The 62,474-nt window shown below is 46.2% G+C and overlaps 4 protein-coding genes across 5 annotated transcripts in view; 2 read left to right on the top strand and 2 right to left on the bottom strand.

Moving 5' to 3' along the window:
• Window positions 1–8,563: 8,563 nt before the first annotated feature.
• On the bottom strand, window positions 8,564–10,225 carry LOC144114348 (F-box/LRR-repeat protein 8-like). Its single transcript, XM_077648005.1, has 2 exons — window positions 10,091–10,225; window positions 8,564–9,937 (listed from the first exon to the last, which is right to left on the bottom strand). The coding sequence occupies exon 2, from the start codon at window positions 9,881–9,883 to the stop codon at window positions 8,675–8,677; it is 1,209 nt and encodes a 402-aa protein (XP_077504131.1). The 5' UTR covers window positions 9,884–9,937; window positions 10,091–10,225; the 3' UTR covers window positions 8,564–8,674.
• Window positions 10,226–10,320: 95 nt separating this feature from the next.
• On the bottom strand, window positions 10,321–11,036 carry LOC144114349 (cancer-related nucleoside-triphosphatase homolog). Its single transcript, XM_077648006.1, has one exon. The coding sequence runs from the start codon at window positions 10,905–10,907 to the stop codon at window positions 10,347–10,349; it is 561 nt and encodes a 186-aa protein (XP_077504132.1). The 5' UTR covers window positions 10,908–11,036; the 3' UTR covers window positions 10,321–10,346.
• Window positions 11,037–11,262: 226 nt separating this feature from the next.
• On the top strand, window positions 11,263–36,465 carry LOC144114350 (ubiquitin-conjugating enzyme E2 C-like). Its single transcript, XM_077648007.1, has 5 exons — window positions 11,263–11,469; window positions 11,849–11,876; window positions 14,320–14,406; window positions 18,984–19,188; window positions 35,974–36,465. Exons 1-5 carry the CDS (start codon window positions 11,369–11,371, stop codon window positions 36,099–36,101), a joined length of 549 nt encoding a protein of 182 aa, XP_077504133.1. The 5' UTR covers window positions 11,263–11,368; the 3' UTR covers window positions 36,102–36,465.
• A 19,825-nt stretch (window positions 36,466–56,290) lies between these two features.
• Window positions 56,291–62,474, top strand: part of LOC144094073 (uncharacterized) — a 20,035-nt gene continuing 13,851 nt past the window's right edge. Inside the window, exons 1-3 of one of the 2 annotated variants that reach the window (XM_077627965.1) lie at window positions 56,291–56,443; window positions 56,506–56,724; window positions 60,119–60,253. In XM_077627965.1, the coding sequence (XP_077484091.1) occupies window positions 56,601–56,724; window positions 60,119–60,253 (259 nt within the window). In that variant the 5' untranslated portion in view covers window positions 56,291–56,443; window positions 56,506–56,600. Of the gene's footprint in view, window positions 56,725–60,118; window positions 60,254–62,474 lie in introns of both variants that reach the window. The other variant, XM_077627957.1, reaches the window with a different exon arrangement.

Genomic DNA, 62,474 nt, shown 5'->3' with positions numbered 1-62,474 from the left:
GAACCCTGAAACGTTGAGGTGTGCAATAAAGGTTTCGGTTCTTTTTGTACATGTGCAGTAGTTTCTAAAGTTATTTTCGTAAAACACATTTTGATGTAAATATGCATGTTGGAGTTTCAACTTTTATTTCTATGAGTACTGGCCATTTAAAAAATTAATAATGGCTTTATTGCACAGAACAGGGCTTTGTGAACATGGTGACAAACTTTTGCACTTTCTCTAATTATTCATTGCTCCAGGGATGACTTTACGATAGTGTTAATTGTAATCTCTCGACTATACCAGCTAGCTTAAAATAAACTGCAGTTTTGAAATCTGCATTAAAAATTATATATCCATGCCAAATTTGGTTACATTTTGTGCGTAAAATACGAAAACAGTTATAATTGCTACATCCCCTCTTGAAAGCACAAATGATGTTTTCTTGTTCTTGAGGCATAAAATCTATTCTTTGATCCTTATAGCATTTCAGGTTCTGTCTTAATAGAATCTGGGGCATACTGTAAATCTCGTGGGCTGCTAGAACTTTGTATTTATTATTATCTGAAGTACATGAGAATGGGCCACATAATGGATGCCTGATTGCAGCGCACATAAGCAGCCTCATCAACGGAGGGTTTTTTTTTTAACAAATTATGCATGGAGGTGTGTTTGTACATGGGCGGTGCCTCATTATTACATAAAATCAGTTGCTGGGCGAGTTGGTACTTCATGCTAACATTCACAGCGCAAGACGAACACGGACACGAGGGGAGACACCACAAAGCGCCGTGTGGTCCAATAATATGGATGACTCCCAATAATATGGATGACTCAAATTAGTTTTTCTGGGGACCAAACTTTGGCAGTATATTTACACCTATGTTCATACAATGAACAGCACGAAAATGCATGCAGTCCATTGAGGACCTATGTTTTCTGCTGCATTATTATGAATGACAATATGAACAAGATCTTGACGTCCCTAACAAGATATTTCTTTTGTTTTGAGTGCAAGCTTAAATTTGTCACTGATGGCCTTTTCTCTTGTGGTTTCATGCCTTGCAATCCAACGTGCCTGGTTGAAGCACCTTTTCATTTGCCACGGCATATTGTATGAATGCCTGTGAAGAAAGGTTTCTCAGCAGCTTCCACTGCTTTGACACGTTCAGCACCTGATGGCCATCTGGATGCAGATATGTACAAGGGATACATGAGAAATACACAGCTGTCATAGGAGAGACGTGTGATCTCATGCCGTGACACACCTCAAGGGCTGAGAGGAGTTTCAAATTGCACTGCATTTTTTAAAAATCTGTCTACCGAGATAATGCTCACATCTTCAAGCTTCTAATTATTTGTCTAGTTTTGATTTTGCCGTATACAGCTGTGTGTAGAAGTAGTCCTTTTTTTTTGTTCCGAGTAAATGTTTTTTTTTTAATTTGTTATTGTGGCCCACTGGGGCCACACAACCACAGATGGAAAAGCCGCGGTGGCTCAGTGGTTATGGTGCTTGGTTGCTGACTCAAAAGACACGGGTTTGATTCCGACTGCAGCGGTCACTATTCGATGGAGGCGAAATGCTAGAAGCCTGTGTACTGCGCAATGTCCGTGCATGTTAAAGAGTCCCTGGTGGTCAAAATTATCTGGAGCCCTCCACTGTGGCATCCCTAATAGCCTGTGTCGTGTTGGGACAATAAACACCATAAACCACAGATGGCACATTCTCAAGAGTGCCAACGTTCTGGCCCACACCGCTGTTATGGCTAAGGCCTACGGAGATAACGCATGCTGCAGCAATGCAATGACTACGGCGTTCATCTGCTGAGCAGGAGGTTGTGGGATGGTATGCCAACTGTGGCAGCCACATTTCGATGGAAGCAGTATGGTAACGATGCTTGTGTGCAGTGCAATGTGTTTTCTTTGAATTTCGGACAAAAGCTCACCAATCAACAGCTTGCCGATTGTGAACTGACCAAGATAAAAACTCACTGCACTGAAACCTGCCAATATCTTTACAGTAAGCTGTTAGGGACTCGCACAGTAGATGTAAGCCCCGGTGGAGTGAGGTTTTGTTGGTGGCTCAGTGAGCTTTTGTCCGGATCAGCTCAAAAACAGGCGAGCATTTGTCTAATGCCATTTCTATACACATTAAAGAGTACAGGTGGTCACAACTTGTCTGGAGCCCTCCAGTTTCAACATAATACAATGGTGATGCCGTTATCCCAAAGGAAGTCTCGTGTTCTGTAAAATGGCAGTGACTTGTTTGAAATTATGAATTATAGTCTAGAAAATATGGTACATAGTTTTCAGCATGAAATGCTTTTAGCTCCCGCCTTAGAAAACTGTGTTGGACAGAATCCAGGAATCGCGACAAACCTGAGGGCAAATATGAAGCGAATTTCCTGAAACCTTCTGTCCGAACAGTATGCAAGTTTGGTGCACTCAAAAGGAAGTGATGCACCACAGGCAGATGTGCACCATGCAGAGCTTCGAAGGCACTGTAGTCGTGGCGAAGATCAATTTTCCAGCAGCAGCATGTAGTGTTACAGCGATCCCATCTCATCGCTCGCAAGCCGGGCATGAAAATCACTCAAATGATAAGGTTGCTTTTGTTCCTTTCCAGCTTGCACATCCATTCCAGTTTGGACATTCCAGATTGCGGCAAAATGATGAACAGTGCGAGGCACCAATAAATAAAAGTGAGGGTAAGGGTGGCGGAAAGGAGGTGGTCCAGTGTGTGCGCCCTAATGGTGCCTTGGATGCTGTCAAGTTTAGCACCCGCCGCGGTGGCTCAGTGGTTATATATAGGGCACTCGGCCACTGATCCAGACCCCAAGTTCAATCCTGGTTGTGGTGGAGGCAAAACGTAAAATTTGTCCATATGCTGTGCAATGTCGACACACGTTACAGAACCCCAGGTGGTTTAAATTATTCTGGAGCCCTCCACTACGGCTTCCTTCATGCCCGTGTGTCACTTTGGGTCGATTTACATTTGTAAAATTCAGCAGTGATGATACCTTGAGGTTCAGTTTGACTCTGTTCTGTTACTGGCCTATGTTGACTCGTGAGCGTGTTTTGCGCTTCAGCGAGGTCGATAGCAGCAGCACTTTGTCGTGGTGAGGTGTGGTGTGTGGCATGGCATGTGGCGTGCTTGGCGTGGCATGACCTGGACAAACGAGATCTATTTCAAGAATGTAGCTAACGGGGGCCCACCCTAGACTGTGCCAATATGCCAGTACTGCTTATATCTACCCTCAGTGACGAGAGAGTGCAATTTTTTGGCGCCAGATATTTTTTAAACTGAAAAATCTGATGGCTTCATAATGCTGTTAACAATTAAATGTGCTGTCTTGATTTGGTGTTCACAAACAAGACTGTACCAAAACGTTATGCCACTGTGGCACCATTTTTTACGAAATATATGCTTATCAGCCAACTTAAATAATGCAATAGTTGTGGTGAGTTACAAATGGAAAAGCACTACCATGCTATTGTAGCTTTCACAGAAATGTGGTATACGACTTTCCCAGCTGAACATGTTTTGCTGGAGTGTTTTTATTTAAACTATGGTATCGAGGTATAGCTTGAGAACATGGCAGAGGCCTCCAGATTTCATCCGATAGGTATTTTTGGGTTGGTTTTGGCTCTTTGCGAGCTTACATATTGCCTTCAAATGTCAGCATGGATCCTGGCTTGCAAGGTTGCTGACCATAGCTAAATTTTCTTATCTCTGTTGAGGAAATTTGTAACTAGCGGAAGTGATTTTTATTGATCATGATTTTCACATGCCTCCTACTGCTTGTACCGATTTTGCATGGAGCTTTGGGTGTTTGCTGTCTTTATATATATTGTGAAAATAATGTTTATGATTATGTGCACTGAATAATTCAAGGTTGTGTGTAGTTTTATAGTTTGAAAAGCAGAATTGACCAACCAATCCTTCCTTGAGCACTCTTTACCAAGGTGTGAACACTGCAAAGAATATATATGCCTGGAACAGCGAGAGCTCAAGGTTTAATTGGTTACTATAAGTACAAAAAAGGTATTAGAACTGTACATATTAAACTAATTTCAAGCTGTGCTCAGATGCCCTGGTAATGGTCACACAATGTGTAGGGCAGGTAGCGACAGCAGATCATGAGAGGGAAATAACTAGAAGGATAATGGGATGGAGCGCATATGGCAGGTTCTCTCAGATCATGAATGGCAGTTTACCAATATCGCTCAAGAGAAAAGTGTACAACAGCTGTATCTTACCGGTACGCACCTACGGCGCAGTAACAGGGTTCAGCTTACGTTAAGGACAACGCAGCGAGCCATGGAAAGAAAAATGATAGGTGTAACGTTAAGAGACTGGAAACGGCAGTGTGGGTGAAGGAACAAACGCGGGTTAATGACATCCTAGTCGAAATCAAGAGGAAGAAATAGGCTTGGGCAGGGCATGTGATGCGAAGGCAAGATAACCGCTGGTCCTTAGGGTAACGGAGTGGATTCCAAGAGAAGGTAAGTGTAGCAGGTGGCGGCAAAAGGTTAGGTGGGCGGTTGAGATTAAGAAGATTGCAGGCATAGGGTGGACGCAGCTGGCAAAGGACAGGGTTAATTGGAGAGACATGGGAGAGGCCTTTGCCCTGCTGTGGGTGTAGTCAGGCTGATGATGGTGATTAATATGTACAAGGTTAGCTACCAAGAAGTCCACGCTTTTGATGCAGTGTCTTCAATAAATGGATGCATTGAACAATTTGTGTTGTGTGCACTGGAACCAATCTTTGAATATTAACGTGTGTAGCAAAAACAGCATTGGCAGTTCCAATACAATTGAGTGGTCATGGATATAGGATATAATCGTGGATAAGCAGAAAAGTGATTATGCCTCCTCAATAAGCGTTCAGCTTTCCCTAGCTTCAAACAAGATATATAGCAATAAACATCAGCACTTAATTTCACTCTGAAAATAGTTGAAACAAGCAAATGAAAAAGCAAATTTGTACGACCCTGTGCTCATGGAAAATAATTTTTGTCCTAGCATCACATGTCTTTCACATAGGTTTAACAAAAATAAAAATGAGAAACAAGGCACTTTTTTCAAACAAAGCAATAAGAAGAGCAACTCTGCACCACTTTTACAAAGTGTTAAGAATGTTGTGGAAGCCACCCATAGAAGAAAAAAATACGACTGAAAAATGCCCCCAGCATGAATTATCGCTGCATAAAGTGAAACTTTAAAAAGTTGCTTGTAATGGTTTCTGAACTAATTCCTCAAGACTGAAAGGTCACCTTCATTTCGTTGTAAATCCTATAAATGATTTTTGAATGAAGTCTCTTGCAGATAATTTGCCAAACAACCAACATGATGGGAGCAGTTTCTTATCGTTTTGAATTTAAATCAACACCTGAAGCTACGTTTTGAGGAGCCTACCTGTTTTGCATCATTTACATAATAGTGAAGCAGTTAGGCAAGGTCAGTTTTGAACCATTGGATCTGGGAGACAAACTGGAAAATTGCTAACGATTTTTGCTGATAATCACTGATTTTCACTGATAATTACTTTCCATGTCCATTTGTGAACATAAAGTGGGCACCTGCAAAACATCGGTTGGTTTTTCTGGGCAGTGTTCCAGAAAATCTTAACCACTGGGTATCTGGCGGTATGCGGGGTTTAATATATCCCAATGCAGCATGTGTGCTATTAGGTACTCCACCAGGCATCTGGTGGTATGCGGCCTTTAATATATCCCAATGCAGCATGTGTGCTATGAGGTTCTACTCCGTAGGAGCGAGCAGATTAGTTTTGACCACCTGGGATTATATAGCATGCACCGACACTGCACTGCACACAGGCATCTTTTGCATTTTGCCTAAATCAGTATTTGGCTGCCATGGTCAGAGTTCTATCCCACAACATCATGCTCAGCGACAGAGTGCCTTAGTCGTCACATCACTGCAGTGGGCAGTATGAATTAAATTCATGGCGAAGTGACTAAAGGCAATTTTTTTTATTGTTGAAAATTAGCTGTTTTGTTAATATCTGCATACATCTTGTACACATTTTGTGCACACTGAGATGAAAGATCACATTTAACCCATATATGCTGAAACTTCAGAAATATGAAAAAAATTAAAGTATTTTTTTTATATAACATGTTTATTTCACTTCACAATTCAGAATAATCTTTTTATTGGTGAAAATATTTTTCTCAACACCGACTTTTGAGCAGTCCTACAATGTAGGATACTAGGCATATTTGCTACCTGTTATGTGTGGTAAAGAATCGGACATTTGACATCGACTTTAAAATCACACTTCTCACCACGCGCAGTGGTTTCCTTGTGACTATGCGCAAAAATGATATGTTCTTCTTGCAGAATTACGATGTAGTTGATGGGATAAAATAAAAAAAATAGCATCCACAGAAGACTGGCAGATCTTTCTGAATGTACACAATAGAACTCTTGCACAGGAAAAGTTTAGACCCTCTTGAACTTACGCTAGTGGGTGCAAGCTTTTACACAATTAAGTTTTAGAGTTGCTGTGCAAAAAAGCGGTGTCCTATATGTAGGGTGCCAGGCATATGTGGCATCCACTTACTGAAGTGGAAGGAATATGTCAGATTTGTCAAAAAGATTTTTGCTGAGCACATACTCCATTGTATGGGCACCTTCCTGAAATAGCTCAAAAATATGACTGGCTCATTTTAGCCTTCAACTGGCCTTCTCCATCCTTTGCTCAGGTACAGTTGCACAAAATGTCTTTGGAGTGCAACCTACTCACTGGCATCATAACCTTCCTAAAAGTACTGTGGAATGCAAAGCAGAGGGGTCATTACACTTTTACAAAGGCAAAACCTGATCTTACCCAATTCGTGCACCCCGAACAGATTTCTTAAAAATCGGGTTAAATGCGATTTTCAGTTGAAAATTTTCCTTCCAGAGAACGCACAGAAGCAGAAAAACGAGGGGCTTGTTATGTGCATTCTTTATTCTGTTAACACCTAGAGTACGTACGTTTTCCAGTGCACAAAGCTGAAGACACCACATGAAAATTAGCGGACATCCTGCGCTTATTGCAGAGGGATATTTTTATCTTAAACCTCGCTTGATGCTTTTATTCACGACATGATTGTATCAAGTGCTATCCAGGCTAACGATGCCCTGCTCCTGGATTCTTGCGCTTTTAAAATGTCCACTGTGATGTTGCATTACTTTTCTCATAGTATGCAAGACAGGCAGGTCTTGCAACCACACAGAAATACTGTGTAGGTTGTTATTGTACATGAAGAAATAAATAGAATACTTGAGGTAAAAAAATCTGGTTTGGTAAGTAGTTTTTCAAGGTAACTTGCCATTTCGATGCTGTTTGGGAAATACTGAGCAAAAAAGAGGACATATTGAGTCCCATACAAAAGTAAATTGTCTTCTGCTTCAAAAGAGAACCTGAATAAACCCGAATTGTGGAAATTTTTACTGAACAACCTGATTTGTACCCAAATTTGAACAAAAAAGTATTGCCCAATTTTTACCCCCCCCCCCCCCCCCTCCTAAATTTTGGAAAGAATAAAACCAGAAAATGATGGGCCCTATGTATACAGCAGGCCATATTATTATATTGTTCGCTCTTTTTAATTTTCTAGAAAGCACAGCTCTGTTAAAGGACAGCACTAAGCTGCAGCTGGAGAACCAAGGTATCAACACTGTTCAACAATCTGTGCTTTTTTAAGGCAGCAAACTGAAGTAATTGCCCAATTAAGAATTGAACAGTGATACCTGCAACATTATACCACTACTTGCTCAATTATTCAAGCTTGCTTTAGTTTATGGTTTGACAGGACAAATTGAGCAGAGTGACTGTGCCGGTGGTTGATTCAGTTATGAGACTGAATGAATTAGCTTTAACTTATCTGTAGTAATTTGGATAATGGTTGAAATGACACTATGGGTGCTGGAAGCTAACAGTATGCAATGAAAAGGCTTCCTACCTCCAGTAATAATCACTTCTAGCAAAGATGAACGTGCCCTCAACAGGGGCATGAATCCAGCAAAAGTTGCAAGAACTTTGTACAGTAGAACTAGTAAAACATGCCCAAAAAGTGTGGTTGTTACAGTTGCATTTTTGTTGGCATGTTCACTTGAAATCAAATGTCATTCTTTAATGTCTAATAACTAGCTGGCAATTCAAAACCACCATTTCTGTGCAGATTTTGTAGAGCAAAGCCTTCATCATTTCACTAAGACCTTAAGTTATATTACTTAAATTACAGGCTAGAAAAGTGCATTGAAATATCAAGAAATATGGAAGAATATAGTTTTTTTTTTTATATAGCCACAGCTAGGAGCATGCATAGCACAGCCTCTGTCAGTGGCTTTTGTGCATTACCGCAGTGTTCAGCAATGACCTTAGTGCTGCAAGTGTACATCTGGCTGCAGAAAAAGGGAACCTGCAACAAAATATGGTCACAAAGGTTAAAATTCATAGGCTGTTGCTGGAAATGGCCTGTAACATAGTATATAAACAGTCAAGCTGCATGATTACGATGCAGTTAAGCACGTTGCAATGCTTGTGACTACGAAAATGTGAACCTACTCTGAACTAGAAGCAAGCTTTATTGTCCTGCTGAGCTTTTCCAATGTTTATGACTAGAAGTAGTGGGAAAGCTTTTATGTGCCATTACAACAGTAGATCAGGCAGTGCTGGTATCATGCATCTACCTTCTCATCCGTTGCCCACGGACCATCACTGCCTGCCTCTGACCTAAGTGTATAAAGCCCGCTAGCCTTCATACACGGGTGCTCCCATAGGATAGTGTCTATTGTTTGCTCACTTAGCGGGCAGAAAACATGCAATGCTCTCAGCTTAGAGCATCGACGTGACACTTCCAATAGGGCACATTCCAGTTCAGCACTTGGTGGTGCTTGCAAGATGAGCTTTTCAAGTGTTTCTGCATAGCTATACGCTGCCAGCAGCACCATGTCATGTATGATGGTGAAGGTCTCCAGCCTAAGCACAGCACATGGCACCTCTGGCCTCATGACCAAGGGGATGACCACAAGCGGGCAAGTCTGGTCAAAGTGAAGAGTTACACGCAGCCGGGGAAGGCCAGAAACCACACGCGACCACAGCTCTGAGCTCAGCTGTGTCTTTTCATCCTGTGGGTGGGTAGCGATGATCTCCTCACTGCGGCACTGCAGGGAGAGGTGCTCAAGGCCGACACGACGTTGTTCCAGGAAACATAAAAGCACATCCTGTGACAGGCTACACTTGTGCACACGGAGGTCACGCAGCCGCCGACAGCGCTGAGCAAGTCTGACAATACACTCTGGTTGTACTAAGCAGACAAGGTTGTTGTTCTGGATGTTCAGGCATTCCAGCTGGGGGCTGTGTTGAGACAGAACGTCAATGGTGTGTGAATCAATCATCATTGGGAACTTGCCGAGATCCACTTCAACCAAATGGCTGTTACACCGCTTGAAGACGGCTTCCAAGGCTGACACAAATTCTTTTCCAGCGTAGAACAGAGGATTCTCACCAGTGCAGATGATGCGAAGGTGCGACAGTCTTGTAGAGGAGCATTTTGCAAGCAGAAGTAGTGCTTGTACTGCATTCACACGGTTGACGTTTTGGAACTGGTTAAGTTCGATGACAACTTGACGCAGATAACAACCATATGATATAATACATTGAAGAAGTCTTGTGTCCTTGCGCCCATAGAAACGAAAGTGGAAATTAGTCCATGCAGCTGGAGAAGTGAATATGTTGCACCACCGACGACAGGACAGTGCTGCCTGGAGGCGGTCAGGAAGTGATAGCTTCATAAAGATTTCCAAAAGAATTGCTTCGGGAAGGCTTTCATATGAAACAATCTTGTGATCATCTTCCATGGTGACAATGTAATGGAAGTAACACATCTCAAATGTCTTCTGTCAGCAAGACATGCCATCTGACCAATTCCCGGCGCGCATCTGGACAACAGAAAAACCAGTTAGTTAAACATGTCCTGAATCACGTTCCCCGTTCACTAAGTCGGCGAAAACGAGCGCCAGTACTCATTCTATGGCCGCAACATATGCGGCCTACGCACCGAAAAAACTTTAACAAACATCTCGTGTACTTACAGAACTTTCAACGCAGTATTCCTCAAACCAGATTTGAACTACGCCCATATCGCAACTTCATAACGCACAACGCCGACGAGGCTGCTCCCTTCGCCTGTTGCCAAGTCGAACAGCTCAGCGTCTAAATTTACTCCGCTGCACTCTCGATCACGCACCCAAAAGGGGAAGCTCGCCTTCGCGAAACTTGAGAGATTGGAACTGCGCAGTTTACCATAAGAATGCGCCAATAATTTGCATGACAGAATGGTTCGCAGTTTTATTTTCCAACAGCCTTGCGAAGAGCGTCCAACACTTCTTTCACAAGATAGTCTCTATTCGAGCGGTTTACGCTGAAAACCCGAGCGCACTTATGGCCTTTGATGTGATCCACAAGCGGCAGGCACTGCGTTCCAGTGCTCACGGGCACGGTTACGAGGATGCAGTTGTTTTCATCGGCAAAGAGTTCACTGACACGGTTCCGAAATGGTTCTGAAAAAAGTTCCATCTTGCCAACTTCATCGATAACTAGGACATCACTCTTGGTTTTCAGAGAGTCCAGGGCAACTTCTTCGAACGTCTTCACAGTGACACAATATCTTCCCACAAATGGCCCTTTCCCAGCAGGAAAATGGTCACGAATTCGGGCAAGTGGAGCCTTTTTGTTGCCGGTGGTAACAACGTCAAAACCAACCCTGTTTCCATTTTCTCGCAGTTCGGTCGTGTAGAAGCCCGATACGGAGATACCTTGCTCACCAAGTGTCTTTACTGCATTTTTCACTATTGTGGTCTTACCTACACCAGGTGAACCAGTCAGAACTATGAACTTTGGAGAGGCCATTAAAAACAGTACGTGGAGGCCAACAAGCTGAACAAGCCCAAAAATATAAAAAAGAAATAATGACCGCAGCAAGCAGCGAGTGGAGAAATTCGCACACGTGATTCACTGTTTATACCAGGGTTCGCTGATCCCTGAACGAATTGATGGAACAGTGATTTACAAAGAAACGACTCCACTACTTTACCATTTTAGTGAAAAAAAATTCTGTTTACAGAACTAATACCATTTGTGGAGGTTTAAATACCTAAATAAACTAAACTTAATGCGTAGCTCGCGTTGCTCAAACCGTCCAAGCGCTACAAGACACGGCTGCAAGGCGTCGCCGCGTCACCGCGTCGTGTCTGTGCGGCTACTGATTGGCTCGCTGCTGCATTCGTTAGTTTTTGAACGTAGGCTTGCATGTAGGCATCGGGTCAGAAGTAAGGTACGACAGTTGCAGATTTCGAGGCACAATTCTCGAAATGGCTTCTCAAAATGTTGACCCATTGGCCCAAGATGAATATGTCAAAAGCAGTGACGAACAGCGCAGCGTCGACTCTGGCAGGCACTCTGTTACCAAAAGGTAGGTGGTCGTTCAGGAGTTAGCGTGCCAGCCGTAGGCCTAGTACTTCCCGTGTAATCCGAGACTTTTCTTTGTTTGAGAACGGGAAAACAGTTTGTGAGAGCAATGGACTAGCGGTTTATGTTTAACTAAGTTATCTAGTCTGTAACGTTCCTCAGTGTGGGTTCGCGTCTTGATAGAAGCGAGTTTATATTTGTGTGCAACTAATTTAGGTTACGGCTAGCGCACATTCTGCTTAAAGCATGTAATAATGCTCAACTGTTTTTACCTTTGTATTTGCACAATCGAAAGGACCAACTGTGTGTTTACTTGTAAAAACGAAGATGATAAGTGACAAATTGCGGATTGCTCTAAACTATTCTGGTATGCCCTTTTGCAGACTTCAACAAGAGCTGATGACGTTAATGGTACGTTGAAATTCATTGCAAAAATCTCTGCATGTTTAGGATGTGCGTAAAGCCTGTTTCACATGCAAGCGAAAATGCTAGCGAATCCTGCTGCCGCGGCGGAAAAACCTGTTTCGAGTCGTCGCTGCGATGAGCGGCAAGGTTCCACGAAGTTGGAAATTTTCGCTGCGACGCTCCGCTCAGTCGCTTGCATGTGAACCAGCCTTAAGGAGACTCAAACTTGTTTACAGTTGCTATCAGGTTCTCTGCATCAAGTGAAGTGGTTTTGTTTCTCTATTTCGCCCGACTTTTTTTTTTTTCAATCCTAGCAATTGTGGCGGGAATCTCGTGACCGAGAGGAAATTTCATGGCTGGCTGTGCTTCTCGCGTGTAATAGTTGTACCGGCCTTATGCTGTTGCTAGAAAATTCTGATATTGCATTGATACAAACCTTTGACTGCTGCAGGTATGTACTACTATCGTTTAATAGGCCTGAAAACTGCGACTTTTGACGAAAAAGCGTAGTACTATGTAGAGAACAATTTCTGCCAATCATCTTGAATAGCGCTGTCGTTTCTATTTGCATAAATTAGTGTTATATGCACAGCATGTAGCAAGCAGTGCAAGTTGCTAATACCTTTGTCTGTAAAGTTTCGAGACTGATTTATTTTATTTTCTTGAAATGATTCCCCAAAACAAATGTTGGTGCATATTTGTAGCGACATCTTTTCAGGCTAACCTGAGCTATTTATGTTAATTGCTGTGGCAGCCGCTAGATGCCACTACATGTAGAAAAATAAGTTGTCACTGTTCTGTGCATTCTACTGTGAGTGAATGTGGAGAGATGGACGTCCACCTCGAACAGCGTGTAAACATAAATTTCTGCGTGGAGCTTGGCAAGACAGCCACACAGACGTATGAGTTCCTTCGTGGCGCTTACGGCAACGAGACATTATCACGGGCACGAGTTTTCGAGTGGCACAAGAGATTCGTTTCGGGGAGAACGCCGATGGAATACGACACAAGGCAGGGGAGCCTTTCAACCTCACGCAATGAAAACAACATGGCACAGATCAGGGAAATTGTACAGCAAGACCGCACCATTACAGTCCGCATGCTATCAGACGCGCTCGGCATTAGTAAGACAACATGCCACCAAATTTTGCGTGAAAACTTGGGGAAACGAAAGCTGAATGCCAGACTTGTGCTGCACTCCCTCACACAGGACCAAAAGGACACGCGGGCATCAGTGAGCGCCGATTTGCTCTCCGAGGCAGAAAAGGATGCTGCATTAGTCGACAGCATCATTGCTGAAGACGAAACATGGTGTTTTCAATACGATCCTCAAAGAGGCAGAGCGGCGAATGGCGGTCCTCAAGCTCTCCGGCGTTGAGAAAGGTGCGGCGACAGAAGACCAAAACAAAGACTATGCCGATAGTTTTTTTCGATGCCAGAGGTGTCATACAACACAACGAGTTCGTCCCACAAGGGCAGACGGTGAATCAGGAGTTTTATATCCGCGTGCTCCAACACATGCGTGATGCACTGCGAGGCTGTCGCCCTGACTTATGGGCATCTGGACAATGCAGTTTTCTCCACGATAACGCAAGGCCGCACATTGCTCTCAGCGTGAGAAAATTTCTCGCCAAGCACGGCATTACTGTACTTCCCCATCTGCTGTACTAGCCTGGCCTCTCCCCATGCGATTTTTTCCTGTTTCCTCGTGTGAAGAGAGTTCTAAAAGGTCGCTTGATGGGGAGCGTGGAGGCCATTCAAGACGACACGAGAAAGGAGCTGACAGCCCTGCCAAAAGAAGCGTTTTCCAACTGTTTCCAAGACCCCAAGAAGCGCTGGATGCTGTGTATAGACTGCAAGAGAGACTATTTCGAAGGGGTGCTGCACAAATGATTTCAATGTTAAACAGATTTTTTTTTAATGGACTGAGTCTCGAAACTTTACGGACAAAGGTTGTATTACTGTGCTGATAGCATACCTGCCACCCTAAGCATTCTTGAAATGTTAAGTCTTGTGAGGTTTTGATACAAAAACGCTCACTGGGGAGCATGCATTCGCTTTGTGCTCATGTTTGTGTATGTGATACAATTTAGTGTTAAGAGCAAGCAGGATAAATTGTGTCAAGCTTTGTTTGAGGTGCATGTGAAGCAGACTAGGGAATTACTTGCTGTTTATTTGCAAGTTTAGGTGACATTTCAATATGGGGTGTATGCACAAGATATATGACAATCTAGCAGCACGGCTTGTCCTGACCTGTGCGAATGATTGCTGAAGGAAACGTGGGTAATAGTGGGAGTAGCTTGTGGCTTGACTAGCGTGGGTTCTGACAGCATGAGCAGATGGTATGTCCACAGGTGGTGTTATCTTCAGCCATTGACGACTGTTCTCAACATGGATCCACTACTTCAGCATTTCAATACTGCTCATATGACTGTTGCTTTCTTGCTAGATGTGTGGTGAGAAGGGGATTTCTGCATTTCCTGATGGTGACAACCTCTTTCGATGGATTGGAACAATACACGGGCCTTCAGGCACAGTAAGTAGCTTTTTAGTCCAAAGGCTTTGATGAGACAAATTACAGCAAGGTGTCTGCCACAGTGCATGGCCCTTGTTGGGTCCCCAATGTTTGGCCCCAATATTTTGAGTTTATGATGAATTGCAAGTTTTTACTTTTGCACCCAGGGATAGCTTACCAATCACTTTTCCTCTGTGTATCAGCAGTAGCTGTATTATTCTCTTGGCTTTCAGATTCAGTCTCCCCATTAGTTGCCAGTGCATTCACTGGCAGAATTGTTGCTTCCTGGAAGCTGCGTGATAGCCTCTGAAACGTTTCATGCATTTACAGTTGCATCTTATTTTTTGTGGGGAACAAGTTATGAACGATATATGTACTGCCTGAGTGTCTTGTTACTCTTGTTCATTTTGCTACATCCTTTCGTAAGAACCTAATATATCTCGTTACTGTGCCATGTACAGTGATGCCACCCTTGTGCCTAATGATCCAAACCATATGAGCTGTTCCATCTTGATAAAAATGGAGAGAACTGTGCCAAACTGGCCCAGATTGACTGCTTCGGAATCGGGCAGTGCGGTGCGCCGGTTATTCAGCCATGCATAACCTTAGCTGTCAATGCAGCCGCCGCGGTGGCCCAGTGGTTATGGCGCTTGGCTGCTGACCCGAAAGACGCGGGCTCTATTTTGGCCGCGACGGCCCATGTACTGTGCGATGTCAGTGCACGTTAAAGAACCCCAGGTGGTTGAAATTTCCATAGCCCTTCATTGCGGCGTCGCCAACAAAGGGACCAGTCCCGTCCGTGCCTCCCCTTCTTGCAGCGGATGTCCTTGTTTTCTTCGCCCCGTCATGGGTTACTCGTCTTGAAGAAGCTTAGGCAGGTACAGCTGTCGCAATGTGTGCGGCGTCAAGTGGTTGCAGAGACTTCGGGAATGCAGTAGATACGTCTGGGTAGGATCGAGTGACCATGAACCGCATTCTTCCCTTGACGACTGTCTTCTTTTTTTTCTGTAAAGAACTTGAGTGATCGTCTCTTCGGCATATGTTTGTCTCACATGCACGTGTGCTAAAGAGAAAACAGATGACAGTGTTAGGAATGTAGTAACTGTTGTGCCGTGGGAAATGGTAGTCGTGTTTTTGCGGTTTGTGTGTTTGATTGCAACCTCTCTTTTCCCAATTATTCGACTGATCGAGGGAATTGCGACTTTTGGCTTTCCTTTCCCCGACCATTGTTTAATCAGTATTCTTTCCCCAATCTGGGATTAGTTGATGGAAACCTTATTTTCATTTTCCTAACCACTGATTGGCGAGGAGAGTCACTTGTTACCTTATTGGTTACTGTCCCCGCTAGGGGCGTAGACGGAGGGGTTAAAATTAATGTTCAATTCCAATGGCAGATCCGGATCAAGTTTTTCTGCTCTGTTGGGAGCAATCGTATTCCAATGGCAGAATAGGAGTGCGAGTTGCCTGTTCCAATGGCAGATCGGGATCAGACGTCGATCCCGGATCGCTCCGTGGAGCAGCTAAATTTGCTCCGCCGAAATCGGCAGATTTGACCGGAACCCCGCGCGACGTTTTACTTTCCCGCGTCTGCTTCCGGTCATGACCGGCTGCATCCGTTCTGTCGCATACGCGAACTTCCTGTCGTCGCTACGCGGTGATCCGGGCAACGTACAAGCAGTATTTTTGTCTTTTTTTAAAAATTGAATTCTCCCAAATGTAATTATTTTTCGTTTTGTTCGCGTCCGCACAAGTTAAAATAAAAAATTTCTTAGCAGGATGTCAATTCCATCGCGGTCAATTCTTTGTGACCGCTTTTTAGACCAAAATCGTTGACTTGTTTGAACCTCCCGCGCTATCTGACGTCAGACGACGCGTACTCTCTAAGCCTAGCAGCTCTGTAAATAAGGAAGCAATCTGAAAATTTGGCGCGTTTCATCACTAGAATTTTGTGGTGCGGGCATCATCACACAAAGCGAAAGCTTCGTGCGCCTTTTGTTTGCCGTGAACGCGAGAGACAGAGTGGCGGCAAGGACGAATCGCTGGTGAAGCGAGAGGCCGCGCTTCGAAGGGCGCCGCCATGTTGCCTGAACTTTGAGCTATTCTTGCGCTGAAGTGCCCCCGCGGGAGCGCATGCATTCCATTGGCAAAATGGGAGGGAGTGATCTCCGCCTGAACTACGTGCTCCGTTTGTGATCCGGCGGAGCGCTCTCGATCTGCCATTGGAATTCAACATTAAAGTAAGCGCTCTGGGTTGAACAGATGCTGAATTCGTCTGATCAATGGTTTAGTCATGTTGTAAATAGTTTTCTCTTTGCTCGCTTCTTCTTGCTTTTTTTTTTGTAAATAAATAGCTACTCTTCTTCTTTTCTCGAGTAACGAGAATGTTTGTGAGTTAGAACCACCGGGTCATCAAGAAACCCCGATTTCATCATCAACAAGGTGTTTCCTCTCATCGCCACCTGGAGGGGAAGGGGATTGCAACTGGCGCAGTGTGAAGGGGAAACTCAACTGAGGGCATTGGCATTGACCGGTTCTTGTGATGTCGCGGTTAATGCCATAGCGTGAAATCACAGGTGACTGGCAGACGCGTCCGTGAAATGGGATTAACTGCGATGTCATGACAGTTGACCGATGCCATTGTCTGAAGGGCCTCCTTTGAAGGATATTTGCCACTGTGTTCTCGAGTTGTATCAATCTGTAGTGTTTGTGTACTTTAATGCAACTACTAGGCTTTCAGCTGTACTTGTAGTTAATCCCTTCACTGGGAAGTTTTTAGGCAAATTAAACGCAAGGTTGTGTTAAACAAAACAAATAGAAACCCCTTTCTATTTTCTTGGAAGTCGTATTTAGATGCAGTCTGGAAGTAAAATTCCTTTGCTCCTCATGTCTTCCTCTTTCTATGATGTCTTGAATCAGGGTGTGGCACAAAGGGAGGCTCGTGTGCCACTTTCAAGCATCAGTGTCACACACTTCGAGATTCCCGCCAAAAACAGTCAATATTCCTGCCACTTACTGCAAATAATTGGAACTAGGCTTGTTTAAATATAGTTGACAGTTGAAATTAGTTTATGAAGTAGTTGGTCTGCAGCGTGCACTTTTCATGTTCAAGATAAAAAATAGCTGTCTTTAGATGTGCTTTGATACTGTTGTGTTGAGCACGCATCTGAAGATGCACTCCCCAGTGAAGGAATTAAGATGAATGCCTTTCTTCAGAAGCACATTTTGCTGCTACATGAGCTGCTGCAGGCAGTTTAATCTCTGTTCCGGCATTCTTATTGTGGGTAGAATGCTGGGCTGTGAACTAGATGTTATTTCGGTTCTATTTAGTGGTCCCATGGGGTTCTGCATGTGACTCGATATAAAACTGTCTGTTGTCTATTAACTGTAACAAGCAAACTTGTTTCCTCACAGGAGGAATGCATGCTAATCTTGTGTCCTCCAGGATTGAATGCATTCCTTCAGCGATTTCTTGCACAATGTGCACATTATCTTGCTGCTGCTGTTGTGCATACTGGTTTCATTTTTTACAAAGCTAATGCATTGGGTACTGGTACGTGTGGTTACGACATCACTCTGCAATTCTTTTTCTGAAGCTGCTTATTTCTTTACTTTGGTTGCTCTTGTGAATGAAAGATGTGCAGTAAAACCTGGGTATAATGAAATTGAGAAAGTTGTTTTTGTCAGTACTCTAAAGGGCAATGCAGAATGGAAATCAAAAATAAATGTAGGTGGAATCACCTTGAAGATGTTCACAGTAAACCTCTGTTATTCGAAAACGCTGAGAAACGTTTCGTGATTGCACTGACATGACTGTAGCTGCAACTGCAATCACTTCTGCTGCTGTGGCTTGCACAGTGCTGCAACGAGCGGGTGGGGAAAGGCAAGGCAATCGGAGGCACCAAGATTGGACTAGAGGAAAGTGTGTGCGGTCGCTGTGTCGCTGCTAGACTGGCCATAGAGGCACCTGTCTCTCCGCTCTTGGTCTGCCCTGGTTACTGTTGCCCTAGCACTATGTTAGTGTTGCTTCATGTCACTGCCGTGCTCTGCTGCCACTCGCGCGAGTTGAGGTGACGGGCGCACACTGCTCGTCCCCTATTTTTGTTTTATTTTTTATCTATGTGCTATTGTTTTTCACTACCTTTGTTGAGCATGAGCTCTTGTAGTTCCATGTGATGTGACGTTGCAAAAGAGAAAGCTGCGGGCACTGCTGCGTTGGCACATAGATGCACAGAAGGTACAGGAGCATGGCGTGTTGTCAACTGCAGTCGCTCATTGCAGTCGTACATGTTCCCTTGATGTCAGTTGATGTTTTATCGTGCTGAAACTTTCATAAAACGCAGCACTAGTTAATACATAGGTAGCATAGTGAGTCCGTTATATCAAGGCATGTCGCCGCAACACCTTCGTTACTTAGTTTGCAAATGCACATGCTTCAGTTGGGGCAGCGTTGAGGAATTGAGAAATTCGCTTCATGGAGGTTCTTTACATCCAGGTTTAACTATAGATAAAATGTGTTGTGCTAGTTCGTGGCTTTGGCTAGTACTGTTTTCTCATGGGGTGACTGTCTTGAAGAATGATGCAAATCATTGTATTTCCAGGTATATGAAAAGTTGGTGTATCGGCTGAGGCTGGAGTTTCCCAGTACCTACCCTTTTGAGAGCCCACAGGTGCACTTCGAAACTCCCTGCTTTCACCCGAACGTTGATGCTCAGGGGAACATATGCCTTGACATCCTCAAGGAAAAGTGGACTGCCCTGTTGGATGTGCGCACTGTGTTACTCTCCATTCAGTCATTGCTAGCAGGTGAGCACATAACAGTTTATCCATGCAGTTGCATTGGTTGCAGAGATGGTGGACCTGGATGCAGGACAAGACAGAGGACACACATGCAACACCGCTGGACTTGCAACTGATTTCTAAACTGGAATAAATCAGTATTAAATCAAACTGGAATCAACAAGTTCAGCGTTGTGTGTGCACGCCTCCTCTGTTTTTTAACAAAGTACCGTATTTACTTGCGTGATGAACCCACTCGCATAATGAACCCGCCCTCCACTTTTGTCGGCCAGAATTAACTTTTTTTTTCCCCACATCCCAACTTGTTTATCTTTCGAGGAGAGCTCCTGCCAGAGGGGTAGGGGGAAGCAAGGGGGGGGGGGGGCGCCAAGCTGCTGCCCCCCCTCCTCCTCCCACTGATAACATTTGTTTATATTTTGAGGAGAGCTCTGCAGAGGGGTGGGGGAGGGGGCCGCGGCGCCCTCGGCGAACTTGGCAGGGCGCCAAGATGTTGTGTGCTCCAAGCTAAATCTTAAACATTCGCATTAGACACTCGTCACGGTCCTGTTTTTAATCTCGCGGTAAAAAACGCGGGCCTGACCTTCAGGGCCTGTATTATGATGTCCTGTTCCCGTTATCTCGCCACTATTAGCAGGTGCCCCCGGCTAGCACAAAATTGCGGGATCGCGTCAAAGTGGAACGCGTCTGACCGCGTGCGTTTTGTTGGTGACGGAAGGACAGACAGAGGTATATGAAATCTCGACCCTTCCAAAAAAATCTGTTGAAAACTTTTTTCCTGTGTAATGAACCCTCCCCCAAACTGATGTCAACTCTTCTGTAAAAAAAAGTGGGTTCATTATGCGAGTAAATACAGTAATTCAGCGCTGCATTTTAAGATGAGGAAACAAAGAGCTTGACTGGTTTGGCACTATATTAAAATGTAGTACTGGATTATTTTCTTTAAAAAAAAAGCATAACCATCTAGCCCCACAACATGTTTTGTTAAGCCTCCACTGTCTTGTCCTGCGTCCTTTTTTGCTGGTTCCACCTTCTGTGCATTATGAACCAACTAGCCCAGCATTTTACTATTGCATTGGCTGTGCTTTGTCTTACCTTAGAAAAATTATGAAGGTATTGGCTAGCATGCTGTTTACCATTTCGTTCCAGGTTTCTAAGCCCTTTAGGTAGGGCTGTGCAAATATTCGAATCTTTGAATACCGTTTTACTCGCATAATTTGCACACTCCCAACTTTTTATTCGGATTTTTCAAAAAAAAAGCTTTTACTCGCATATTTTGCGCTCCAGACCACCAGCATGTACGCGGGTGCATGCAAGGCAGGCTTGGGAAGATCGGTGCGGCCGCGTTGCTGTGTGTGGTTGTGAAAGGTGCGAGTGGCGAGGGCACAAATTGTGCGCCATTTAAGGGGGAATGTGGGGATCAGTTCGCAAAAATCGCGAAAAAAGTCGATTTTTGAAAAGCACTCTTTGCTATCTACAACACTCTTTCTATGTTGTACTGAAATATTTCACCCAAAAATAAACCGCAAGCGGTCGAAATAAATATATTTGCCAGCATCTACACATAGACAGTGTGTGCTAGTTTAGAACTTCCAGGCTTGTTTTCTTGAAAGTTTTTGAACTTATCACCTTGCTCGTGGAAAGCATTACACTGCAATGGGAGCACGGATTTTAATCCCGTTTGTTTTGTTGCAATTGCTGAAATGTGCCTTACGCCAAGACAGTCTCAAATTTGCTGTTTAGGCACACCATTTTTTATTACACAATAATTGGAGCATGATACATTTTAAATATAAAGAGAACATGCATACTATGTTGTTTAGAAAAAGAGCAGAAAAATTTTAAAAGAAATTAAGAGAATCTTGACTTAGACCATACTTCTTAGTAACTATTAAAAACATTTACAGACCCATAACCCATTTTGCTGTCATGCTAGGCTTTCCATAAGCAAGCAACATATGACCAACATATAAACAATTATAAAATAACTACTGAAGATATCACTGTGAAACTTTGTAGCTGTCTGTTTAATGCTATTTCAAGCCAGTCCGCCAAAGTTTCATTACTCTTAAGTCAAAGTATAAAAAAGTTTGCTCCAATCCCCACATCCCTCCTTAAAGGTGCACTAAAGAGGAATCTGAACTCGTCTTTTTACCACGGGAACTCGTATCTACACATTCCGGGCATTCATATAAACTTGGAAGTTGGCTGAATGTCATCTCGAGCTGCGGGAGAACGGGGGTTCGACTCCTTTCCGCCGGACACCCACTGGTCACCCAAGGGTACAAGTGTCCCCCCGTTGGAGCCTCAATACCACGGGGTGGGAGCCACGCTTGGGGGAAGCTCGCTAACCTCGACACCATCCCAGTGCATAAGCATATCCGGTGAACAAGGCTCTTCGTATGGTTCTAGTCTTTGGGGTTGTGATGGCCTCACAAACACATCTCCCTGTGGTGCATGCGCACAGCATCCGGTGATCACTCGGTGACACCTAGTCAGGATTATTCGGAGTTGAAAACTTCTTATTGCAATTATATATAGTAGAACACTCATTGATAGTATTAGAGATAATAAGAAAGAACTGATTGAATGCAATATCGGCGTCATCAAGAGCCTTAACCACTGACCAGTCAATAATAGCAACCCGTTCAAGGAATAATGCAGAGCCCAATGTTTTTTTAATGAACTGAGTATGCCTAACATAGTTAACACAGTTATCCAACTGTATGAAAATAGGGTAGTGATCTGTTATATCAGCTTCTATGACGCCTGCATCAGGGGCGGACATTAGGTTTGATAAAGCGTGATCTATGAGGGAGCTTGAACCAGTAGCGGAAATGTGTGTGGGAATGTTGATAAGATTTTCGAAGCCATGAATATTTAAAACTTCCATATAATCTGCATATGAGAAGCAGTCGGGATCTAATGTGTTAATATTGATATCACCCATTATTATAGCATTTTTGACAATACCCTTTCCATTGGCAATACCCTTAAGACCGAGTGTAGAGCTGAGCAGAAATCTTTGACATGGGATGAGGACGATGACTATATTTTTTCTATCTAGTGAAAAGAAAGATTCCTCTGGTTCGATCCATACAGATTCACAACTTCCCACTTTTACGATAGTGATAGCGACCATAGTGATAGCAAGAAGAAATAAAGATCGCTGTGCCACCCTGCCCATCCCACAGCTCATGTAGATTACGGAGAACTGGTGTTGAGTGGCTGATAATAGGTTAGTAAAGTGGTAAGTAAATTGAAATGAATAAAAGATCTTCAAGAAGGGGAAAGATAAGATTTTAGATTAGAAGGCGTGAAGTATGAGGTCATACTGATGGAAGAGATTAGAAGAAAAATGCAGAATCTCAAGTGAAAATGGAAAGGTCGGATTAGGTTTAATGCGGAAAACATGACTGGTCTCTATCTTACGTGCCAAAGTTTGGAAGTTTTTCGTCCAGAGAAACAGCCACCCTTTTTCTTTCTTGAGTGTTCGTGCCTTACTGAGAAGTTTCTTGTTTTCCACAGTAAGGTGGTCATTTACATAAACTGGCTCCTTTGCTGCACCTGGGAAACCCAACGTACTGGTGTCAAGCCGTGACTTACGAGCTTTATCTAAGAAGTCGTTTCTTTTAGCGCGGGAAATGAAGCGAGCAATGATGTTCTGCCCTGTCTGAGCGGGCACCCGATGAACAATGTCAAGGTCGGCAGTGTCAACAGGGCAGCTTATTTTCTCTCCAATCGATGCCACAATTTCAATACAGTACTCACCCTGTGTGCAAGGGACACCTTTGATTTCAACATTATTGATTCTGGAATATTGATCCTGAGTGGCGATTTGATTTTTTAGCATTTCATTCTCGAGTTTAAGCGCTTTGTTTGCGGCCAAGAGATCCGCTTGACTACTCTGAACTTTTTCGACTATGTCATTCAAGAGCGTGAGACTGGCATCCATGTCAGACACTTCCTTAGCCAGTCCACCTACGTCTAGACCAGATTCTTGAAGCTTGATAGTTATTTTTGTGACAAGTTGATTAACTAAATCATTCATCTTGGCCTTAAACATAGCCTCCAAACTCTCATTTTTTTTAGCCAGCTCGACATTAGTCGGCATCATGAGAAAAGCGAAGACAATTTGCACAGCGAAGCAAGCAAAATTGGCAGCAGCAGTGGTTGCAGTCAAGGGAGTCAAAATTGCAAAAGATTAAAGGCACCAACCTGGGTGAACAAGGAACGATGCTTAGCGGTAGGTTCGATAACTGCAACCACTGCTGCAATGAAGCTGGGGGTCTCGAGGTGACTGCTTTTAAGGCCTGAAGAAGGATGCTTGCGCAGGCGCTACAGTGAAGGCACGGTTCTGTGGTATACGTATCAATGAAGATAGCGTAGTACCGCTCCGTTGACGCGAGGCAGGAATCAGACCAGCTTCGAATCACCAGGAAGACGCTTGGCAGGCACTTTGGGATCTGCAGGGGCTTGGAAACCTGGGTGAACAAGGAACGATGCTTAGCAGTAGGTTCGATGACTGCAACCACTGCTGTAATGAAGCTGGGGGTCTCGAGGTGACTGCTTTTAAGGCCAGAAGAAGGATGCTTGCGCAGGCGCTACAGTGAAGGCACAGTTCCGTGGTATACATATCAATGAAGATGTAGTACCACCCCGCTGACGCGAGGTAGGAATCAGACCAGCTTGGAATCACCAGGAAGACGCTTGGCAGGCACTTTGGGATCTGCAGGGGCTTGGAAACCTGGTTGAACAAGGAACGATGCTTAGCGGTAGGTTCGATGACTGCAACCACTGCTGCAATCACTGTTACGACTACGAGGTTGCAACTTCAAGCTCTATATGAAGCCAGTCTAAACGTGCTACTTAAGAAAATAAGCAAGGAACGACTCGTACCTGCCCTGTCCTCGGAATTCCTTGATCCCCCGCAGATACCTGCGACGCCAGGCAATGATGTCACTTCGCTCTATCAGCACAAGGTTCCGTTTTCTTTTTTCAAATGTGGATCCAGTGCCCTTCATCAACCTCCACAACATCGTTTTCTTGAAGTTCGGCAGGTCGCCGTCCTCTGACATTCTTTGGCACACTGTCCAGTGTTGGAACTTCCCTCTTCGCGTACATTCTGTGCACTTTCAGACGGATGGCATGGACTGTGGAGCTGTCATTCTTGACTGTTCGCGAGCTTGAAATCTTCACGTCGTGAGGTCTTTTCTTTCGAGACCCCAAAGGCCCACAGAGACGCTCCGCTCCGCCTTGATTTTGGCAACAGTACGGGGAAATACTTCGGTGCCCTCGCTTGCAGTACTCAGTACTTTTCAAACAGACTTCACCGGAAAAAAGGTCCTGGTATGGGAGTACACATTTGCAATTACTTGCTTGTTGTGCCTTGACAGCTTGGATGTACGAACCTTCGAGAAAATGTATACTGGAGAGGTGGCTGGGGCCGCTGAGCTGGACGCCATTTTCTCAAAAGTGAAAGGGAGCCGGAAACGGTTAACACGGCAGCCAGGGTTACGGGGACAGCGAAAACGTGAAATGGAAAAAGACGACAAACTCAAAATACAAAATCACAGGTTCGATTGATTCGCTCGCAATAAGAGCGTTTTTTGTCACGCTGATGACAAATGTATTATCCACGAGGCCTGCTGGCAAAGCATTTATTTTTTGCTCACCACAAGCAACGCACTATTTTGTGTCATGGATGCAGGTTGCGCAATAAAGAGAGCTAGCTTTGGCAGCGGTGCACCTGATGTATGAAACGGAGTTTAATCATAGGCACACTCCTTACCATACTCTTGGTGGATCTGTGGCTGTGGTGTTTAGCCATTGAGTCCAAGGTAACGAGATTAAATCTCCGCTGTGGCAGCCACATTTCAGTGTAGGAGAAATGCGGAAATGCCCATGTGTTGCATGATGTTGATGCACATTCAAGAACACCAGTTGGTCATTTGGAGCCTTCCACGGTGGCACCTCTAATAGCCATGTGTAGCTTTTAGAGGTGAAACTCTGCACACGAACTGTCCTTTTTGGTGTCATCACTGTTGATAGTTCTGCTAGTTATAGTGTGAACTACAGTAGAATCTCGATAAACGGAAATCGGTTAAACGGAACTACCGCTTAAACGGAACAAACGCCTCGCGATTGGTTGGTTTTGTATTAAGCCAATGTAAAAAAAATCTCGTTAATCAGAACTCAAATTTTGCGACCACCGCGTTAACGGAACCGAAAAACTCGAAACCGCAACTAGTTGGACAAGCGCAGCGCCATCGCGGTACGCATCAATGCTCCCCTCCTTCTCCTCCCCGCGTCACCACTCCGGTTTCCGTCTCCGGCGGTTTCCGGTTTGCTCGTACACTGCCCTCCGCATCGCTCGCTCGCGTTCACGGCGGTTGTGTTCAGTTAGGCCTAAGCCCTAGAGCCCTAGAGCTTTTCTTCGGTCCGATGGCAGCGCAAAAACGACCGCACAATGCACTTGCGTTGGAAAGGAAGATGGAGATCATCAACGACTTCGAGAGTGGTGGCTTCACGAAAACGGAGCTAGCGACGAAGTACGCCGTCCCCAAAAGCAGCCTAACAAGAATTCTTCAGGACAAGGACAAGCTGCGGGAGGCGTTCGAGACGTCACGCTTTGGTCCTCAAAGAAAACGACTGCGAGAGCTCAAACAAGCAAATATAAAATCCTTTTTCACAAGCCAATAAGTGGTAATTCCCACTCTTTTGACATTTTTTTTTTAAATTTCAGTACTAGTACTACTGGAACAAAAATTCATCACTGCTTATTTTTCTCTAATACAGTAGACTCTCGTTAATTCAAACTCGAAGGGACCCCAGGATTTTGTTTGAATTATCAGGAAGTTTGAATTATCGGAAGTTCTCGCATATATGACTCTCAGCAAGATTACAGCGCACATTACAATTAATTATCCACTTAAATCATATTTTAAGATTCACTCTTTAATTACACAGTAAAAACAGAGCAGAGGTGAAGGATCCAGAACAAGTTTAATGGAAATCTATGGCTGACTAGACCGTTTGAAGAAATCATGAATTGTTGATTGTTTTTTCTTTACATGTGCATTAAGAACAAAGTTCTCTATTCCATTAAGAGCAGCCAGTTGTTCTTGAGAATTTTCTTCTACAGTCAGAAATTTGCGGACCTCGGCAAGGTAGTGGAAGGCCTGTGCTGCTGTCACAGAGGATTGCTCTTCTGATTCCTCTTCACTTTCACTGCTGTACTGTGCTGGCAGCACCTCAGCCACCAAGTCGTCCAGGGTGTCTTCCCTGCACACGCAGAGGTTATCATCGGCAGCCGCAAATTCACCGAGGTCAGCAGCTACGTTGTGTGCTTGGAGTGCAGAAAGCACTAACCTTGCTTCATCGCTCTCCATTTGGAGGCAGTCTTCACCTTCATTTCGAGCGCAGTCAGGCAAGGTATCACTGGTGTGGCCTGGTATGCGGAAGGCATGCTGGAAGCAGTTCCGTATCGTTGCCGATGTTACTGCACTCCATGCGTCGGCTAGCATTCCCACAGACGACAGCAGTGTTACGCTGTACGACATGGAATTATCCATGCATATTAGCATCCTCTTAAGGAGTAGCTTTCTGTAGTTCATCTTCAGACATTTGATTACCCCCTGATCCAGAGGCTGGAGGACAGCTGTTGTGTTTGGAGGGAGGAATTCAAGACGAATTGCCTCCAGCCCCTCCACGTCACCGTGAGCGGGACAATTATCCACTATCATCAGCACTTTTCTTTTATCGCGCTTAAACCGCAAGTCAAGTTTCCGCAGCCAATCCTCAAACAAAGATTGCGTCATCCATGCACGTGTATTTGCTGCATAAGAAACGGGAAGAGTTCGGACGCCTTTAAAGCATCTCGGACGCTTCGATTTGCCAACAACGAAAAGTTCGGGCTTGTGACTACCATCCATATTGGCACAAACCATGACTGTGAGCCGCTCCTTGCTCAGCTTTCCGCCGGTGCAACGTTCCCCCTTGCGACACAATGTTTGCTGAGGAAGGCACTTGAAGAACAGTCCCATTTCGTCAGCATTATAAATGTCAGCCGGGGAGTATTCAAGCAGTAGGCTCTGAAGACGCGTCTGCTGCCAGTCGGTAGTAACCGCCTCATCGACCGCTGCCGCTTCTCCACTTACTGTTTTGAAAGTGAGACCATGTCGCTCCTTGAATCGCGACACCCATCCATCACTGCACTTGAAGTCTTCAATTCCAAAGCGCAAAGACAGTTGTTCGGCCTTCTCTCGCAGGATTGGTCCACTTACTGGTAGACTGCAGCTCCGAGCGCGCTTCAGCCAAAGAAAAACTGCCTTCTCAAGCTCCGGATGCGCCGCCTCCCGAAGCCTTTTTCTGTCGGGAGCGAAATGGCCTGCGTTGTTTCGCAGCTTGTCTTTCGCTTTCACGATCGTTGTCAGCGTACTTTTTGTGATTCCATACTTCAATGCCACAGAAGTCTTCTTCGCTCCAGCCTCAACTTCTTCTATGACTGCCAATTTTTCTTTCACAGAAAGGGTTCGGTACTTCCCCCGCGGAGACAGCGGGGGAGACATGATGCTACCAACGCGGGCGACCGACCAGGGAAAGAAAAGCGCGAGCGGTCACGTGATTCGGAATCGGCCGATGCTACTCTCGTCACTTTCGCACCTTTTTTTTTTCCTTTTCTCGTGCTCTTTGTTTTTACGTCAGGTTTTATGTCAGTTTTGAGCGTTTTGACAAACGCAGGTGGACAGTCGTCATTTCCACAAGTTTTGAGGGTTATGTTTTAATTTCGAACTTCCTGCTTTGAACTGGCTAGCAAGCATGCCAGCAAGCCACGGAAAGTTGAGCAACAATGTGCCCTTCGGGAGGCTTTTGTTTCGAACGTTTGTTTGTTGGGCTCTTGTTCGCTTTCTTTTATTTTTTTAGGCCATAGTGCGCTTATTTTAACATTGTGGTGATATAAGAAGTCAGATTTTTCACCAGTGGTGGCAACGATAGCCGATAATTTTCCGGTATGGACAAGCAAAAAGTACGAATTAACCGAATTGCGGTGTTTGAATTAAGCGGCCTTAAAATACATTGAAAACATGGCGAACCAACCAAAAATTTGATTTTTGTTTGAACTGTAAAGTTTGTTCTCATAGTGTACCGTTCTCCTTATTACCTAGATTTCGCAAATTGAGATACGCTGAGACTGCCAACTGCGCGCGCGCGCGCCAGCCGCATAGGGTTCACGCGGAAGCGGATTGCGCAATGCTGAACCTATTCTCTCTTTAAACGAAACTCCTGATAAACGGAACATATTTTCCCGGTCCCTTGAGGCTCCGTTTAACGAGAGCCCACTGTATGTTGTTTGTCAGGAAACCACAGAACTCCATTGCATTGCCATTGCCAGCTGATTTCTCAAAGCAGATACAGTAAAAGCTCGTTAATTCGACACTGACGGGACCGCGAAAAATTGTCGAATTAACCGAATGTCGAAATATCGAATGAACCACAAAAAACATGAAATTTGCCCCAGCATGACATACCTTTATTTGGCAAAGAAGTTTGTTATCGTCGTCTGCTTTTTTGGGCGAATTTGAGGGGCTACAATAGCTCTAACAGCTGCCAGATGCTCCGAGGCACGCGAACCATCCGGAATTTGTTCACAGAAGTCTTCCAGCACGGACAAGGCTTCTGCGGCTTCTTTCACCGTGCGCTTCGGCGTTTGGGGCAGGTGCTCACAATCGTCATCTTCCGACGAATCGTCGTTGTCGGCGCCTGTCACTTCTTGGATGATTTCGTCCTCGGTCAGCTGACCGGCAATGGCGACACCATCATCGATGGACACGTAATCCGCGAGCCGCACGGCAGGAGGCAAAACGCTGTCGAAACAGCTGTCGTCTTCTGTGGTTGCGTCAGCTGCTTCTGTAGGCAGTTCCCCCACACCGCAGTTCGGTTGCACAAAACCGCTGTGCCGAAAGCAGTTCGCCTGGTTGTACTTCGGCCGCTTTGCCAGTGTCACCATCGGAGCAGGACGCGATGGCGAGGCGCGCTACGCACTCGAATACAGCACAGTAAACACGCTGGCAAAGCACACAATATCCAGAAAAGGCGTGTTAGGGTTCAATAACCGCGATCGTAGCAGCAAGAAACACAGGGCAACGACGACACACGCCAAAACGAGACTTGCTGAAGATAGGGTTAACACGATGACTGAGCACGACTGCAAGAGGCAACGAAGCACAAAGACACCGGGCGCTTCGGCCACTGCTAACCTTGCTTCCCTCGCCCTCTCTCGCACTGCTGATGACGATGACCGTACGGATGGCCTACGCTACATTCTTTTTTTCCAACTTTACAGTAGCGCCGCTCTTGGCGGGCCGTGGAACTAGGTCGAATTAACCGATGGGCGGTAAAATTTGTTCGAATTAACGAGTTTTGCCCCATAGACTTTTATATATAATTGTAGGGACCATGTGTGCAGGTCGAATTATCCGATTGTCCGAATTAACGGGGGTCGAATTAACGAGCTTTCACTGTATTGCCAAAAGCAGATTCAACAATTGAAAACAATAAATATGCTGTCACAAAATGCAGAAAGTCGCAGTGTACAGTCTGCTGATTTGGACGAAACAGTGGGAATATTTCACCAAACTGCGCCATTGCATTAAAACCTCGTGCGGTGTGACCGCAGAAGAACTATGCAAAGCAGCAGTACAGTCGAACCCGACTACAGCGAACGTCGCTTTAGCGAAATTTTCGCTTCCACGAAATATTTCCAATTCCCCGTCAGCTCGCCATAGAAAGTAATGGAACAAATTTCTCATCACAACGAACCATTTTTAGGGCGTGTTTCCGCTTCAACGAAATTTTTGCTATGCGCAGCTTGGTTTAAAAATCTGTCTTGCAATAAAACAAGCATATCACCGCCCATCTTTGTACTTCCGTAGGTCCACGCTGCTTTGTTTCACTAAACTTTAGCTGGAACTGCAGTGTTCTAGAAGGTCTTGTAGTGACAAAAGCGGCGCTCTGCCCATGAGGCTTTAGGAGCGGTTGCCGCGGCACAGCGCTAGCGTGGACTCCTGGAGCAGAAACAGTGCGTCGTCGGTACGCGCGCTGCACGGCTACGAGGGGCCGACAGGACAGTCGCGCTGTTTTTTATGGCGTTATCACATAAGTATCCCATTTGTTTAATGCATCACCGCTTGGAAAATGAAAATGGAAATAACGAATGGATATTTATTTTTAACCTTTCAAAGGGAAATCGGTGGCTGTGTTTCAGTGACGGCGCCAACGGTAGGCAAGGGATGACGGCCGCTACCTCGAAAATTTGCCCAGCGCTCCTTTCTGTCAATTGATTTTGTTCGCTCACAAGCACCTAAGCAGCTTAATCTTTGCGTTGCGTTATGTGAAACCAATATATCGCTGTCGCAATGCCGCAATTTGTTCTTTTTATTTTGTCTTGAAGAGGAACAATGCCCAAAAATTGACTCCCCCTTCGACGTACACCACCCCCATAGGATATCCTGGGCAGCCCTTGGAATGGTAAAATCATAACATACAACCTTTGGCTGCAAGTGTGTTCTATTTGAAAAAAAAAAGGCAACTGTCAATCTTGGTTTTTCTGGGGTTTGGTTTCATTTTTTTTTTCTTTTTTTCAAGAAGGTCAGGTGGAATATCTTTCAGACGAAATAGGATAGCGCTTGAACGATGAGTCCTGTGGGTTTGAACTTGGGGAGATAAGTACATTCTCCCCAGTCAATCGCGGCTGACACGGTTCAAAGCCGCCTGGACCCCATCCCGTGATTGCGTATGCTACAGAGCGCACGCCAACTACGGCGGGCCTTGCTCTGAGGAAAAAAGGAACGACACATTGGCTGACACAAGCAGGCATTTATTGCTACAGCAACAATAACGCCAGCTAGCAACAAGGTACGCTAATGAATCAAGGTTGTCCGACGTACCAGCAAGGTTCCGAGCGAATGTTCGCCCGCGCTAGGGCAAGGGATGCATACTCAGAAGGCCGGATGGGACGATATATACAGGAGCGGGTCTCCCCGTTGCTTCCTCGCCCCGCCGGCGAAGAGCGGAGCCGCGAGCGACGCCGACGATCCTAGCCGAAGCGCCTCATGCCCCCTCTCCCGCGCGCGGGCTTCAGCAGTCTCTCGCGCAGCGACGCTGGCGCCCTCTCTTGCCAGTTAATGTAACTGACAAGGGAATGCGTTCCTCCTCGAGGTGAGACTGCTGTTGCACGGTGCCTCGCGGGAAAGCAAACACAGGGGGCTGCAGGGCAGGTCCCCACAGTCCGCAAGTGCCTTTTACTGTTTCGCTCACTTGTTGAGGTTCAGAACATAGCACACCGGATCCCTGATTTTTTTCCTATACAATAATTCACCACCATTCTGACTTGTTTTATTCGTGAAAATTTTATAATGCTATTAAAATATCATGTGTTCAAGGCGTTCTTATAATGCTTCTAGGAGATTTTACAGCTACCCTTCCATAGTATGACATTTCATGGCTGATGGAACGGGCAGATGTAGCATCAGCTGCATTGGATTACGACGCCTACTATTTAGTAAAACAGCGCGAACAACGTCGGACAAGAACAAGGACACGGGACAGTGCTCGTCCCGTGTCTTTCTTGTTCTTGTCCGACGTTCGCGCTGTTTTACAAAAGATGCATATATACCAACTCGCCCAACTGAACATTCTGCTACTATTTAGGAAGGCTATTCGTGCACTCATGCAAATCGCCTTATAGTGCGCGATTTCCTACCCATGGTGACAGTGCTTATTCTTTGTTCAAGTTCACTTAAATTGGTTGCACCATTAGTTATAATGACCAACCCACACTGTTACTGGTTCTTCTAATACTCGCTTCCCAAAGCTTAATGCAGACATTATAATTGAGTTCCATGTCACTCCTGCCTAATCTTAGAAATGACTGTTTTTCAAATTTAAGTTTAACGGTAACGTAACCACAAGCCAAATAAATGCAATTTTAGAATTATAAAATGCTAATTTTGATGCAGTTAACAACGCAACGAACTTCCGATTTTAATAGAGCATTCATTACGGGCTTGGACGTACATTCTCAGATAGGACATATTCACTAATAAGATAACAGCCGTTATGTTCACGTGATACATATATGCAGAAAACTGCCCCGTTTCCACTTCGTGCTCGTGCTCAAGCCATGGAAAGAGTGATTCAGGTACCATGCCGGACGCCTTAATGGTGTCATTGCATGGACTACGGCTGCCTGCCAGTCTTTGAGAGCTGCTGAGTGATCATGAATAGTGGCCACCTTACCAAAGAAATAACTGAAACCGTACAAATTACTTCTGCCGCATCAGCGAGCCCCCTCTCATTCTCACGGAAAGGGAAATGTAGCTTGTCCGCGTCGGCGGACGTAGGTCTCTAATCTGTTTGTCTCTTCCCATAGTTTTATTTATTGCCTTCTTATTCCTGCTTAATGAGCACTTGCTTTATAGTGTTTTTTTTTTTCACACTTACCTTTTCTTACGCCGCGGTGATGACTGATCAATGGTTGTAGTGCGCACTTGGCTGCTGGCCTGAAAGATTCAGGTTGGATCCTGGCCACAGCGGTCGCATTTAGATGGGGGCGAAGCACTATAAAGGCACGCGTGTACTGTGCGATGTCAGTGCACATTAAAGGACGTACCCCAGGGGTTCGAAATTATCCAGAGTGGCTACGGCGCCCTTCGTAACCTGAGTCACTTGTCCCAATAGTGACTCACGTTACGAGGTTAAACCCCAGGTTGAACCCCATAAAATCGATCCAAAGTTTCACTTTATCTTCTCCAACACCTCCGTTCATTCCTTTTACTCTTCGTCCACACCGTTTCATTCTTGCTTTACCGTCGTTTCGTGCTATTTCCGAGTGGTTTCACCTCCATTTCATTTAGCCAACCTTTTTTCACCTCCTCCTCGAGCTTCACTGCTCATCGCTTGTAATTGTTCGTCAACTTTGCCCGCGCTCGCTGGCCGCCTACTTGCTCTGCAGTGCACTTTCCCTGCCCCAGATGGTTTTTTGCTCTATGTGCCTTTGGTTGGCACTTCGTCCTCACGGTGCCCCAGTCAGGCGAAATGTTCGCGGTCGGCTTGGGTGTGGAGTAGTACCCGCGTTTTGTAGACTTTTTGCATATGTTTATGTCTGCGAGGGACGCGCTTACCCGCTTTTATTAAATCGCCACCCTTACCCAACGACAACGCTCAAACTCGCTGAATGCAATGACACAGCAGCGCAGACGGCCAGATTCTCCCCTCCACTATTCGATGGCAGCACTGCGCGCGGCCGACAGTTTTTTGCTTCAGCGCCTCCCATCGAAAGCCGCTTCACTCTTGCCACTACAACTCCTTCTAGAACACTGTAGCTGGAACCAGTTGACCCACTCATTCAAACGCACATGAAGACCGCCATTGCTTGATGGTGATGACAATCGGGCTGGCTGCCTTGCGACAAGGCACAGGTGCAAGCTCCCGTTTTCTTCCAAGCCAGAGCCACAACCAATCCGTCGCCAAAGGACGCAGCAGCCTGGCAACAGCAGCAGAGAGTTTGCCCTAGTTTTTTTTCACTCGTGCTTGTGGGCTGCAATCGACACGAGCATGGCGACTTTGTCTAGGAAGCGGAAGTTCCTTAAAGTTGAATTTTTTTTCTCGTGCTGTTTCGGTTCCACCAACCAAACAGTGTCTGTGACTTGTAAGTGTTTAGGTCACGTGAGGCATGAAAACCGCTGAATATAACTGCTGATACGTCATTTGTTGTCATTCCAGCTCTTAAAGCAGGATGGCTTAAAGGGGCCCTGAAACGCCTCCCGAGGAGAGCACATTAACTCGCTCATTCACTGCATTGTGTTTTCATGACAACCTGAGTCAAATAAAGTAGCAGACTGATTTTTCGGACTCCAATAATTCTGACTTGCGCGATATTTCAGACTTCGCTGCTACGCTTTCCTTCTCTTTAAATCCATTCCGGTACCCTTATGGACCAGCGTTTATCTTGCCTTCACAGTACATGCCCTGCTCAAACCCATTTCTTCCTCTTGATTTCTACTTGGATGTCATTAACCCGTGTTTGTTCCCTAACCCATTCTGCTCGCTTCCAGTCGCTTAACGTTACACTTATTTTTCTTTCCATAGCTCGCTGCGTTGTCCTTAACTTAAGCTGAACCCTTTACGTTAGCCTCCACGTTTCTGCCTCATAGCTGAGTACCAGTAAGATGCAGCTGTTGTATACTTTTCTCTTGAAAGATGCTTTAAATTGCCATTTATGATCTGAGAGAACCTGCCATATGCGCTCCACCCCATTCTTATTCTTCTAGTGATTTCACTCTCATGATCTGGATTAGCGGTCACTACCTGCCTTAAGTAGACTTATTCCCTTACCACTTGCAGCACCTCTCCCTGCAGGGGGTCGTCTGCAGCTTGCAGACATTGGTGAGTGGCGACACCGCGGGTTCCTGAGCATCCGCAGGGATATCCCTGCAGGGGGATGATAGTGAACAGTGTGTCACCACGGACCCAAGTACCCGCGTCTAGTCGTGTTTGGCGTCGCCATGTCCGGGGAAAGGGGGATCCTGGTGGTTGAGCCGATGCCGGGCGTTTGAACCTTCAAGGCCCCTCGGCGGAGGCAACACACCACTTTGGCCCCAGCTTCCTGTAGACAGCACCTGCGGCCTGATCCGACCCGGGGAAATTGGCAGTCGTCTTTTCCTATCTTCCCCTTTACCTTTCACTTTCCTATCACCTTACAACTCTCCTGTCTTCTCCTCTCTTCTCAGTTTTTTCTCTTTTCATAGACGGCAAGGGTTAACCTTGTGTGGCCAATCACCCTGAGTTGCGTCATATTGGGTTATAGTTGGGAGCGTACAGCTGGCGTGGGCAGGACTTGCTTGAAAGTTCCTGCCCCGTCCCCTCGTGGCACACATTGACATGAGGGATGATGAGCGTTGAATCACAGTGTGTGCTCAGGTGCTTTAAGGACCTTTTAAGCATACTGGAACAATGCAGAAAGGGCCATGGCACTATATTGGACAAAAATGACTCCGTGTTGACTAACGGTTGTAGCTAGTTGGCACTGTGTCGTTATCTCTACTACTGTTTTGGGGTCTCTTTCATGCTGTTCCAATATGGCTAACCTTACCAGCACGCTTAGTCTTCCAGCTTGCTTGATCCTCGTCCTTCTTGAATCCCTTTTAAGGCTGTTGAAAACCAACTTTTACCTATTTTCACCTCTGATTATTGCATGTTTGGGTTGCATGGCGGTTGATGCTTGTGGGAATACTCCCTTTGCTGGTGAATGTGGTGGTGTTATTTCATATTTTGTTGTGCTCTTCATATAGTATAGTTTGAAGCATTTCACTGCACTTGTTTTTTCTGCAGCTGTTTGAAGCTAAAATCTGTGTTTAGTTTATAGTGTATGGGGGTTTAACGTTCCAAAGCGACTCAGGCAATGACGGACGCCGTAGTGAAGGGCTCCGGAGATTTTGACCACCTGGGGTTCTTTAATGGGCACTGACATTGCACAGTACAAGGGCCTCTAGCATTTTGCCTTCATCAAAATGCGGCCGCTGCAGCTGGGATCGAATCCATGTCTGTTCGGTCAGCAGCCAAGCGCCATAACCAATGAGCCACCGTAGCGGCTATATGTGTGCTTAAGACTACTGGGTTATTTCTTTGCCTGTATTTTGAGTGCTGTATCAAATGCTTTGAATGGGCACCTTTGCCACTGTAATATACCTGTACCCATTAACATTGCGAGTCATTCCTGTTTTCTTTGTCCAGAGCCCAACGTTTCAAGTCCACTGAATGGCTATGCTGCCGAGATATGGAGCAACCAAGTCCTGTACAAGAAGGTGCTCCTGGAAAAGTATGAGAAGCAATCCAAAGAAGAGCCCCGCAATGTGCCATAGACTTCCCCTGGTGGAGCCTCTCTGGCAGATGGGCTTCTTTTTTATGGGTTTTGGGGAAGGGGGACCAAGGCAGACTAGGTGCAGTGTGCACTATTTGAAAATTGCAAGGGAGCATGAGCTAGTTATTTGAGTGTATTATGGGTGCACAGTCTGCTGGCTAGCTTTCTTGCTTGCTCATACACCAGATGAATATACCTTTTCGTAAGTTATTTGAACGCAGTTGTGGATGCACAACAGTCTTGTGCTGACTTGTTTGCTTGCTCATACACAAGAGTATAATTTTTCATAAGAAAGAAGTCATGAATGGCCAGTGAGTCCTTCCTATTTTTGTGTGTGTGTGCAAATAAAATTCTGTACAGTATGACTCTTTGTCAAGTCTCTGTAATGTAGCATTTGCTTCATGAGAAATAAGGATATGTAAGCATGTTGATAGTTGCAAGGTACCACTGGTATTCATAGACTTGTCTGCAAGAGGTATGGTAGGTACTGATTTGGTTCAAAATATTTCAGTTCGAATATTTTGAAGCTGTGTCTTACCAGTACTATCCTATGGAGGCCGAAACATGAAGGCTACCGAGGGGGCAGCATAAATTTAGTACAATGCAGTGAGCGATGGTAAGTAAAATAATTGGTGCAATGTTGAGGGGCAAGAAGAGGGCAGAATGGGTCAGGGAACAAACAAGAGTTGAACATCCTGGACCAAATAAAGGAGAAGTTGGCATGGGAAGGTAATGTAATCGGAAGGAAAAATGGTGGTTTAGGGTAACATACTGGATGAGAGAAGGTAAGCTTAGCAGGGGGCAGCAGAAAGTTGCGCGGGCAGATTAGATTGGGAAGCTCGCGGGGATAACGTTTCCACTGCAGGCACAGGATGGTGAAGTGGAGTAGAATGGGAGAGGCCTTTGTATTGCATTGGGAATCTGGCTGATCTCGGAGAGATGATTTGAAATTGATGTTACTTTATTGGAGAGGCACGGTGGTGCGTGCACTAAATGCAGAAACAAAAAAAAATGAAATCGACACTGTTTTTGAAGAAAGGAAATGACCCAGTAAAGTCTTATCTCGGTGGACACCCGAACCAAAACGGGAAACCGGGCAATAATTTTACGCAGCGCTCTGAACTACAGGAAAGGCCGCGAGCAAAGAGAGTCGTGGATGTCACGCTCAAGCTTTCTCAACGTTGCAGTTTACACAAAATATTTGTGGAAGCAATCTGTCATAAGATTACATGAACTGCACCTTTGTGTGCTTTGGTTTCATGTTTTATAGTTGTGCAGACTTTATTGCCATTGATGAGTAATGGCCGTGTGTTTCGGAGTCACGTAATTTCGATAATGCTTTCACTTTGGTATGTTTACTTTACGCAGTGTATAAGAAAGCCAGCGAAGGCAGTCATGCAAAGAAAGCAATCTAAAAATACCACTTTTACAAGTCCTTGAGTGAGGAGCAGTGTTGCGTGTGTGACTGTTCAGAAATAGGCCCGACTGTTCAGAAATAGGCCCGTACTGCCAAAATATGGTTCTCATAGCTACTTATGCCTCAATTATACTTTAACGCGACGGCGTAAAGGCTCCCGTTCTGCAGAAAGCCAGGCGTCGTCGTCGTGAGGGAAAAATTCGCGGAGAAGTTGGGCCATCAGGTGATGAGACCTTGTTTCGTTGTTACAACCTGCCCACCGGATTGTCGGCAAACAGAACACCATAGCAGGTTGGCTGTTAAACGATTGGTCACGAGAGGTTGCTCCAGATGAGCAATGGATGGAAGGTAGGAGCGTCCCCTTTGAAACGGGGCAGTGGTTGTTGCCACTATGCGCAGTTTTTTTCTCCTTCATTTTTGCTTAACTCTGCTGTAAGTTTTTAATAAAATTCGCCATTTTTTTTAAAAAACGCCTTCCTACACTTTAAAACTTATGTCACCTCTCTGCTTTTGTGCCAGCAAACCTCCAATCTCTTTTTGCTAATTTCCACCGCAAATTTATTTACATGACTATTGTTATCTCTAAACCCTAAGGCCTCGGGAAGAGTGACTGTGCCTGCATCAACATCGAGATGGATACCATCACATTTTAGGATGAGGTGTTCTATTGTTTCTACAGATATACCACACACAGCACATGTGTCACTTCTTCGTTAAATTTCTTTTTGTAGCTGCGCGTTTTAAGACACCCTGACCTAGCTTCAAAGAGGAGGGCACTGCCTCTTGTGTTATCATAAAATGTTTCCTTCCTGATCTGCCTTTTCCAGCATCGATATAGTTCTACACTATGCTTCTGTTTCATTGAATCCAATTTTTACCTTCGACGTTTTTAACCTGTCGTTTAATGCTCTTTCTTTCTCCTTCCTCGTCTCTGGCAAACTTACTGGCCAGCTTTCTAGTTCGTTTCCGCCACTGTGTGTCAACGTTCTTTCTGTACAGGTATTTAAATACCTTAGCTGCCCACCTGTTATCGTCCAATTTCCTCAGGTGTTTTTCGTATAGTACTTTACTCTGAGCTTCCCATGCTTCAAACGTTGCCCAGCCCCTATCCCCCTGTACTGCCTCGTTTGTGGTCTTCCCGTGGGCACCTAGTACTAATCTTCTAACAGTTCTCTGATTTACTTCTAATCGCGAATGAACTTCAGCCCTTAAGCATGGAACCGCATTCCCGAAAGTAGGCCCCAGCACCAGTATTCCTTTCCAAATACCTTTGAGGACTTCATACCTGTTGTACCCCCACAATGCCCTATGTTTCATTATCCCGGCATCTCTTCGCCCTTTTGCTATGAGACACTGTTCGTGCTTTTCCGTGTACATATGCGCTTTGTTTACCCATACCCCGAGAGATATTTGTATTCGGCCACTCGGGGTATTTCATGGCTTTGTATTGTAAGCTCCTGATCAGTTGTGCCGTTGAAAACCATCACACCTGACTTAGTTGCGCTAAAACTGAAACCTAGACTGTCTCCTTCGTCTCCCCAGCAATTCACCAAAGTTTGCAAATCTTCCTGGCTATCTGCTAACAGTACAATATCGTCCGCATACATTAAACCCGGTAGTCGTTGCTCAACAACCTTTCCGCCTAATGTGTATGACAGATCATAACCTAAATTGCTTCCTTGTAGCCTTCTTTTCATACACATCATATAAAGCATGAACAGCAACGGTGATAGAGGACAACCTTGCCTTAATCCTTGTGTGTATCTGGACAGTTGTTGTACTCTTAATTCCTTCCCATGTTATTTCAACTTCATTTTCTCGATATATTTCCTGTAGAAAATTAATTACCTCATGACCGACACCTTCGCCTTTTAATATGTTCCACAAGAGTTCCCTGTTCACGTCGTATGCACCGCTTATGTCCAGGAAGGCTAAATACAGAGGTCTGTTTTCTGCCTTAGCTATTTCTATGCACTGAGTAAGCACGAACAGGCAATTATCTAAGCGCCTACCACTTCTGAACCCGTTCTGAAGTTCTCCGAGTATTCTATTACTTTCTACCCATGACTGCATTTTTATTTTCACCGCCTGCATTGCCAGCCTGTATGTAACAAATGTTATCGTAATAGGTAGGAAGGATTTTATGTTCGTCTTATTGCCTTTTCCTTTATAAATCAAATTCATTTTACCCTGTTTCCAGCTGTGCGGAATTTGCTGATTTGTTATGACTGCCTCCAATACCTTTATCAGCATTTCCTTGCCTCTTGGGCCAAGTTCATTAATTAGCTTGATTGGAATTTCGTCGACCTCTGCGGACGTACATCTTGGAATATTTGCTTCCGCCTTTTTCCAGTTAAGATTTGTCAGTTCCATGCTGTTTTCTATTGTGTTGTCCTGTGTTGCTCCCTCATTTGGGGTGATTACTTTATCGTCTTCCTTAAATGACTTAGCTATAACTGATGAAATGTAGTTCACAGCGTCATCTCCCTCTAAACATTTTCCCTCGGCATCGTGAATCTGTTCCTGCTTTCTGTGATTCGCTTTGCCCAGCCAGCTTATATGGTTCCTGGGTCGAACAAGTGCCACTGGTGGCAGAATCTGCCATTGCAGGGCAGTGGCGCATTGCTTAACCACTGCGCCAGGAGTAGTATGTACGAGGTGTGATCGAAAAATTTTGCAACTCAAACTGCCAGGCCTTGCAAAAAAATTTATTTTTCCACATAATCACCTTTCTCACTGATGCACTTTTTCAATTTTCCTGGAAGGCCTTTGATACCTTCAAAAACAATCCTGGTTACCGTTTGCAAGCCATTCTACGGCAGTTTGAAGCAAGTTCAAGTCATCGAGCCTTGTTCCCTTGACGTGGTTGTTCAAATTCGGAAATAAATAAAAGTTATTCGGGGCCAGATCAGGCCTAAGCTGTTCAAAACCACACATTCGAATGGCAGCCTGGGCAACACGAGACTTGTGCACCGGGGCCTTATCATGCACGAGGAAGACACTTCTTGTCGCCATTCCTCGCCTTTTTCGATGATGGTTTCACGCAGTTTTCGGGAAACATTTGTGTAGTATTCGCCTGTTACTGTCCTACTGTTTTCAAGGCACTAAATGAGCAAGTTCCCCTTTGCGTCCCAAAAAAGTGTCGCCACCACTTTCCTCCCTGAGCGTCGCGTCCTGAATTTTTTCGAGGGAGGGGACCCCCAATGCCTCCACTGTATAAACTGCTGTTTTGCTTTGTCCCACTAGTACAGGCACGCCTCATCCCCAGTCAGAAGGCGGGAGAGAAAATCTGGGTCGCTTGAATAGAGGGGCAAAAGTTCCCCTGGTGAATGCACGTGGTGGTATCGATCTTGCGCTGAGAGGATCCGTGGCACCCATCGTGCCCAGACCTTCGACATAACCAAAACATCGTGAATTATAGTGAAATCACCGCCATAAGATATGATCAATTCTCCGGCAACTTCGGACGCCTTAATTCGGTGATTATTCATGGTAAAGGCATCTGCTGGGGTTGAATGATCTAAATGAGTTGAAGTGGTCGGACTCCCTGACCTTGGGTCGTCTTCCACGTGCACACAGCCTCGTTTAAACTCGCTGAACCACAGAGTCACTGTAGCGTATGAAGGACGTTCACTGTCATACGCATTCACCATCCTACTCTGGATTTCTTTGGCGGAACTTCTTTCTTTGCACAAAAATTTGATAACGCTCCAGAACTCAAGTTTGAAATCGTGGGAGGCCGCCATGTCTGACTTACTGATGCAGACCAAGTAACGAACTGGAAGACGTGCCGCGGTGGCTTAGTGGTCAGGGCGCTCGGCTACTCAGCCGGAGTAGCCGGGTTCGAAACAAACCGAGGGCGAAACACAAAAAGCGCCCGTGTGTTGTGTGCTGTCAGTGCACGTTAACTATCCCCAGGTGGTCGAGATGATTCCGGAGCCCTCCACTACGGCACCTTTCTTCTTTCACTCCCTCCTTTATCTCTTCCTTAGGGTGTGGTTTGGGTGTCCACCGAGATACGTGAGATACGTGAGACAGTTACTGCGCCGTTTCCTTTCCTCAAAAGCCAATACTTTTAATAAAAATGAATTGCATTGGTCGGACGATTAAGTAAACATTACCGCTCCCGTCCTGCAGCTGAAGCATGCTACACAAGCAGAGCGATTACCGACAACACTTGTTAGCCACCGCATTACCATCGCACCCACTGCCACATATCTCAACTCTCCGATACGAATTTGGGAACTATATGCCACACTGCTGCTTTTCGCACAAGTTCTTGGTAGCTAATGTATTGCGCATGAAATGATGATTGTTGTACGGAACGGACCTTTTGGTTGTCCGTGACAGCAGTCCTTGAGTGATTGAAACAAGGGTGTGACACCGGAACCAAACTTGAACTAGAAACTCAAACCGAACACGTATTTTGACCAGAACCGAACCAAATACATACTTTTTTTTTGCTGTCTTGGAACTGAATCCGAACCGAAACGATTCAAAGGAACCATTCCGCACCAATTCGGGACTCGGTTCAGCCTCGCTTTTTGTCATTCTCTCTCTTTTCAGACAAAATGAGATGTGCCAGCACGTAGATTTACCCACCGAAAGCTGTCTGCGCTAGTCAGTGCTAAAATGGTATCCAGTTTATGCGACAACAAAATTTAAGGAAGTCTAATGTATAGGAAGAAACCTAATTGGAGCTTCTCTCATGGGCTTTCGGTAATTCTACTGTTAATTCTAAACCATTCTTCGCAGCTGATGTGAAGGCTTGAGTTTAATAAAAAAAGTCTGCGCCTTTCACATGCTTGCGTACATTTTTAATCGAATTGTTGGCACTGCTCTAACTCTTAAAGCACAGAGTGAGAATGGCTCCTCTTTGTGTCATGTACCATAAATATGTGAAATATAGGCTCAACAACCGAACTACGTTATGCAACATTTTTTGGAGGCATTCGTTGTCTCAGACAGCAGATACTAAATAAGACCTGTCACGATGGCTAGGTGGCAGCTGCGCATGGCTACTGATCCCAAAGTCGCGGGTTCGATCCCGGCTGCGGGGCTGAATTTCGAAAAAAAAAGGCTATGCAGCCAACGCTGTAAAGAAAACAACTCGCATACTGTAACCCCGAGTGGGATGCGAACCAGTGGCGGCGCAACAGAGAAGCTTCGTTCACCGATGCCTTAGGCTGCTCGGCCATCTCCGAAGCTTCTTTTTTACTGCTGTCGCATGGTATATTAGGGAACCTCCCTGACCCTCCTCGCGCCTTACTTGACGGGGTTGAATTAAGCGATCTCGGCATACGGCCTCACGCCGCTATCTCTCGCTCACTGCACCCGAACATCAAAATTCCGGAAGGCGCTCACGTCAAGAAGGGGCAACCAGTCAGGAGGTTGAACATGCGCGGCATATACCGCCTGCTCTAAAATTCACTGTCCTGTGAACAGTGACCCCGTAGAACGCAGCTGTTCGGCGTGTTTATGCATCATGCGGATTTTCCACACTATAAACAGTCCTATTAACACGAAAAGTTCGCACGGAATTCCGGAGTCTTTCACACAGGCAGAAATTTTATAGTGTAAGGCGTGATCTCAACGTCCCTTTTAAGCGTCTGCTGATGTACGTCCCAAGCGAACATAGCACCACAACACAAATAAGTTCATTGTTCAATAGTTTCTCGTTGCTCGCACAAGTAACAATTCACTGACTACGGCACAAACGTCTGTTTGGGGCGAAGGCACGTCCTAACACGCAAGGTCCACGTTTGAAGTCTAAAAAAGGTTTTTACAGACTATTGAATGTACATAATAATAATAATTGTTTTTTTTTTGGGGGGGGGGGAGGAAATGGCGCAGTATCTGTCTCATATATCGTTGGACACCTGAACCGCGCCGTAAGGGAAGGGATAAAGGAGGGAGTGAAAGAAGAAAGGAAGAGGTGCCGTAGTGGAGGGCTCCGGAATAATTTCGATCACCTGGGGATCTTTAACGCGCACTGACATCGCACAGCACACGGGCGCCTTAGCGTTTTTCCTCCATAAAAACGCAGCCGCCGCGGTCGGGTTCGAGCCCGTGAACTCCGGATCAGTAGTAGAGCGCCCTAACCACTGAGCCACCGCGGCGGGTTGACTGTACATGCGATGAACTCGCTTTAATACGCCGGTGTTAAGAGGAGAGGCTAGGTAAGGCTGCAGGTATATGGGTAGAGGGAGTAATGGCCGATCAGAAACCCTGCCATCTGCCTTCTGGAGAGGCCGTGCGGGTGCCTGAGTCGCTTTGTGACGTTAAACCCCCATAAACCATTACCTTAGGGCGTCATGTTTGTGTGACAGATTGTGATTGTCCTTCTCACCGCTTCCCTTTTTTGATCCCTCTCCTCCAGTGCAGGGTAGCCAGCCAGAGCACCTTTCTGGTTCCCTTCCCTCTTCCTTTATCATCTTCTCGATCGGGGGTGGGGCAGTAGCTCCCTACCCACCCCTCACCCCTCTTTTTTGACCCGCCGCGGTGGCTCAGTAGTTAGAACGCTCTACTTTTGAATCCTCGTACTGCTGCGCTTACCGGTAACGATATACCCATTCAAAACAGCGCTTCCCTGGGAAGTCCAGGAAAGTTTGCTTTGCGGTTCTCAAACTGTTCTGTCTTAAGGAACCCCAATAGCCTTCATTATGTGTCAATGACCCCCGTCACAATGGGTTGGTGTTGCTTGTGAATGGGCCATTTGTGCCTTTACTTGCAGCTTTGTTCACTTTTGAAAGTATTAACTTGTTTTCTTGCTTTGAGAAACCAGTTTCTACTGCGTTATCATTATAGTCGGATACTTTTAGTGAAGCTCCGTACACAATCAGGATCTCCGTGATAAAAAAAAGAGACCGTTGTTAATTCTTTTCTTGTTACCTGATCACTATCTGTTAGCTGATCACGACAGGAAATTGCAGTTCGCTCCCTGCCGACAGGTGGCGACACAGAAAAGCAGGCACTTCCGCTGTTTGCGTCGTCGTCTGCTTGCAGTGAACGCGCCGTTTAACGTAAGTTTTGCTCGGCACGAACTTCAAATTCGGTATGTATTGTTGTTCTTTCACTGGAATATGACTGCATTTTGATTGTGGTGGTGCATGGTGCTGTCGCCGGTGCTTTGGTGCTTCGACGACGGGACGAAAGTATTTTGCCTCGCGATGCACGACAGGCTACAAGTCGTGGAAAGAAAAGTTGTCGCTGTTTTGGGCGCCAAGGACGAAGAACGTTTGAAGGTGCGGAGAAATGCCATCCTACGTAATGACCGTTTCTGCAATCTTCGACTATTTGCGTGAGAAGCATTTCGAGCCTTATCTCGCGTCGAAAACGTGGGAAGCAATTCGCAAGAAGGGCCACGTACTCGTATACGTACACCACGACGAGCGTGTCTTGCGAAAGATGCGGTGCCAACAGCATTCCCTGACTGCCCTACACACCTGTCGAAAGTCAGGAAGGAACGGAAAAGGCCTGCTGGGAGGCACGATGTTGCGGTGCTAGTAATTTATGCCGAATGAGGTTAGGAGTGCAATGTTATGCAGTTTCAGTAGCATACGGACCGATTCAGAGTCAGGCCGGCGCTCTTTTGGCGTGTGTGACATATTTTCACACTGCCGATAATTTCAAGGTGCCAATATTTAATGTCTGCTATACAGAAACGAGAAGCTATCGTATTCTGCTCAGATCGCTCACTGCGGTCCGTACCATTGCTCAGACAACCTGCATGCCGTGTAGGACTATATCCCCTGGATGCGTTTCGGTTTAACGGGTTGATGAGTTACGGATGACCGATCAATACAGGCATCCACTTTTTATCGGCATGGTGGCAAGCGAATGATTGGAATTCCCAATATTTCGCAAACGCTAAATAACCTGACGACCACGAGAACGACTGGTAAACACTGAGATTTATCGGAAAATATACATCTTAGTTTTTTATTTAATCAATTTGGCTAAGACAGATAGATAAAGAGGAGGAGGTAAAGGCAGATTGTTTTTTTTTGGCTTAAGCTTTGTATTCAAACTTTTGCTTCTCACTGCCTCTCCATGTGTGCTTCCCCAATATTCCCACATTTCCTTGCTAACGTGTATTCCTTCCCAATTTACTTCGCTGTTTCTAACTTCAAAAGGGATTGCAGTCGTGTGGCGCCATATGGCCGAGCGCTGAGAACTGCAAGGGGTTCTGTGCCACCTGCGGAGCGCTCGTTGAGACACCTTTCTATTCTTACACCGTCGTTTGGATTTAACTAAACACATAGAAAGTAGCAATGACGGTCTGCAGTGCGAATTTCAGCCACGATCATTTCTTTTGGAGCATCACTGGTGGGTGACCGTTTTGATTGTTGCAAATCGTGAACGAGATCCGACGGAAACATTTTTCAGCAGCAATTACTTGGCAACGAAAGCAGCACCTCCTCGAAAGAGACGCCGTCCCTACTACCTCAGGCCTGTTGGGATTCTGGTAGCGTGGCTGGGCCGGAGAAGAGACGTGGACGATCGGAGGAAGAAAACTAGGAAAACTTTATACAAAGACTATTTACATAATGTACAAGTAAGGGCAACGGAGAGTGCCTCTCAGTAAAGGGACCTTCTTAGCGGTCGGGAGTCTCCCCCAGCAAGGGGTATCTCTCAAGAGGGGGCTCTCCTCTGGTACCAAACCAGCAGCTCGTTGCTCTTCGTATTCCCCAGATCCCTAGCTGGGGAATATAGTTCGAAGAATGATGTCCAATCACACGATGGCACTGATGGTACCACCCACGGCAGGGCGGTCCTGATGTTCTCTCGCAGCTCGGTCGAGGGAAAGGGAACAGGACCCGGCCACGTTGTCGTCCACGCGGCCTCCAGGTGGGCGCGCACGTCGGTCCGGACGGCGCCCATGTGGGACAGGAAGGCGCCTGCGTGACACAGGAATGCGGGCTGTCTCCCAGCAGGGGTTGAAAGATCTTGTACTCCATCGTCTGATGACCGGAACGTGGATCCTCTGTTGAAGGTGCAGCCGTCGGGCAATTGGTCAACCTCAGCGTGACTGAAGAGGACAACACTCCGTTCGTCGACCCGATGGCATGTTCGAGCACGTGGGGACGCCATTATCGTCGCTGCTTCCGACATTCCTGCAGCCGCGTTTCTTCCAGAGGGCTCATTCACCTTCGCGGTGGTTTTCAGGGGATCCTCCCCATGTCCAAATTCGCCGAACTCAACAGCAGGAAGGGAGCGCGAGCACAGCAGGCCACAAATGCTAGTATAGCTGCCCATATCGGCTCCACGTCTCTTTAGAACGAGAGAGAGAGAGGAGGGGGAGGGAGGAAACGTTTATGCACTGCTCCTAGAGTTGTTGCGAGCCTTCATGGGTGGTGTCCCTAGTCCAGGGCTCCTGCAGAGGAGGCTACGGCAGCTTGGGCCCGTTCGACCAGTGAAAGCTGATCTCCGAATTTAGTTCTTATCCGGCAAATACTGACTGCAAATGTTGCATACAGTGAATCGCGCCGGAAACTTATTTCCTCTATAAGTACCTGAACGGTCATGTGGTACTGCTAAAAATTGTATCCGTCGAGGCTTGTTCACGAATTACATTAGTTAAAATCAGTGTACTCACCGGGGCTGCTCAGTAAGAAACCATCGGGGCTAAAATGCTCATTGCAAAGCTTCATAGCCTTGCTCGCAGGCTTTCCAGTACGAAGCTTGATTATCTGTTCTTTATTTATCTCAGAATCTAGACGGAATGCGAGCAGGTCTAAATAGCCTTTGATCGCATTGTCGAGCACCACGGCGGAGAGGAGATGCGGTTGCTTTGTTATCTGGCCATTTTGGGTGCTTTGCTCACAGATTTGAATATTATAATAGTTCTTTGCCGTATCTGTGTGAAGAAAGCAACCCGAAGCACAATAATACGCCAAACACGCAGCGCGACTAAACTGACAGCCGGCTGGAAGATGCTGGACTACGCCAGGCGCCTTTCGCCAGTGTCATCTCGCGGGCAGTACCGGAGGCAGTCGTGTGGCGACGACACCATCCGTGAAAGTCGCGAATAAAATAGCAAATTGCGGGGTTTATCGTGCCGAAGCGACACTTGAGCTATGATAGACACCGTAGTGGAGGGCTTCAGATTCATTTAGACCACCTGTGGTTTCTTTAACATGCTCTGACATCGCACAACACACATTTGGTTTTGTACTTCGCCTTCATAGATATAAAGCCGCTGCGACAGGGATCGAATCCGCGGCCTTGGGATCAGCAGCCAAACGCCAAAGCCACTGAGCCACTCCGGCGGCTGAAAGTTGCTTATAATCAATATCAATATACTGCCATGCAGCGACCCACAATCTCGGTGCGTAGTTTCTGCGTCTCTCCAAGGCGTGCGGCGCATTCGAAATCTCAACACCCCACGAATCCGAATTACTGCTAGCCAGCGTGCCTGCATGGTAACACGTCACAAACACTCCACGTCCTTGTCTCGCAGTGTTCATTCACAGCACTGGCCTTGCCAACCCTAAATGCGCCAACATTTTGTGCGTGACACGGTCTACGGCAGGTAATGGCTCTTTCATTTCAAGACGTTTCGCGTCTGCTGCCTAGTGCGCTGATGTCTTAAAGGGACTATGCAATAAATTAATTGAGATTACGTAAAGTAACAAGAGATAGGCATTTCATCACTCCTCACCCCAACGCAAGAATTTTTAAGCTAGCATCAAGAATACCAAAGATATAGACGATTTAAAATTACGCTCCTCCTCTCCCCCCTCATATCGTACACGCGGGGCACCAGACAAAAATAAAGAAAACAGCTCTGGGACTGGGCCCCGCCCATGAATACGTCATCCGCTGACGTTCCTTTTGCAACATTCGGTTGTCGCTCCTAGCACCCCAGCAGCAGCGTCGGCGGCGTGATTGCGGCGCGCGTCGGGTTTCTTTGCTTGTCGTCCGTTGTTACCGCTGCGATGGGCATCGAGCCCTATGCGTTCACGCCGTACCGGCTGAACGCCAGCGACGACAGCAGCGACTCGGCGAGCCACTGCGAGTGGCTCCGGAACTCCCGACAGGAGGAGGCGGCAGAGGAAAATTGAAACCATATGCGCGAAGGTAATGCCCTGGCTCGCGCTTGCCCGAGAGGGTCGCGCGGCGGCACGAGCAGACGACTTTCACGGCTACCGGAAGTGTGCCCGTGACGTCGTGGCTGCCGTGGCTCCAGCGAATGAGAGCGTGTGGTGACCTGGCGACGTCATGGGTACAGTGACGTCTTTTTTCACGATTTTAGTTTCAAAATCGGTCACTACGAGCACACCAATCGGCCCGCGAATTAAAAAAAAAAAAACACGGTTTTTAAAAATTCATAATAAATTGCCGGCTCAGTTCCAAAGACTCATACTTGGTGTGAATTCTTCTTAGCATCAATTCTAAGCGTTGAAAACATTTACAAGCGACTTTTTATTCATTGCATAGTCCCTTTAACATTAATACTGAAGGCCACAGCTATCTTAGAAAATCGTTTGCGAGCCGTGGCTCGTGCGGAAAGGAAGTACGACACAAAGAGCGTTTCTAAGCGTCCTCTCACGATTTGGCCCAATGAAGCCGACTGCTCTTTGCTTCACCATACCGACCCTCATGACAGCGAAGCATTTGTAAGGCTGCCCAGCCGGTCTTGGGCCTGGCAACAGTGCCAACACGTTGAAACGGAAGTCGCATCGGGGCATTTTTCAATCCACGCAGATAACCTCACACGTTGTGATGGCACGGTCGCAAAGAGCACTCTATATCGAGAGCGTACCGACAATAAAAGACGAGAGTAACCTCCGATGGCCGACAGCTGGTCTTTGCGCCAAAGTTGCTTTTGACACCGAAGACAACTCGACGCGGTGTCAGACACTTTCGAGAGATTTAGCAGGAGGGGCCGTCTATATTACTGCACTACAAAGGTATTTCAGAATATCAAGAAGATTTATTGATGAACAATGTTTTTCTATCGCGATGTGAAGGCTGTGAGGATCTGAAAGAGTCATAACGGCGTACTCTGCGAATCGTATTTGTCCGCTCCCCTCAACCCGCGACTGGTGGCTCCATCACTGGAAAGGGAGGAACATCAGCGTCTATCTGGTGCGTCCTCGTATAGTGTACCAGAAGTTCTAGCATAAACTAGTGCAGGAGACTTGGCCGACGCCATGCTTACGAATGTCGGCGCAGTGTTTGTGTTCGTGCAGACTTCCTCCGCTAATTTAACCAATGAAAGATAGGCTGACTGCGCTCTCAAACCGTCACATTGAACTACCTTTTCAAATACTGTAATAATTGTTTAAACAATAGCCACATACTGCTCAAATATTGGGGGGACTACTTGTTGTCTCCTTAGCCCTGATCGAACGAGAGAGCTCTGCCTCTCACAGAGCTGCAGGCGACTTGTGATGTGAAGTATAGTAACATGTGAGCAACCAGAATACATGACGACGCTGGAGGCCAGCGTGAGGAACCATCCTGTAGCATGTTGTGCTCCTCAGGAAGCCCTCCAGTGTATAACCTCGCACGCATTGGCCTTGTCAGGGCAATCTCGGACCCAGTTTTCATTTCTGCGTACATATTTAACGATGTCCCCATTTAGACATCGAGTGTAACGCAACCGCAAGTGCAAATAAGGCTTCAGCGCGTGCCCTATATTACATTCGCGCACTTACGTTGTCAAAGCCGTCACCTACATCGCGCCAAAATACATGCGCTTTCGAAAAGCTTGTGGGCAAAGAAGACCGTCCAGTGCACGTAACTTGACGAAATAGCTAACATTTTTTGGTCCACAGCGCCGAGGATAATTGCGTTTCCGAAATCTAAAGACTGATATAGATATTACTTGGGATGGGCTTCACGCCTTTCAATTAATAAGGAGCCTAACAGTGATAGTTCAAAGTTAACTACTCAATATTAGTTAACCAGGCTACTACAGGTTTCTCCACTGAATTTAATCCTAGTGCCAGTGGAAATAATCTGAGCGCCGACAGATATAATCTGCATGCCATGTTTTTAATCTGAGTGCTAAGCACTTAATCTAAGCGCCAACGTATATAATCTAAACGCCAACTTGAAGAATGCCAGCGCCAACAAATTTAATACGAGTGCCAACGCAATTAATACAATTACCAGCGGATTTAATGCGTTGCCCAAGAGTTTAATCGATACGCGGAAAACGAATACGGTATAAGACTTCAAAGCACATAACACGATTTTCAGAAATAAAGCGAAGTTGAGATAATTTCTGAGACCATGCGGTGTCCAAGAGTCATATCCTCATGCACTATTTCATTTTCTTCGCATATCTTGCAACATTAAGCAGTCACGAGCAGTTGTAAAACCTCAGTATTTGACACAACTCTTTCGGCTTTCAGCTTATACGCATGACCTGGAAACAAATGTGACTGTCGTGTTATAATTAGCGAGTTAAGCACTTGTGATTATGGGTTGTCAGATGCGCCGAATCTGCATGCTGATGCCAATTACAGCCTTCATACTGTTTTCATAGCGCCGGCTGTTTTCATGGAATCGCAAGCAGTGCAAAATGTTTCGGGAGGTTCTTATAACGATTCAACACCACTAGAAGAAACAGGAAGGAGTAGTGTAATGCAGAGTTCTTCCAGGCGGGACGAATCATAGAACCGGAGTAACGTTTCTTCCCTTAGCGCTTTTTCCGCTTTACAAGATAAAGTGAGCGAAGCTACTCCGGAGTTTACAGCCCAGGTCAACAATAGCTACCGGCGGCTATCTTGTAGTGGTGTAGGTTACCAGCAATCTAGACCTATACAAGCATAGAAGAGGCTGTCTTTGAAATGCAATTTTATTTTCTGGAGGGCATTAGGTGGCAGAAAGTGTGACCTCACACTTTCTGCACATCTTCGCGCAAAGCTGCTGGTATAAAAGAAAAGTTATGGCGGCAGAAATCAGCGCACTCTACCCGCTGTATCTGCTGCATGGAGTGTCGAGCAGCGTCGAGCAACAAAGTGGGCCAGTGCTCCCTTTTAGTCATTCCGGGCGCAGTGATGAGCACCAAATCTCTTCGCTCGGTGCGGAAAGCGTTGACTTCCGACTTGAACTTCGCAAACACCTCCTCAATAGGGTTAAAAAACTGGCTGTAAGGATGCAGCCGCTTGATCGAGTGCATCTGACTGGCCAGGCTTGCCTGTTCCTCATGGCTGTGAGCGGGAGCATTGTCAAAAATAAAAACCGCTTCTGAACCAGGCTCTTCACTTTCGACACGGGCTGATGTGCCGCTCAACAATTCATTGACCACGACCCAGCGAACCTTGTCGACAGCCGTCCAAGGTATGACACCATCTGCTGACATGCAGGCGATAACGCTAAGGTTTTCTCCTTTGGTGCCTGTCGTCGCCTGCACTACAGGCTGTCCCTTAACCGCACGGCCGAAGTTCCTCGAACACCATTAGTTATAGTTAGTCCCATGTATGTAAAACCTGCAGAATCGGGGTCCTTCACAGTGCAGCCATTGCGCGTATGCTTTGCGGTCGATCGGCCTCTGAGTCACCGAGTTCATACAGTAGCCGTGCGCATCCAGTAGGCGATCAATACTACTTGTGCTAATGGCAATTCCGGGCAATTCTTCTTCCCCCGCGTGCTTTATTCGCTTTAGCGTGAAATCACGAATGTTGTCCACAATATTTTTTAGAGGCGCTACAATCCCACTTGCGAATTTCTTCGAAGTTCCGCCTTCCTTCAACTCCTCTCTATCGGTCGCAGCAATGGATCTTGCTGCCTTTAAATTGATGCAAAGCGTGTCTGCCAATTTTTTTTTTTCACAGTTCTTGCACGCCTCGACACATCGAGAATTTTGGCCCTGTCATGTTCGGAGACTTTGCTGTACTTTCTTCTTGGTGCATCTGGAGGCTGTAATGGCGGTCCGCGTTTTGGGTGTCCGATTAGAACGTGAGAGCACGGCTCATCGGCTTCAATTGAAGAAAATACTGCGCGTTAATGTCCAAGCGAGGTGAATGAAAAGGCTTACCTGCTTGGAGTACACGTGTACGCACCATCACCGTCCGGTTCTACTCCATTGTGCAAATGCAGACGACAATGCAGCGAACTCAACGAAGGCGCAAAACTTGCCGTCTGCTCTGAACCTCTTTTGCCTTCTGTGTTTTAAGCAACGATTTTTACGTGTCGCAAAAAAAATTATTTCTTGCAAAAGAAAGTTCACTGATTTCTAATAACGAGTGCACATGCCTGTGCCCTCGTCTGTTGTCCTAGCATATTGTGCTAAAGCAGACGACTATCCGGCAGCAAGGAAACGGAGGCGCGAAACTTGCCGTCTGCTTTGGAACTTTCCATCGTTGGCTGTGTACCTTTCTTTCGACGAAACTGCGTGGGACTAAAGTAAGGAACGGTTTTTTAACAGCTTTTAACTGTCGCATGGTTTGAAAAATTATCTAAACTTCGCTTGATTGCTGGCATTCGAGCACTGTGTGCGTTGAAGTCCTCCGCCGCATTCGTTTTAGGCATGAGGATTATTTTGGTTGTCATCCGGATTAAAACCGCTGGCGCCTGTATTAATTGCGTTGGCACTCGGATTAAATTGGTTGGCGCTGGCATTGTTCGAGTTGGCATTTGGATTAAATACGCTGGCGCTTAGATTAAATGTTTTCCACTCGGATTAAATTACATGGCACGGAGATTATATCAGTCAGCGCTTAGATTATTTCCGCCGTCACTAGGATTAAATTCAGTAGGAAAACCTGCAGACGCGCATGCGCTATTCTGCTTTGGCGCCGTATCTAAGGGACAGGAAACTACTGTCTTTACCTCTATAAGAGTCTTTGCATTTAGTCGTCGCCACGTTACGCTTTTGACGCCGCGCGTGCAGAGTGTATACAGTATTGCTACAGGGTCACCACCCGTCTTTATACTCCATTTATCCGTCTGGGCTCTCCCCATCTCCTGCGTGTAGAGAGGCAGGTCAGGGACACGTTCCCCTGACCGATATCTCCACATTTCGTCACATTAAAGATTTCCTCTCTCTCTTATCGTCATACCCTCAACTTCGCTTTGACCGTCGCACCCTTTGGTATTGCTAAGATCGCGCAGCAGGCAGGTTGAAGGGAACGGACATCCTTTGCACATTTCTGCCATTAAACTCTATTTTCCTCACGCAGGCATAAGTAGCCCTTAAGAGCACATGCGCTGCCCAAAGGACAGAATGACAACAACGTGCGCCCGGCCGAATCTCGGTCCGCAAGAGGCATAGCGCTAAAGATACATTAAAATCCAAAAGGGGCGGTCCGGAAGCGTTTATTTCAGCAAAGATCCAAGGTACGACAGGCAGGCGATGACCGACGGCGGCACTTCTTGGTTAGTTGTTGTTGTTAGCCTATGAAAAGATGGCACATACCCACACTGGGGCATCGGCCAAGAATCGGGTATCTATTCACCTGAACGCAGTTAATAAAAAGGAAAAGCACGTGGGAGCGCAACCCCGGTGAATTCTTCCTCATGAACAGAAAAGGGATGAGAGATTTGATTTCAAAGTTATAATAATAATAATAATAATAATAAAGAGAGGGATTAAATATTAATGATTAAGTCAAAATGTAATAACTATTAGAAAAGAAAAGTTTGGAACTCTTAGCAAGGCAGTCGGTGAGATTCTATCAGGAAATTTAGAACAGCGGTACAAACAGATCTGTGGCTGAACCCAAATGTGGTGGCGCCAAATGATAGCAAGAGCGGGCTGCTCAAACTAAGGCCAAGATGCTGCAAGGGCTCCTCCAGCAACCTTTTTCTCAGAGAGTTGAATCGGCAACAATACAGCCAAAAATGTTCTATAGATTCAGGCTCACGGCAAAATGCACAAAGGGGAGAGAGCGCCAAACCCGACTTGTGTAAATAGAAATTTAGAGGGGGGAGGCGGCAGCGCAGCCTCGTCAGTGATACTTCAAGCTGCCGAGAGCAACAAATTTTCCTGTTCCAATAATATTTAAGGTGCTCATAATCCGCCGATGTTAAAAGTGTTGTGTCTTGCGTGCTTAAAAACGCACGTCGCCGAAATCTAGGTGCTGTAATATAGGCTGTAGCCGGGATGATTGGCAACACGGGGCCGCTGAGGGAAGCCTTTGCGAGATTGTCAGCAATCTCATTTACTGTCACACTGCTGTGACCGGGAACCCATACTAAATGAACAAGGCTCAAATGCGGTGGAAGTAGGGATAAGAAAGTTGTTAAAATTGGACCGTCAACATGTGCAGCGAGGGACGAGCACAAAGATAAAGAATCAGTAATTACTGCAACTGCTGTAATAGAGGGGTCTAGCTTGCGTAGAGCAAGTACAACTGCTAGAAACTCTGCTTGAAAAATAGGGGTGAAACGGGGAAGGCGCCGTGAAAAGGACCAGTCTAAATGCGAGCAAAATATTCCCACACCTGCTTTTTCATTGCATTGCGATGCGTCAGTGGCTATTGCTATATCTGTAGGTAGGGTCCTCAGATGATCTTCTAGTATACCATTTAGAATACCCGGTGGCAAACGTTTTGCATTTTTGGGGAATATGTCGTCGAAAACAATGTGGATAGCAGGCCCATTGCGAAGCGCAGGAAGGATATCATAAATGTTTACATCTGAAGGCTGAAGTAATCTTTGCACAAACACTGCCTGAGGGGAATTGAAACGAGACCAGGGGACACCAAAAAAAGGAGGTCGGCTGACAACAGAAAATGCTTTGGGAACGGTGGAAATGGGATTCATAGATCCTGAGGTAAGTTTGCACAGTTAAAAATTGAGTTCATGATAAGAGAGGAGGAATGCGGGCTTCAAGGTACAGCACATTGATAACCACAAATTTTGGAAGGCCGACGCACATGCGAAGTGATTCCCTCTCTAAAAGGACGAGAGGACGAAGTTTATATGTAGCCGAGCCTGAAAACAACACTGATCCAAATTCCAAAATTGGCCTGACATACGTTATGTAGATCATTAATAGCGCATCTCTGCGCATGCCGTACCGGTGATGACAATCTCCGTAGCATGCCCACGGCACGAGCCCCTTTCGCCGCGACATGGTGAATGTGAGGTCGCCAGGTGAGTTTGTTGTCATAAATGACCCCTAGGTATTTTAGGGATTGAAGGATTGAACCTGCGGTATTATTTTTAACTGGCAAGTGAGAGAGACCACTACAGGAGTATATAGAGGGAAAACAAGGGTGGCGCACTTGCCAACATTTAACTTCAGGTGTAATGCGCTCAACCAGTGCTCAAGTGTATTCAAATATGACTGCAACAGACCATACAGGGAATGTATATCCGGCGCAGCAGCAAAAAACGCAATGTCATCCGCATAGACGTAAGTTTGTACATGGCGGTGGAGAGGGATTGAGCTCAACAGAATATTAAACAGCACAGGAGAAAGAACAGCTGCTTGCGTACACCTCGCGTTTGTCTGTACCTTTCTGAATGAACACCATTATGGACGCAAAAGAATTCCCTGTTATTAAGAAATGCAGATATCCATGCAACTATATAATCTGGAAATTGAAGAGACTGTAGCCTATGTATCAGGATGGAGTGTTCTACACTGTCGTAAGCTTTGGCGACGTCTAATGTAACCAAAGCCGCGACCAGGCGTTGACGACGAGCACGGAGAATTCTGCTCTCAAGATCAGCATGTACATTCCATATCGAACACCGTGGCCGGAAACCGAGTTGGCACGGGCTGAGTTAGATCAGCGAGAGGAGAACGTGAGAGCCAGAATCTCGGGCGGCGAGCTGCGCGGGGCACGAGACATGATGCACGCGCAGCTAGCGAACGACGGTCAGGCGATGCCGGGGCTTCGGCTTGCAGTCGAGGTTCTCTGGCATTATCTCCCAGCGGGACGCGCGCGTTGCCGTTGGTATTCACCGGTTGTTCTGCTCTGTTTCAGCAGCAACTGCACAAGACTGCCCGTAGCAGCGTGAGTGACGCTGCGATTTGCTCGGGTTCCAACTTCCGAGAGGCACCTGCGTCTGCGAACAGGTTACGACCATCGGCGGATACGGTGGCCGACATCCTGGGCGAGCGTGTGTGACGCGGCGGTTTGTCGGTGCTCGGATTTCTGACGCGCGTCTCGGATGAAGAAGCTTCCCGTCGGGCGCGGTTCTCGGTCTACGATGGACAACTTGCCGCTCTACCCCTACGAGCCTCTCAACAGAGAAGTCAGGAGACTTCTCGGGAATCCAGGACCGAGCGTGAAAGGTAAGCCACTGCTTCATTAACCTCTCCTTGCGCACCTTCCCCCCCTAAGAGCCACACTTGCCTTTATTTTTTTACTCTTGCCTGCAATTTCTCTGCGTCTTACTTGTGGCAGCAAAACGCGTTGACAGGGAATGCTGTAGCACAACTAAATATTTGCGCTAATCGCGCTAACAGAAACGTCAGGGTTAGCGGTAGGTATACATCGCGCTGCACTATGGGTAATTCTTAATAATTGATTTTTGGGGAAAGGAAATGGCGCAGTATCCGTCATATATATCGTTGGACACCTGAACCGCGCCGTAAGGGAAGGGATAAAGGAGGGAGTGAAAAAGAAGACAGGAAGAAAGAGGTGCCGTAGTGGAGGGCTCCGGAATAATTTCAACTACCTGAGGATCTTTAACGAGCACTGACATCGCACAGTAAGCGGGCGCCTTGGCGTTTTGCTTCCATTAAAACGCAGCTGCCGCGGTCGGGTTCGAAGCCGGGAACTCCGGATCAGTAGCCGAGCGGCCTGACCACTGAGCCACCGCGGCGGGTAAGGGTAATCTTTACATAAAATTTTTCTGGGCAATTACAGCCAGCTCGCTCCAGAAGAGAAACAAAGATTGGCTGCCTTACCTCATATTGTGCCTCAACACAGAGACCGAACCGCACTGACGGTGTTCGTCGACGCATGGTTTTTTTCCCATGCGCGCGAATGGCTGTTGCTGCCAATTCCTGCACAACACGATGGTTGCATCTGATGGGCGCTCCAGTTTCATGCTATCGTAACGGGCGTACGACCCACGCGCCGACATGTGTGCTTCTGCAGCGGATGTCGCCGTCACCTACAATGCGGTGTGTGAGCTCCTATAACGGGCCACACTTCTATTTCCTACGAAGGAAACTGCTTGAGAGTATTGCAGTCAGGTTCTTAACTTCTGGGGATCTCGCACGTCATGGTCATGGTGGCTCTGCTGCTGAGCCCAGGGTCGCGGAATCGAATCCCGGCACCGCATTTTGACAACAGGCAAAATGTGCTGTGTGATGTCGGTGCACATTGAGGCTGAGGCTGACAAAACTTTATTGCGCATAAGCGTAGGGGATTAAGGCAAGTTAGCTAGCGTACTGCAGGCCGTGGAGACCTTTGGCGACGCCGGCCCATTCGACGGCCTTGGACTGAATGTCGGGGTCATCGCTGGACCTTAGCTTATCCTATGCTTCTTTGGAGGGATCAAGGAAGAGTTCTGGGGGAGGCTTACGGACTTTGCACGCCCAGATCATATGGTCCAAGTTATCGCTCTCACCATAAAAGCGACAGGAGCGATTGATATCCTTATTTATGAATTTATATTGATAAATCCCTGGTGGTCGAAATTAATCCCGAGCCCTCCACTAGAGTCCCTCTCAGGCTACGTGCAGCTTCGGGAACCAGTTCTTAAGGATTTTACCTTCTTCTCATGTATTAAAAAAATACCAATAAAAAAAATCCTCCTTATGGAAGCGCTAAATAGCTTATGTTGCAGCGAAGTTAGAAATATTCCCCTTGAGATCCGAATTTTTACAGTGTTGTCAACCTCCAGTCCAGGAGAACGTGCAGACTTCGTCAAAAATTTAGAGCCAAGGGAGGGTTGGTTCTAAGCTATGTAGTGCGACTCTTGTAGTATTTGTGCAAATCCTAACATACAGAGGGGGGGGGGGGGGGGAGGGGAGGAGAAGGGATGTAACCAGAGTTTTCGCTGGGTGCGAGTGACGAGCAAGGCGTGGCCCAGAATTAAACCCCTTTGGGCTCTAAGCCTTTGGCAACGGCTATACGGTTCATTTGAGTTCCAGTTCTTAGCACGTATTCACAGAAACTGGAAATTCAAAGTATTCAGGAATGGCGTGAAACAGTCATGTGCTTCGGGAAAGTAAATATTTGAGTGATTAGGGATATCTTTTTTATCGTTTTCTAGATCCTAATCGGGTGCATTCAGCAAATGTGCTGTAACCAAGGTCTTCGCAACATCTCCAAATTTAGCTTATCATGTCCCAAGTGGCGAATTTTCAGCAAGCACGCAGTGCTGAGACTTCCTTTGCGTACTTCGGTATTGATTCGCTGAAAACGAGTGCGGACAGAGCACAGAAGGATTTTCATTGCATGCTTAAAATTAAGGCGAATAAAAACACAATAATAAACTGCACATCTCCAACCAAATATGTTAAATTTAACCCAACGTTTCGAAGCCGACTCGGCTCCTTTATCTGGGGTGACAGTCAACCCTGATGAAGGAGCCGAGTCGGCTTCGAAACGTTGGGTTAAATTTAACATTTTTGGTTGGAGATGTGCAGTTTATTATAAGTCTTCAAACCCAACCAGACAGGTAAATCTGTCAAAATGTTTAGTTTTTAAAAACGCAATAAACATGGGTTGCTGAAGCAACTTTCGTTGAACCATCGAAGCGTCCATGTGTCTCCCTTCCACAAAGACTACTTCCGTCTAAAGTTCGTAACCAAATTTGGTTTTATCAGAAAGGATATGCGGATGCCCAAAACTTTCATGTGAACCTAGTGTCGGGTGGAAAAGATCTGTTCTGCGCGCTGCCTTTTCACACCCAGCGTATACAGGTTGCAGCCAGACGTCTGTCGGGACGCAGTCGTCAATCTCCACTAAGGTTGAAACTGGAAACGAGAGGAATTCGTTATCAGTACGTAAAGGTTCATATATTGCTGTGTACAGCAGCATATGTAAGTACACTGGTCCGGACACTTAGCCGCAATACGGAAGTAGTTTCTGCTTCCATCTGTCGTTTGCCCAAACCCCGTTGGGCCATAGGCGGCGCGGTTAGGGCAATTTTGTTTCTGATTTTCCTCTTGGTCGCCACATAACGAATGTTGTTTGCCCACGTTGTCCAGAAGCAGCGAGAATGCTTGGCTCCGCTGTTTGCAGGGGTAGAGAATAAACGTTAATCGCTCACCGAATCAGGGTTGCGTTGTGTGGATGGCGTGCGTGCGTTGTGCGGTATAACTGAATTCAGAGCACGCCTGCACGCCTCTCTAACTGCAACTCGAAATGCAGCAAAACGAATTCCACATTACGGTAGGTTTGCAGTTCGATGGGCTTGCGTGCCTGTCGATTGAAGTGGCCGAAGCAGATGAACCATTCGCGCGCTTTCGAGGGGCCAGCGAAAGCTTCCCAATGCCAGTTCGTGGTGCCGAGATCCGACACCCTAAACACGATCATGGGGCAAAGAGTTGGTCTATAGGTGTCCATCTGCTTATATCGGTTTCAATATAAACTAAACGCTGGGCATGCAAGCAGCGAGGCTGGGCTGTTACTGGCTGCTCTTTCGGTTGGCCTTAGGCGCAGCTTGAATCTCCCTGCTAGTTTTCTCGCATTTTTTCGCTCACTGACTGCGCACGCTACGCCACGCAGGGTTCTTCGCTGGCCAAGGAGAGGTCATCGAAAAGCGCCCCGCTTCTACTCCGCCTTCGGCGAAACCCAAAGAAGCGTCGCCTGCTGAGAGCTTCGAGGAAGTAGAGGTCGCCGACAAGCAGACGGAAACGACAGGTGATTACGTCGTGCTGCATGCGCACGTTCCCAGTATTACACACGTTTTTTTTTAATACTCGTTTAGCCTTGATGAAAGCGACATATCGAAACTCTTTTAGGAGCATGATGGGAGGCTCCTTTACTACCAGACTAGATTCGAAGGCGAGCGCTGCCTGGCGTCGTTTTTTAAACTGCCGATGGAAATGCGTATGACAGGGCTCTGTACGCAGTGCCACGAATCACGCGAGCTGTTCGCAACAACCGAGCGCAGAAAAGCCGAACATTGTGTACTGTCCACAGGCGGTGTTCGGGTTTAATTCCACCCTGATATGGTGTCTGTGGGATAAAGAAAAGGGTGGGAGGGTTAAACCGGCATTTTACGCGCAAGTGATGGACATATTTAGAGCTTTTTGAAGAGCCCACGAAGAATCCGGCGCATCGTACGCTACTGGCGCATAAGCCGCCTCGCTTCACTCCTGCGCTTCCGCCTCATTTATTGATATGCTGCCTGTCGTGTGTTTTGTTTATTAGGCCACCTGCGTCGTCTTGTTTGTTGCGGCAGTTGCCATGAGCACTCGGGGCACTGTGAAAGACCTGCTACAGGCCAGGCGCGGCGCTCTTTGTATGCAGTGAAGCTTGGTGCCTGAAAATAAAAGCCTGCTACACGTGTGCTAATGAGCCGTAGGGCACTGAAGAAGGAACCAAAGGTTGTTATAGTATAGACGTAAAGGAAATCGCTCTGCAACGGCCATCTCTTTGAAGAAGAGGGAAGCGGGCATGCAATTTTGAGCTTTTGACAGGATCCTTGAGAGAAACGCGTAATGGACCCCTTTCATAAAGGTCAAGCCGGCTTCATCTCCACGTTGCATGTCCGCCTAATAGCTGAACCAGCAGAGTTATAAAACAGAATTGTATAGGTATGTTCCCTAGGACCATAGAAAGGCGTAGCTTGTGTGTTGTACGAAGTGGAACATGCCAAGATGATTCCCGCGACAACACATGAGCCTGTCGAACTGTTCTCTTCCTTCATGTGTTTGTCAAACGAGCCCCTCATTTCATTTGCCTTGTCTGCTAATAGCTTAATGATGGTCTCGGTTCTGGCAGTCTTGGTGCCATAGGTGGCATAAGAGGGTTCTCGCAGTTTCCACCCTCGCCGTTAGATGACATTCTACATCACACTCGCGGTATTACAGTTATTACAGTACGTGCTACGTCCACCGCTATGGACGAGGGCGGCGCTGGTGAACACTCTCAAAGTTCGCTTTCACGCAAAAACATAAATACCCACGAAAGCAGCAGATTGGACAGCTGTCGCCGTAGCTGAGTTGGTAGAGCACCGGGCGCGATATTCGGAGGTGGTGGGTTCGGATCCCACGGGCGGCAGGGTTATTTTTTCTGCTGCTTCATAAGTAATTTTATTTATACTAATTGATTGGCACAACTAATTAAAAACATTCACCTGTGCACCTTGGTTTCGGTGACTGTTGGCTTCCTTCATATGTTTATCAAACGAGCCCCTCATTTCATTTGCCTTGTCTGCTAATAGCTTAACGATGGTCTCGGTTCTGGCAGTCTTGATGCCATAGGTAGCATAAGAAGGCTCTCGCACAGTTCCCGCCCGGCTCGCCGCCGTTAGATTACGTTCCACGTCACACTCGTGGTAATACAGGACGTGCTACGTCCGCCGCTATGGACGAGGGTGGCGCTGGTGAACACTCTCAAGGTGCGCTTGAACCAAACAGAACCTAAATACCCACGAGAGCAGCAGATTGGACAGCCGTCGCCGTAGCTCAGTTGGTAAGAGCACCGGACGCGATATTCTGAGGTCGTGGGTTCGGATCCCACCGGCGGCATGGTTGTTTTTCTGCTGTTTTATTAGTAATTTTCTTTAAGCGATAGATTAATCTAAGTATTATTATCCAACTGATTAGCACTACAGATTAAAAAAAATAAAAAAATTCAACATTCCCCTATGCACCTTGCTTTCGGTGACTGTTGGCTCCCTTCATAAGTTTCTCAAAAACGAGTCCCTCATTTCCTTTACCCTGCCTGCATTGCATATATATATATATATATATATATATATATATATATATATATATATATATATATATATATATATATATATATATATATATATATATATATATATATATATATATATATATATATATTGTGAGGCGGGGGTTTATTTAAAAGAGCTGGGAGGAAGGGAGCCGCGGCGAGAACATTCCGAGGG

The sequence above is a fragment of the Amblyomma americanum genome, chromosome 1 (genome assembly GCF_052857255.1).
Source record: "Amblyomma americanum isolate KBUSLIRL-KWMA chromosome 1, ASM5285725v1, whole genome shotgun sequence".
Lineage (NCBI taxonomy): Eukaryota > Metazoa > Arthropoda > Arachnida > Ixodida > Ixodidae > Amblyomma > Amblyomma americanum.
Note: the sequence above shows the minus strand (reverse complement) of the source record. Positions and strands in the feature narration are given on the sequence as shown.

What these genes read in the sequence shown, in the direction of transcription:
- LOC144114348 (XM_077648005.1), bottom strand. Translation starts at nt 9,883, where the DNA reads ATGTGTTACTTCCATTACATTGTCACCATGGAAGATGATCACAAGATT.
- LOC144114350 (XM_077648007.1), top strand. Translation starts at nt 11,369, where the DNA reads ATGGCTTCTCAAAATGTTGACCCATTGGCCCAAGATGAATATGTCAAA. An exon ending in AAGAGCTGATGACGTTAATG is followed by an intron (nt 11,877 to 14,319) that starts GTACGTTGAAAT and finishes CTTTCTTGCTAG; the next exon opens with ATGTGTGGTGAGAAGGGGAT. An exon ending in TACACGGGCCTTCAGGCACA is followed by an intron (nt 14,407 to 18,983) that starts GTAAGTAGCTTT and finishes TTGTATTTCCAG; the next exon opens with GTATATGAAAAGTTGGTGTA.
- LOC144114349 (XM_077648006.1), bottom strand. Translation starts at nt 10,907, where the DNA reads ATGGCCTCTCCAAAGTTCATAGTTCTGACTGGTTCACCTGGTGTAGGT.